At 31.8% G+C, this 72,089-nt stretch overlaps 5 protein-coding genes across 6 annotated transcripts in view; 3 read left to right on the top strand and 2 right to left on the bottom strand.

Moving 5' to 3' along the window:
* Positions 1 to 12,416: 12,416 nt before the first annotated feature.
* On the top strand, positions 12,417 to 18,758 carry LOC124842663 (sulfate transporter 3.1-like). Its single transcript, XM_088097029.1, has 12 exons — positions 12,417 to 13,054; positions 13,216 to 13,423; positions 13,949 to 14,120; positions 14,286 to 14,351; positions 14,825 to 14,938; positions 15,466 to 15,582; positions 16,789 to 16,915; positions 17,011 to 17,297; positions 17,402 to 17,592; positions 17,799 to 17,884; positions 18,131 to 18,207; positions 18,301 to 18,758. The coding sequence occupies exons 1-12, from the start codon at positions 12,706 to 12,708 to the stop codon at positions 18,481 to 18,483; spliced, it is 1,977 nt and encodes a 658-aa protein (XP_087953155.1). The 5' UTR covers positions 12,417 to 12,705; the 3' UTR covers positions 18,484 to 18,758.
* A 3,498-nt stretch (positions 18,759 to 22,256) lies between these two features.
* LOC124842660 (sorting nexin 1) lies at positions 22,257 to 27,602 on the bottom strand. Of its 2 annotated transcripts, none has more exons than XM_047319194.2 (11): positions 27,461 to 27,602; positions 27,191 to 27,328; positions 25,767 to 25,902; positions 24,946 to 25,079; positions 24,493 to 24,567; positions 23,853 to 24,012; positions 23,582 to 23,715; positions 23,397 to 23,465; positions 23,067 to 23,146; positions 22,768 to 22,828; positions 22,257 to 22,683 (listed from the first exon to the last, which is right to left on the bottom strand). In XM_047319194.2, exons 1-11 carry the CDS (start codon positions 27,470 to 27,472, stop codon positions 22,465 to 22,467), a joined length of 1,218 nt encoding a protein of 405 aa, XP_047175150.1. In that variant the 5' UTR covers positions 27,473 to 27,602; the 3' UTR covers positions 22,257 to 22,464. The 2 variants fall into 2 exon arrangements, with proteins under 2 accessions (XP_047175150.1, XP_047175151.1); XM_047319195.2 differs by having other exon boundaries at positions 27,191 to 27,325; positions 27,461 to 27,598.
* Positions 27,603 to 35,933: 8,331 nt separating this feature from the next.
* On the bottom strand, positions 35,934 to 43,846 carry LOC124842659 (protein NETWORKED 1D-like). Its single transcript, XM_047319193.2, has 5 exons — positions 43,560 to 43,846; positions 43,098 to 43,176; positions 42,768 to 42,991; positions 37,809 to 42,040; positions 35,934 to 37,286 (listed from the first exon to the last, which is right to left on the bottom strand). The coding sequence occupies exons 3-5, from the start codon at positions 42,868 to 42,870 to the stop codon at positions 36,174 to 36,176; spliced, it is 5,448 nt and encodes a 1,815-aa protein (XP_047175149.1). The 5' UTR covers positions 42,871 to 42,991; positions 43,098 to 43,176; positions 43,560 to 43,846; the 3' UTR covers positions 35,934 to 36,173.
* A 12,937-nt stretch (positions 43,847 to 56,783) lies between these two features.
* Positions 56,784 to 58,033, top strand: LOC148194370 (uncharacterized). Its single transcript, XM_088096259.1, has 2 exons — positions 56,784 to 57,711; positions 57,792 to 58,033. Exons 1-2 carry the CDS (start codon positions 56,784 to 56,786, stop codon positions 58,031 to 58,033), a joined length of 1,170 nt encoding a protein of 389 aa, XP_087952385.1.
* Positions 58,034 to 68,591: 10,558 nt separating this feature from the next.
* The window catches only part of MCCA (methylcrotonyl-CoA carboxylase alpha chain), a 10,506-nt gene continuing 7,008 nt past the window's right edge, over positions 68,592 to 72,089 (top strand). The window contains exons 1-6 of the mRNA XM_047319208.2: positions 68,592 to 69,028; positions 69,110 to 69,231; positions 69,338 to 69,485; positions 69,978 to 70,115; positions 70,354 to 70,449; positions 70,536 to 70,595. Coding sequence (XP_047175164.1) covers positions 68,693 to 69,028; positions 69,110 to 69,231; positions 69,338 to 69,485; positions 69,978 to 70,115; positions 70,354 to 70,449; positions 70,536 to 70,595 — 900 coding nt within the window. The 5' untranslated portion in view covers positions 68,592 to 68,692. The remainder of the gene's footprint in view (positions 69,029 to 69,109; positions 69,232 to 69,337; positions 69,486 to 69,977; positions 70,116 to 70,353; positions 70,450 to 70,535; positions 70,596 to 72,089) is intronic.

Below are 72,089 nucleotides of genomic sequence, written 5' to 3'. Positions count from 1 at the left end.
CATAGTCAATTCTCAGTCTTAAGAAAGTTGGCCACATAACTCAACCAAAAGGAGGTCGCGCATAAGGAGGTCAAGGAAGTCGCCTACAAGGAGGTTGACCTTCGTACTAGGTCTTAAGGAGATTTTCCTTAGAAAAATTGGCTATAGAGGTCGACTATAGGAAGAACGACCTTAGTACTTGCCTTAAAAAAATCAACCTTATAAATTCATGAACTAACATTTTACATCACTTTAAAATAGATATTGTATTGTTCAAAGAAAATATTGCATTACAATTTTTTTTGGATGTTGCATTAATTGTTTAAAAGAATAATTTGCAAAATCAATTTTATTGCATTAAACTTAAACCTGAATTCTTCTTTTTACCAATCTCTCATTTTTCTTCCATTTGATTTCTCAAGATTTGATCACCAAATATGATCTCTCAATTGTTATTTGTTTCTTTGTAGTGATATTTGAAGATTTTTCGACCTTTATCTTGCCGAGCATGTTAAAAAATGATGTTTTCTTGTGATGGGGTTGGTTGGTGTTAGACCAAATGTCGGTTGAGTCAATAAGCCTAATTTTATCTCTTACTTGTAAAAATTGAGTAAGGGACAAATGTTGATCCCGTACTTGTAAAATGTAGGAGAGAAGAAAATTGAAGACCATATCTATAAATGCACATAGGGAAAATGGTCATCCCTTAATTGTAAAATGCAAGTGAGAAAAAAAAATTGAAGACCCTATCTATACATGGAAATATGGAAAATATTGATCACTTACTTGTATACTGCAAGTAAAAAAATTTAAAATGATACAATTACTTTACTTTTTATATATATATATATATATATATATATATATATATATATATATATAGTTATATATGAGTTTTTAATATATTTAAAGATCACTTTATAATCAACTACCTATATTAACTATAGGTTAAAGAAGTGAATTTAAATAGGCAATCAAGGCGTCTCACAAAGAAGTAAAGGCAATTTATCAAGGCAGTTAAAATTTAAAGTGACTTTTCAAAGTGCCTAGCAACCTTTCAAGGCATTGAACCAAAAAATTAAGGTGACCTTTCAAGGTATTGAACCAAAAAATTAAGGTGACATTTCAAGGTACTTAATGACTTTTCAAGGCATTAAACCCAAAAATTAAGGTGACCTTTCAAGGTGCCTAGTCACCTTTTCAAAGCACTAAACCAAAAAATTAAGGTCACCTTTTAATGCACTAAATCCAAAAATTAAGGTGCCCTTTCGAGGCACCTAGTGACCCATAAAGGCAATAAAAAAATGGCGTCCAAGAAGAAATGACAACCTTTCAAAGAGCCTAAAAAAGATAAAAGGCAACTTGTTAAGGTGCCCATAAAGAAAATAAGGTGACATGTGACAATTTTCACTACTAAACAAAGGTAAAAGGAAGCCAATGATAGTAAAAGGAGAAAGATGATCAGGTATCACTCTAAATGATGATTAAGAAAAATATAGTCGGTTAAATGATGATCAAGCATCATTTGCACGGTAAAATATCATTCTAAAAAAGAAAGATGTTCAAGAATCACCCAATCGGTAAGATGATGATCAAGTATCATCCGATCAAGGTATCATCCATCAAGTATCATCTAATCAAATTGAGATGATAATGTATCGTTTGATTAAACTACAATTAAGGTAATTGCATATCATTTGGTCAAACAACATTAGTGTGAATTTAAAAGGCACCTTGGAAAAGTTTTCCTTTAGAAATATTAAGGTAAGGTAAGTTTTCAATATCTCATTATAATTTAATGTCGACCAAGGTGTCTATTAAAAAAAGGCAATGGTAACATTTACACAAAATAGATACTTGGTCATCGGAAAGTAAGCGCTAAGGAAGTAAAATAAAATCTAATTATAGTGTTAGACCCAATACTAAAGAGTGAGAAATGTTAGACGTGGAGAAGACATAAAAAAGACTTTATAATATAAGGAAGAAATCGAAAATATGGGGATCACTATTGAATGCTTTTGGCTAATTAGTCTTAGTACTTTTTGACAAAAACAAATATAAATATCGTATAGGTGTGATGTTAAATACTTTTATTTAGCCTTAAGCTTTATAAAATCGAAGGTTGGGGGGATATTTAGTGGTTAGGCCCAAGATCGAGGTATTAGGTTAAAACTAGATTGACCTTGAGCCTAACCACTAATTGGCTTTGGATAGTTAAAAATTAGATCGGTCTTGTGCCTAACACTATAGAAATGAAAGAAAATAAAGATGAGATGATTCGTTATTCTTATTTATAATTGTAATTAGGAGATGAAGAGAAATCATGAGATAGACAATTGCAAAAACACATGTATAAAAGGTTTAAGATAGGAAAAAGAAAGTTTTACCTTCTTAAATATGTAGATGATACAATATTTCTTGAAAAAGTATCCATGAATAATGATTAGAAGTATTTCTCAAATGATGATAAACTCGAGTTACTAACAAATTTTGTTATTATAAACAGTTTGTATTCGTCGATAATACACAATGTTTTTAGTGAATTTCTCGTATTTATTAAGTGGCAACAATATCATTGTCTAAACTTAATATCAAAATACTCTTCTCTTGTTTTGTTCTCATAAGTTGTTATCAAAACTTCAACTTTTGATATTCAATAATTTTTTTAATTTTTTATTTAAATTATTTTGGAGTTATGAGAAATACTTATGCTAAAATTATTCCTCAACTAAATGAATATAAAAAGTTATTTATTCATGATTTCATTACTAAATTGAATAAAAATTAAAAATAATTTTGAAAAAATAACAATAAAAGAAAGAGCATAGATATACAAATAAAGATAGAATGTTTCATGGGTATTGGAAAACACACGTTGTAGAAAAAATAAAATCAAAGGAGAAAATAAATTAAAGAGGAGTTAAAAGAAAAAAAAAACTTAAAGATAATTAAGAGAAAAAAAATAAGTATATTTGAGAAAAGGAAATAAAAAAATATGTGGAAAGAAAAAGAAATTCAAGAAAAAATATATTAAACAAAAGAGAAAATGAGAAACAAACAAAAATGAAGTGACTAAAATAGAGAAAGAAAAAAAATCTAACATTTGAATTTAGTAGATTTACACTACTAACTCAAACTATTACAAAATAGATATAAAAAAATAGATCATCACATAAACATATATATAATATGTATTTCCATATCGTCATAAATATCATCTTTAATAATATATAAAGTTTCATGAATCTCAATGATACATCATATTTAATAATATATATAAAATTTTTCAACAAGGAAAGATTTATAAAATACAAAACTATATACTTATGCATCATTTATACCCGCATCAAGCAATCTCACTACTTATCAACCCTGCTACTTGCATTATCTTCTATTCACGTATAACATACAATCACTGCAGGTGGATAAACCATAACCAAACACAGAAAAACATGATAAGCTTAAAAAGAAAAAGACTCATAAATAGTTTAAAATGATTAGAACAAACAATCACTTGCAACCACTAACTTCATTTAATCATACACATAATATAAGGAAACCATGATAACTACCTTCGAAGGATTTTGTGTATTGAATCGGGTCCAGAGTGTTTGCACCTACCATTAGTCTCACCTATAGTCTTTCTAGAAAAGATCAACAATCCCTATTTGTGCTATAGAAACCTCCATCGACTCTAACTAACTAGATATCTTACTCTATGTGAGTTGAGATACTAAGTAAAGTCTGGATAATTTCCTTTCAAGCCCCTAATCAATACACCTAACACAAGATTGGAATGGTTTCTCCAATGAAAGTCATTCTACACTCATCATATTATAATTTCATATTATCTCATTCAATAGTTAAGCATCTCTATCATTCATATACACATATATATATATATATATATATATATATATATATATATATATGTATATATGTATATATTGTGTATATATGTATATATGTGTGTATATGTATATATGTGTGTGTATATATATATATGTGTGTGTATATATATATATATGTGTATATATATATATATATATATGTGTATATATATACACACACACATATATATATATATATATGTATGTATGTATTTATCTTGTACCAACTCAATTAAAATGAAACATTCATTTCCAAATATACACCTTATTCATAATAAATATGACAAATAGTAAGCACAATCACAAGAAAAATAACTAAAGAATAACATATCACACACAACTCATTCATCACATTCTCAAATAATCTTATTAAATCATCACACCATGTCGTACATATATAATTTATCTCAATCCAAATCCATCTCATAACATCAATTACAAAATATTTATTTCAAATTAAATGTTGATAATTAATCAATTATTTTTTATTGCATTAACATAATATTCAAATACAAAATTTTCATTAAATACATCAAAACAGCAAAAAAACATTACTCTAATCGTAGACTTCTAATCAAAGATCTCAACTGTCAAAGCGAAGAATCTTGTATATCAAGAACAATTTGTCAAAATTTTAGTCCGATTCAATAATTAATGAAGCGAGAATCAAAATTTTTTTGAGACAGCTCAGGACCCAAAATAGGGTGGCGTCCAACGCCCCAAGTTGAGGCTAACACTAGATCCCTTGGAGGTCCTTGGATTTTTAGTTGAGAGTTGCGCCCGACGATCCCTTAGTGGCACTCAGTGTAAATAATTCAGTGAGCTCACTAACTTTGTAGCGTCTAACAATACTAAAGTCTTACTCAACGCAAGAAAAGTCAATGACCATTGCTTGATTAACACCCCGCCACACTGTAGGAGCGTTTGTCGTTGCATTAGAAGCTTGAAATTCCTGTGAGTTTTGATTGAACAAATTGACTCTTCTTAAATTATTCTCCACTTAATAAACTTTATAAAATTATAATATAACTATATCTTTGTTCATCAACAAACCAAAAAAAAAAAAGGTTTTACAAGAGCAAAACATACCCTCTAATACCAAATGAATTAAACTCACCTATCTTTAAAGTAATCTTACACCACTAAAAAGATTACACAATCATCACTATCAATTTATCAACAAAGTTTATTAATCCTTCAACCAGCCAAATCATCTCATTCATCAATTTCAACCAAACCCAAAACAAATTTATATTAGCATTACATGAATGTGGGTTTTAATAGGTGTTTTTCTTACATTTCAAAACTTAGAACAAATTATACAAACACAAAATATACTCATTGAACTGAATTGAGCCATATATACTAATCATCGGAATAAACTTCCCACCAAAACCTCAATTACATATGTCATTTGTGTTTAAATTCATTAATTTAGCTAGTTCACCAATTCACAACATCAAACAAACAAAATCACTTCATGCATCAATCCAATCATTCATAAATCAACAATTTAACCACAATCTCATTCAACAATACAATACCTTTTTAAAAACTAACTTTTCTTACTTGACTTATGAGTACAAAACACAATCTCATTTGTTTCTAAGCTCCTTTATCACAAAGGAAGGTAGTATATGCACATATAAAGCTTAGATCAATGATCTAATCATACCTAAACAATTTTGAACACAGATTCATTAAGAACATATAAACTTGACATGCAACCCCCATAACCCCCTCAAGCAACAACCCAAGTCCAAACGTCTACAAAAAAGAAACTTATTTGTTTAAGATTATGATCAAGTATAGGATCGTAGATCTCAACTAAGGAGTCTTGTATTAACTTTTGATCCTCAAACAAACAAAGAATGAAGTTAAAGCTTTAGAAAGAATGTAAAGGACAATTTTTAATTAATTTTTTTTAGAAATGTTGTGATTTTTATAAAATGAACTTCTCTTAATATATAACGTATTTATTTTCAATCTTTTATTATTAAATTATTTTAGTGTATCATTTAAAAATCACCACTACTCTAAACTGTTTTTTAAGTATTTTTTAGGTTCTCAAAAAATTAATAATAAAATATTTATTTTTACTGTGAATATTATTGTTTTACCTATTCAATAATGTGATTTTTTTTCTCATGAGTTATCTTATCAACACTTCATTCAGTATCAATAGTATTTGAATGAATAATAGTTCAATAATGGGATAATAATATGATATTGGACGGTTAATATAAGTTTGAATTTTCTTTATAATTTTTATTATATTTTTAATTAGTAAAAAAATAGTTCATCATTAGATAAAAAAATTATTAGTTGTATGTAAGTTGATGAACTAAATATTGAAAAAGTATATATTCTTTAAAAATTGTCTTATAATTCTAAACTTAGACACTATAGTATATATTAAGAATAGCCAATATAAGTTTCTAACCAAACAAGGGTATTATGCAAAGATGATTTAAAGATTGAACTAAAACTATAAAGTACACAATATAATCACGTTGCATTATTTAATATATTGATGTCACCACTATCCCAATCACGACAACATAACTATAACAGATGGTGGTGGCACAATAGCTGAAGATAAGTGTGACTAATTTCAAGAAAACTCTTAATATTAAAAAAAGAGAACACTATGTAAAGTTGATAATGTGACTTTTCTAGAACACAATTCTTTTTTGAATGAGATATAATTAAAGTTGGCAGGTACAAATCACTGAAAGAAGTTCTTATTTTATTGTATTAATTCCTTGTTATATAGAACCTATATTTGTGTGACTGTGAATAAATGTGCTGATTGAAAATCACGCAGTTATACGCAGCCATGGGTGTGGGCGTTTTCAGGTAGCATGCATTCACCACCAGTTCCAACCTCCCCACTCCAATCACAAAACTCTCCTTTACTTACTTTCTTATTCCTTTGTTTTTTTCTCAATACACGCATGCGTGTGATTCTTTGATATTTAGTACTTTGGTCAAAAAGGACACTGTATAAAGTTTTTATTCAATTATTAACAGAGAAAGGGTAAAGATATTTCGTAAATTTTTGTCATTAAGATATATATTTTTTGAATTTCGTGTCGTGAGAACTTATTGACGAGGGAGTTTAGTTTTTGCGGGTTAAGACTTTGATTTTTCTCAGTGATTTAAATTTGACATTTCCACGTTAAGTAGATAATAAAGATAGATACTGCTAGAGGTTGAGTTAAACTTTACGAAATAATGATAATGAAATATAATTTGATAACAAAGACGGCTTATACATAGTTCTGAAACGTTTGCTTCTATCCTATTACATAATCTATACAAATTTATATCTATAATTCTTTTCTATATGAGAAACTCGAGTGAGAGAATAGAAACAATGATATAGAAACTGATTATTACTTTCTGAACAATTTGAAGTATGGAAAAGAAATAACAACATTGTTGTACAAACAAACTGGCTTAAGACTAGTCAACTATAATATAGTAATAGTTCCTCAAATTTAATGGAACATCTACGTTAGATATATTATATATTTTAAATAAATATTTTAATTTTAATTAGTTCGTTAATATTTTTTATTTTTATTTTGTACTTAGTTCAAATTTATTCTATTCTAAATAGAATACATCAGGTGTATATTTAACATAAAGAAAATTAATGTTTTTCACTATATTCAACCGTCACAAAGAAGAGTAAAGCGTTGCAAGGAGAGAATTTTAGTTAAAATATTTGCATGTTGACTAAGAACAGGTATATGCAAAATAATAACTGCTAAGCCATAATTTTCTCACGCACAAAGAAAACATTTATCTTCATATACTTAGTGCGACTGTGAAAAACAGGGTTGTGTATAATGAAAACAAAACTTTGGTTGTCGCATAACAAAATGGGTGTGGTAAAGGAAACACTATAGCTCTATAAGAAGTTTGGAAATTCACGTTAACTCAACATAAGTTTGAGATAAGCTTTTGTACTCAGCTTATGTGCTAGAACGGGCAATGACTTGTTGCTAACGAGACCACAAAAATTTAGACCAAGAAATATAGTTGCACCAAATGTAGACCGACAATCATCAATATCAAAGGCCCAATCAACATCACAAAATGATGTTGATGAACAAGTCAACAAAGTAGGCTAAAAATGAAGCCTAGAGAATAAATTACCTTTTAGATGTCGTAAAATGTGTTTGACAACTGTCAATGAAAGTCCAAGGAATTAGCAATGAATTGACAAACTTTGCTAATAACAAAACCAATCTTTGGTCTAGTAAGGGTAGCATACTTAAGAGCTGTAACTATAGATTTGTAGAGTGTAGGATATGAGAAAAAATTAGCATAATGTTTAAAGAGTTTACACAAGGACATCATAGAGAAGAGATGGAATGAGCTTCTATCATGTGACTTTTAGGAAGTAAGTCATGAATATAATTGGTTTGAGTCATAAGAATAGAACCCTCAACTAAATGTTTCACCTCAAGACTAAGAAATAGTCTAACTGACCAAGCTGTTTGAGAGAAAATGTGGCATGAAGCTTAATAGTAGCAGTTTGAATCAAATTAGAGGAGTTGTCAATGATAATAATATCGTCAACATAAACTAGAAGATAAATGATGTTAAACCCATGCTGAAAAATGAATCAGGATGTGTCATAAGTGTTGGTAGAAAACCCAAGCTAATGAAGAGTAGTCTAATGACGAATGAACAATTGTCTTAGGGCTTGCTTGAGCCCTTAAAGAGCCTTATTCAACTTACAAAGTAAGGACTTGTTAAGAACTATAAACCTTAGTGGTTGCTACATGAACATAGTTTTATCTAAAAACCCATTGAGAAAAGCATTATTAACATCAAGTTGAAACAATTTCTACCTATTAGAAAGTGTAATAGTAAGAATAATGCGAATAATGATCGGATTAACCATTGGAGAGAACATTTCATGAAAGTCTAAACTATGAACATGATGAAAAACTTTAGCAACTAAACGGGCTTTATATTTGTTGATAGAGCCATCAACATTTTCCTTTACTCTAAACACCCATTTGCAACCAACAACCTTTCCATGAGCTAAAGAAACGAAACCCTGTCTTTTTGACTTAATAACACATCATACTCCTACTAAATGACAGCTTTCCAATATGGATCCTTAAGAGCATGTTTCATAGATGTAAGCTTAGAGTGAGTTAACAATGGAGAAGGATGAACTCTTTATCAAGAAAGAAAAATATTCAACCAAGTTTGCTTAGGGTGAACATTTATACAAGGAGTAGGAAAAGAATTTAAAAGAATAGTAAAAGTGGGAGATGATGAATCGGAAGATGGAGAAACAATAGCTTATACAAGAGAAGATGAACCATCTACTCTAACAGTAGAAGGAAAAACATGGTAATCATGTTGAAGATGGTCAAAGGTACTGGAAATTGAGTGAACAAGTGGATTGCAAAGGTGAGAACAAGTTGGAACAAAGAGAAAAATATTTATTAACATCTTTAATGGACTTGGGGAATTTAAGGAACAAATCAAATTAGGGAAACCTATTTTTAGTAAAGATTACACACTATAAGAAAAATCATTATTACCATTGCAAAAATTCATAGGTAAGTCATAAAATGAGTAGGTAAAGCAGTACCTACGGATTATTTATGAAAAACATTTATAAATAAATTAGTCATAACTAAGATTATCTACATATTTATCCATACGTAATTTATTTACAGATTTATGCTGGAAATCACATGCGTATAAATCTGTCGGTAATTGCCTATAAACCAATCCACAAATAACTTCTTTATGGATAAATTCGTAGATAATGTGTTTGTTAGCTTTGATAATAATGATTTCTTCCTTGTTTTTAAATATATAAATAATGTTTGTCGAGTTCCCATTCTGGTTGTCAAGTTTCCATGTTGCCTATCGAGCTTCTATGTTGCCTGTTGGGTTGATTATACTACCAACCAAGCTCTCATGCTGCTTGTTGAGCTTCCATGCTACCTATCGAGCTGGTTATAATGCTAGCTGAGCTTACTTGCTAACTCCTGAGCCAACTGAGGTGTTATGATGCTTGTCGAGTTGCATTGTAAGATGTCGAGCTTCTATGATCGCTATGATGTCGATCTATGTTGTTGATCTTCTATGAGTGAGGTCAGTCCATCTTTACAACCATCTTAACAACTCTTAAGACCATTATCACTTTCACTTTTCCTTACACACATAGAACCAATCCACAACTATCAACCTAGAGAATATCATCCCCTAATTCACACCTTAAAATATGAATTAGAAATAGAGGAAGGAAAAGAATAACGGTTGCGACATTGGCGCTACATGCGATCCCTAAAAGTCGTTAGTTGTTATGACCTCATCTACCATCAATGGCAATGATCTTGGCTAATGGATGAGACGAGGTGGTGGGGAAAGGAAAGAGGAAGCTCTGAAGAAGAAGGTGGAGGACGGAGAACCATGAGCAACAATGATTCCTATAATTGAGGCTTATGTCTGGCAAAGATGAATACAAAAGAAACCCTACAATTTGAGTACAAAATAAATCACTTAGGTTTGAGTTTTAGGATCTAGGGTTTCATACCTTTTCAATTTAGGAGTCTAAGTTGACCTTTAGAAGTCTCACTAGAGGTGTGAAGACACAATGGTAGTTGTGAGATGAGAGCTTCGTGATTTAACGGTAAGGGTGCGAGCTTTAGAAGTCGAGCTACCTGCAACGAGTTCGATAAGAGACGAGCCATTACAGAGTAGCTGCAAGTAGTGGAGGAAATACACAATTTTGACACGATGTGGTTGAAGGATATAAATGCAAGAAAAACAAAGAATGAGAGGTGAGCGATGTGAGAGTTTTTCTCTACGAGAAGGCCAAAGAACGAAAAATGAAGGGTTTGTTCTTTGTGAATGAGGGAACACAAACAACAAAAATTTCGAGTTAGTGAACACAAAAATAAACTTGATTTTTATTTTTAATAATTAAATTACTTTTAAATTCGTATGTAAAATCAATAAATAATTTGTTTTTGTTACTTATATAACAATTTTTACCATTGTCTATAAATATTATCCGTTGTAAATATTCTAGCTCTAATACGCTAAATATACATATGAAAAATCAATAAAAAAATATTTTTAAAATTATTTATAGAAAAATATGTATAAAATTAAATTTTATATCTTCATAAATAAAATTCATAATACACGTTACCTGCAAATTTAAATTTGTATATAAATATATGTAAGTAAATTATATCTTTCTTTATATAATAAAATACATAACATTTATAGCTTTTATTTAGCTGAGAGTAAAAAGAAATATTACAATAAAGTTGGTATATAATCAACCACGTGATTCCTTCTATTTTTTAAGTTTAAATTATTATTTACACATGATTGAATAAAGAATCATGTAGACATCATTAGCAGACATTCTATATGTTTCCCACGTGAATACAAAATATAATGTTTTTCCTAAGATAACTCGGAAAGTAGTAAATTTTTTCGACAAAACTTAAAAGAGCATCATTCCTCAGCTTGAAAATATTTTTGTTAATTTAAGTTTTAGATAAATATAATTTAGCTTATCAGAAGAAAAAAAAGTCTAAAAGATTAATATGTTTGACTTTGGTTTTAATTGATAACTTTTGTGGTATAAGGGTCAAACAATCCTTTGACTTTAAAATAAAAATAAATAAATTCCTAAATGATATATGTTCATTCATACCTAACAGTAAGGAAAGATGCTCCTGAGCTCTGTTATGTTATGTCATTCACATGCTAAAATTAACTTAATTTTCACATGTGTTTTTAATTTAAATTACCATTACTAATATGCAGGTATGGACCTTTACATAAGCTGACCTTCAAAACAAAAAACAAAAAGGAACCGTGTTTTTCAATCTGAACACTTTATATACATACATATATATATATATATATATATATACATACATATATATATATATATATACATACATATATATATATATATACATACATATATATATATATATGTATATATATATATATATATCTTAGGGTGTAATATTAATTTAACTCATCAACGATGCACAAAGATACATAGTGTATGTACAATGAATCTTCTATGTTGTTTCTTTGAAACTTCAACTTTTAATCCTCTCACTAAAAATCTTGAGGATCAGTAGGTAGGATTGGGCGATTCTCTTGCTTCTAATTATGTCAGTAGTGTAGTATTATAATAGTGTATTGTTTATGATTATATGAAATAAGTTCAAAAATCATAATTTTTTTAAAAAATAAATAAAAACATTTTCATAACTTTTTAATATAAATTATACAGAAGAAGAAGAAAGAAAAGAGTGAGACTTGAAACCGACGAAGCCACCGACACGTCAGTAAATCGGGTGAAAAAGGTTCAATTATTGCAACAGTCATAATCTGAGGAGTGAAACACAAAATAATTAAAAAAAAGTTATAGGAAGAAAGGAGTTGCGTGATCTTCCTTCATTTTGCTTACACCGTGTTTGGCAGCACACACATAATAATACAGCAATAAACTTTCCGTAGTTTTGATAAGAAGAGGAAAATGAAAATGGCAGAAGGGGAGAGAAGGTTGAGACTTTTGAATTCCATTTTGAGAACATAAGACCACGTTTGGGTTGGTCTCTCCAATAACCTTTTTTGTCGTCATTTGTGGTCCACATAACGCACTACAACCCTCACAACAATCCTCCCCCACACGTAGACAAATTCACTTCATACATCATGTCCATTTCTTATAAAAACCAATCACATTCATCATTCTCTCACACACCTTTCTCCCATCTTAACACACCAAAACATTAATTTTTACTACAACATCATGGGTAGTGTAGATCACGAGGACCCTCTGGAAGCTGAGAGCGTTCAGCATCATCAGCAGCAGCAAGTAGAGGTTCCTCCACCTCAACCCTTTTTCAAGTCTCTAAAGATCTCCTTGAAGGAGACTTTCTTCCCAGACGACCCTTTGAGACAGTTCAAAAACAAGCCACCCTCCAAAAAGATCATGCTTGCTATTCAGTATTTCTTCCCCATCTTCCAATGGGCACCCAAATACACCTTCAACTTCTTCAAAGCTGACCTCATAGCTGGCATCACCATAGCTAGCTTGGCCATTCCTCAAGGCATCAGCTATGCCAAGCTCGCCAACCTCCCTCCTATCCTCGGACTATGTCTGTTCTTCATTCTCTCATATATTCATTCTCTTTCAAAAAACCTATAGCTGCACATATACTTCTCATAAACTAAAATACTGTTATAAAATTTAATATTTACAGTATCTGTAATATAACAAACAAAACTAAATGGAGCATGGTTTTCTGCGTGTGTGTAGATTCAAGCTTTATACCACCTTTGATTTATGCCATGATGGGAAGCTCAAGGGATTTGGCGGTGGGGACGGTGGCGGTTGGATCGCTTCTGATGGGTTCCATGTTGAGTGATGTGGTTAATCCCAACGAAGACCCACAGCTTTACCTACACCTTGCCTTCACTGCTACATTATTTGCTGGAATTTTTGAGGCTGCTTTGGGTTTGTTTAGGTAAGCATAATTCTTTCAAACTCAAATTTAATGCCAGTCACCTTTTTCAAATATGAAATAATTCATATTTATTATTATTATTATATATATTAATTCAAATGAATAAAAATAGTATCTCCCGTCTTTAACCCATGCTTCTGTTTTCTTTAATACAAAATATAAATAAATAAATAATGTAAAATACAAAGCATAACAAAATATTATAATAGAAACAATAAATATTTTTCAGATCTCTTTCCATTCCCTATATGTATGAAGAACCTACATTTTCTTTCTATGGGAATAATCCCAGGCACAGTGTGTTGTCAATAACATAACTGTTAAACTTGAAAGTATAAATGAAAATAATTATGTTATCTATAATATAAATATCATATTAGACTTATTACTGCTTACATAGAAATAAAAGTAAATCCATAAAGAATTTACTATATGATAATATTCAGCAATATACATGGAATATTTTTGTTTTTCTGGAATAGTGAGGTTAAAAATAATTAATAAGGACATGCATGGTGATTGCAGGTTGGGGTTGATAGTTGATTTTCTGTCACATGCAACCATAGTAGGGTTCATGGGAGGAGCAGCTACAGTGGTTTGTCTGCAGCAACTAAAATCGATTCTGGGCCTTGTGCATTTCACCCATGGAGCTGATATCATATCAGTGATGCGCTCTGTTTTCACCCAAACTCATGAGGTAAAAAACTCCACTGAATTTAGCTACCTCACCTCACCTACCAGCTTCAAAATTATAGTAATATAATTACATCTCAAAAGGTCATTTATATTTCGTTCACGCAATTATTTTTTGACCCAACTCAAATTAATTCTAAGTTTGGTTTCCTTTTTTTATTTATTGCAGTGGAGGTGGGAAAGTTCTGTGTTAGGATTTGTCTTCATCTCCTTCCTCCTTATCACTAGATACTTTGTAAGTACACCTAATCCATATTCTTTTCCACAAAATATCTAATATATTATCCAAAAATGTAAAGTTTTTTATTAACTTGATATACAATTTATGTCATTCATGTTGCGTATCTTGTATTCTCTTTTCTGAACAAAGAAAAATAAGCACATAGTCTCATGATATGTTCATATATGTCCTTCTATATATCACTTATTTTCTTTCTGTGTATGCCAGTCATATCAAAACAAGCATAATTAACTCAAACCTATTTTCAATCCTAACCTAACCCAAACTTATTATCTTTTGACCCAAAATAAAAGCTAGCAAATTTTCAACGACAATAGTTTGACATCATATATAGTAATTAGATTATTGTTTACTTAAATTAGTTCAATACTCTAGCGAATTGATAATGAGTAGCAGAAAAAATGTGGTTAGGTTTTATCAGTTAATAAAAAAAATGGATAGTGATTACAGTTTGTGATGTTATGCAGAGCAAAAAACGACCAAGGTTTTTCTGGGTGTCAGCAATGGCGCCGTTAACATCGGTTATATTGGGAAGTCTGTTTGTTTATTTCACTCATGCCGAGAGGAACGGAGTTGAAGTGGTGAGTGTTATTTTTGTCTCATCTATTTCATGTAAAGAACAAGCATTACAACCTAAATTTTTGTTGTGCAAAACTAAGAAAAAATTATGTTTCCAAAACTACTAAAAAGGTACAAAAACGCGTCTTGTATCACAGTTTGTGTGTTACGAGTTTGAAAATTACTGATTAAACTTATTTATTATTATTCAGATAAAACATGATTTCGAGAGTTTTTTTTTTTCTGTAACAACCAAAATACTTTTGAGTGACACTGGGTCCTACCTATACCATCCATAATCATAAACTTTCTGTTCTGGTTGGAGCAGTGAAGGAATCATTTATAAGCAAGAGTACAAGGTTAACAGTGTTCGTGTTTGTCAGATGCATTGGATAATGTATTTTACCTAAATATGTAGATCTTAACAAAAGTTACTATTATTACTGTGAGTATTATAAATGAAACATGTAGCATTCTAGAATATTGGTGTATAGAAAAGGATAGATATCTGATATAGTAATGTTGTTTGTGATTGTGAACATGGAATCAGATAGGAGAATTGAAGAAGGGTTTAAATCCACCATCGGTATCAAAGCTGGTTTTTGTGTCACCTTATATGGCCACAGCTGTGAAAACTGGCATTGTTGTTGGCATCATATCACTAGCAGTGAGTACCTCTCAAACTCTATTACTTTGTCGGAATGCATGCCTAATATGCCTTTCATACACGCAATCCAAAATCAGCATTAAAAAGACAAAACACAACTATAAAAAAGGTCACATTTTTCCTAATAAAGTGAAAAAGAAACTCCACAGAAGCAGAAGCACTATCATCATCACTGACGTATCTGTTTTTAGCTACAAGTAATGTTACCATGATATACATGATACAAAAGTAAAATAATTATAAAAATATAAATTTTTATTCTTTATTTTTACATTCATTTGATATATAATATAAAAGTAAAATATCATAAAAATATAAATTTTTATTTTTTTTTAAAAAAAAGAAAATAAAAAAGACTAGTATTAAATGAATTTAAAAAATGTATGTGTGAATATGCTACTTTTTTATTTCACTGTGAATTGGATACTCAAATATGGTTGTTTGGATTTTAAAAATATTGTTAGTTTGATGATAACATGTAAGTGAGATATTAATCTTTTTTACTTCTACAAATAACACTATTTTACTTCTACTATCCATATTGTATTTCGTAGTAGCTACTATGCTGCCTTATAACAAAAGGTTTTAGGTGGGGTTGGAATTCTCTTGAATTTTAAACTTATTTATTTTCAAAGAACTTTTTTATGTTTCTTTTTCAAAATAGAAATCTAGAAACATAAGATCTAAATGTCATAAAGTGCCTGAAAATTAAAGAATAAAAATTGATTAGTTTTTTTAATATTGATTTGGACCGTTTTTATTCGTTAAATTCCTCTTAACCCGTTTAGATCTAAAACTCGGCTCTAGAGTTTGATATTAAGGCAAAAGAGTAAGTAATCTTATTGAAAGATTAAAGTCACAAGAGACACCCTAAAAGGTTATAGCTTATTCCAAAAGATATTCTTTATTTTCACCCTACATTTTAACCATTTGAGACTTTTGGAAGAATTTTTCGTAAGAATTTCTAAAGGAATTTAGTTAATTTTAATTTATAAAAGTCATTTTTATTTTTTCTTGCTACAAGTCAATATAGAAAACACATCCAACTAGAGATTAATATATAAATATATATATATAAATTCGTACTTTAGCTATTTTCCCATTGAAGGGAAATGAATCTCATAATCCAACACAAAATCCTACAACTTCCATCCATGTTATTTCAAGAAGATCTTGATGTTGAGTTTGATGATATATATTGTTCAGGAAGGAATAGCAGTGGGAAGAAGCTTTGCAATGTATAAAAATTACAATATCGATGGCAATAAAGAGATGATAGCTATGGGTACCATGAACATAGTTGGTTCTTTCACCTCTTGCTACATCACAACAGGTAAATATTTTAACTGTTAAGTTTCAATTAAGAGCAATCAATGAATTATTTCTGTTCTGCATCAACTTATGGTTAAAAAAATGAATTTGTTTCAGGGCCATTTTCACGCTCAGCCGTCAACTATAACGCTGGATGCAAAACAGCAGCTTCCAACATTATAATGTCAATAGCAGTGATGTTGACATTGCTATTCCTAACACCCTTGTTCCATTACACTCCCCTGGTGGTGCTGTCAGCCATTATTGTATCTGCAATGCTTGGCCTCATAGATTATGAAGCAGCCATCCATCTCTGGAAGATTGATAAATTTGACTTTGTTGTGTGCATGAGTGCATACATTGGCGTGGTCTTTGCCAGTGTTGAAATTGGCTTAGTCATAGCTGTATGTTCTGTGGTGAATTTTGTATTGCTCATGATAAGATTTTAATACGAAGATTTATGAATTTATTATGTGGTTTCATTTCATGTGCATGTATATAATTTCAGGTTGCAATTTCTCTACTTAGGGTACTGCTTTTCATTGCAAGGCCAAGGACATTCGTTTTGGGAAACCTTCCAAATTCTGGGATTTACAGAAATGTTGAGCACTATCCAAATGCAAAACATGTTCCTGGAATCCTCATCCTAGCCATTGATGCACCGATTTACTTTGCCAATGCAGGCTATTTAAGAGAAAGGTAATCTACCTTCGAATTTGGAGTGTTTTTCTCAAATGCCAAAAAAACGCATAGTACCACAAAACTATTAAGATATGTTAAATATTTTGTTAATTATAATTTGTGCATATGTCATTCTTTTATATATATAGTACACTAATATTTCAAAAAATACATTAGAATTATTCTTTTAAATCTTTTTATAAAAACTTCTTTATTTTGCATAGGATCACAAGGTGGGTTGATGAAGAAGAAAGCAGAATCAAAGCTACTGAAGAGACAAGTTTGCAGTATGTTATAATGGATATGAGTGGTGAGTGATGGACCTAAAAATGTGGTAGCTCACATTTGATTACTTATTAGTAAAACAAAAAAGTTGATGACAGATAATCTCTAACAGGATGTTCTGATTGGTAAAACTTTTTAGAAATTACAAAATCTCAAGGTCTCTGCTTCCTATTAAATGTTGTGAATTTAATTACAGGACTGACAAAAGAATGTGTTAACACCTTTTGTTTTAGAATTTTCAGTCTGAGTTGCAGTGTAATTTTATTGGCAGGTGTTGGAAACATTGATACAAGTGGAATAAGTATGCTTGAAGAAGTCAAGAAGATTACTGAGAGAAGAGAACTTCAAGTAATTCTTTCTTTCGTGTTATCATCTACTGTTATTTTTATCATATCAGAAATTATATATTTTTTTTCTAATGTTTCATTCCTATGCATTCAGCTTGTTTTGGTGAATCCGGGAAGCGAGGTGATGAAGAAACTGAACAAATCCAAGTTCCAAAATCATTTAGGAGAGAGATGGATCTATTTAACTGTTGAAGAGGCCGTTGGAGCATGCAACTTCAATCTCCATTCAAGAACGAATATGAAGAACGATGAATCGGAGGGTTGGAACAATGTTTGACTGTGAGACTGAGCAAAAGATTATTCTCAAGAGCTCATTAATTTTCGTCTCAGTTATGTCACCATTCCAATTTGTGGCATGAGAATTTCCAAATCGTGCCGCAGAAGTTTTAGAAGCATAGGAAAATGAAAGATGCACGACTCTTGTCCTTAGTTAGAACAACATAGGCTGTCTAATAATCTAATAATCATATGTATCATGCTTTATAATTTATTCAAATGTAAAGTAATTTTCATGACAATTGAAGAATCCTTCGGAAACGTCTTATAATTAAATAAGCTGATTGTAGATTACGAAAAAAATAGTTTTTTTTCTTTATTTTCTCTTCTAAAGTATTTATTGAAAAGTGTTTCAGGTGTAGTGTCGAGTACTTCTACATAACACACCTTCACATTTTTCTTTAAGAAAGTAATTAATTCGGACGGATAGCAAAGTCTTAAATTCACAATAAATGCGAGGACATTGCTCCTTCCACCAACGCTCTAAATGCGATCATCTATCTCTTACCTTTGACCTATATTTATAGAAATAGAATCTTGATCACGGCTTCAGCCCATGCTTGGCCAGATAACTTTAGTCTTGTCTTTTCCAAATTCAAGGGTTCAAGCACTAACTGATCCTCTTCAATGGTACGACTGTCTGGCCATAGAGTACAAAAAGTTTGATCTTGATAACTTAAAGAATATGTGATGCTTATAACACTAAAGGATAAGTGTGAAGCTAAGAACAGACATATTGTATGTGCTATTACCTTGGTTTTTTGTCCAATTTGCTTTTTCCAACATCTTCATATGCTCCTTTGATGTTATCCTCCGATGATGAAGAGATGGAAGAAGTTGATTAAAGTCATAACTCCTTTGTTGGTGTTTCTTAAAAAGGGTTATATGAGGCAGCGCCTATATAAAATAATAGAAATCTCAAGCTAAAGGAGAGCTTATGTTAAAGGCGAGCAGGCGAAGAAGATGAAGAACAGGAAGAATTTTTTCCTTTTCTATGAGCAATTATTGTAACAAATTGATCTATAAATTCTTATTTTTGTTATTCCGTATTTTTATTTCGATCACTATATTTGTATCCAAACATATAATTATATTTCTTTAATATCATCTAATCTAATGAAATGTAGTGTTTTGAAAATTTTGAAATCCCATCAAACTTATACTTCAATTATATATCTAAGATTGTATTGTGTTTTTCCAAAAATGCTTTTGACCATGTTGACTCTTTTTATGGGAGATTATTAAAGAAAAACTCATCAAACTCTATTTATTTGATTAAGTTATATTAAATGATAAAGTTTAAAGCATGGACATGTTTCATTTTTTAGACACGAGTTTTATACAATAGATAATGCAAGATATGATGTATTTTTTCTCTCACAAATGATACAACACACATATTATCTTTTATGAGTTTATTTTGTATTGTAAAGAATTTGTCTCACAAAGCTCAAGTCAATGTTAAAGATATCATGAAGAAAATGATAAAGTTAATTCACACTACATACATTCTAATAAGTTCTATGTCAATTCTAAACCTACTATATGATTTATATCGTTCTTTATTTTTCTTCAATTTAGTTGAATGTTTGTAACTAAGGCTTGATATTTAGATAGAGAGTATTGTATCTAAGGCTTGATATTTAGTTGAAAGTATTATACCTAATGCTTGATAAGCATGCCATTTATTAGAATGGTGGTTAAAGAAATGATAAACATTTAATGTTGCATAAAACACATTTGATGCATCAACATTCATGTGTGAAGAGACAATGTTATGAAGATGAAGATTTGAAATGAAGACTCATAATAAATAGAAACTAATTTACAACGATGGGTTGATCCCACTCTACTCCGTTTTACTGTTCTTGTTGGCTAGCTTGTTGCCTTTAATAATTTCATCATGTAGGGAGGGTCATCACACACATAGGTCTTCACAATGGTAAGATATTGTTCGTTCTAGGCCAAACCCTTACAAATTTTCTTTTGGTGCCACTCCAAAAAGTCTCTTACCAATGGAGGTATCTTATGTATATATAAACTCATGTCCATCTCTTGTTTATCCAATGTGGGACTTTTGTTTGTATCCTAATAATCCTTCCTTCAAACAAAGGGTTATGGTTCTCTACCTTTCCTACAGGAAAAGTCTTTTTTTATCCGTAAGTACATCATGGTCTGCATTGAGCATCTCTTGCTCTCTTTCAAGATCCATTATCACACCATTGAGCATTTCTTGCTCTCCACTTCCTATAAGTCATCTACCTGTCTGTTACCGACCGTTTGTCAAGGCTTCACCTTACCATGAAGAGACGTACTTTTTTTGAGTTGGTCACCAAAACTAACCATCAACTTTGATACCACTTGTTAGGTCTATATAAGAAGAGGTTCACTAGGGAGGTAAAACACTAATGAGATCTGAGCTCAACCATAAGGGATTGAAACTACTCTCTATCCAAAACCTTAAGACAATAAGTTAATGGATCTTCATCCTTGTATGGTGCTCTAGTTTCTCATTTCTACCCATTGTGGAACTTAGACTCACACTTAGAATTCTAACAATCTCCCTCTTCAAGGGTGAGTCCCTTCCACATTGGTACACTCTCCTCCAGCGGAAGCATTCCCAACCACGAGTATCATTGTTCATCTTAACGGGACACGCTTACTTGGAACCTTGTGCTAGGAAGACTTTCAGGGATCATTGTACTCGTCTGAGACGATCACCAAGGTGAACCTAGCTTTGATACCACTTTTTAGGTTTATCAAAGGAGGAGGTTCACTTGGGAGATACAACACTAATGAGATCTGAGTCCAACCACATAAAGAATAGACACCACTCTTTATCCAAAGCATTAAGACAATGAGTTAATAGATCTTCACCCTTGTATGATACTCTACTTTCTCATTTCTATCTAATGTAGAACTTAGACTCACATTTGAAATTCTAACACCTCATATTACAACTAAAATTTCCACTAGACCTATTATCTAATATAGAATTCCTACCATTATTCTAAAAACCTAAATGGAAAAAATTATGTCTTGTGGTCTTCCTCGATTGAATTTGTTCCTTAGACAAGTTTACCATGATCACATAAGATGTAAGTAATGTGCCTTCTAAGCAAGCTAACAAATTTATTTTCAACTTTGTGTCTTATTGTGGCCGTCTATGGAACCGAAGTTATTGGGTTCTCTTAGATCTTTTAAGACTTTTTAGAAAGACTCAAGTTTTTTTCAAACAATATTCAATTCCTTTACAACTTTACAAATAAACTTGCATTTCTCAAACAAACTAATCATAAATAAACTTGCATTTCTCAAACAAACTAATCATGACATGATGTCTTTCATGAATGAAAATTTGTATTTGAAGAGTTAACAATTCTTAGAGATTAGATTATTGGATGAAATAAAAAAGAAATTAGACAAATATTATATTGGGATGATCCTTCGTTCCTTACATCTTGACTTTAATCATATAGTAGAACAACTTTTACAAGATCAAATTTTCTACCTAGATTTAATACTAATTCTAATAGTATTTAAAAGAATCTTTCATGTTAAGAAAATGAATAACAATTGATTAAGAGTGCAAAACTCTACTAAGTGGCCATATCTTCATAAGAATATTTTTCATTGGTGGGAAATATTAATTGGATTCATGTAATTTGTTAAGTGAAAAGGTTGTCCATAATAATAAACATTTTCTTTTCTGCTTGTAAATCCACTGTGACTAAATACAACGGAGTAAGATAAACAGCATCAGCAGCAGCAAAATTGAAGACAAAAGTGCGGATAGGTATCCCCTTTACTCTGTTTAAGATTAGTACAAGATCGACCAAAAAAGAAAACACACCTTTTCCAGCATAATAATAATTCGAAAGCTCTTTTACAAAACAAGAGCTGCGACCTGCGTCTGCCATACCCTGACCCCAGTAACAACCCATCAAAGAGTACTATATCTATGCTCTGCGGAACTAATTGATTAATTCTCCACGAGGGAGGAACATGATTCCAGTTTCGGTATAAAACTTCGCCACGCGTCTGCAATGCCATTTGCAAGACGTGCCTGACCTTTGGCAAATTCATGGAAAGCAATCCCCATATCTAATGTTTTCTGTTCCTGAAAACGCTCCATCTCTTCATTCATTAGTTTCACAATCGTCTCAAATGTATGCGTCGCCTGTTCACTCTCTGCCTTCAACTGCATGGTAAAATCATGTCAGTCCAGTAAAAAGAAATTGCATATATTTCTCATTAATGGAGGTTAACATTCAAGCAAACTTGCCTCTTTATATTCATGCTCAGCTTCTCCAACTTTATCAGATCGAATCAGCGTGAGCTTGTCACTGCATTGCAAACATATATATCAAAATATATGGCACCAAGACTTTTTAAGGTTTTTATTCATATCACAGAATACAAGACACAAATAAGGCTTCTATTTTGAATTCACATATGCAGAAAAGAGAGTTCCTTTCAGGAAAGGGACCTTAGCCATAAAATGATGTTTATATTAAAAAGGAATTAATTCTGCAATAAAAATTAAATTAGGCAAATAATAAAAACAGGTAACCAGGTTTATACAGATTAATCTCCTTGAGCTTCAATGTTTCAGCCAGTTCACATTGTCTTCTGAAGGCATTTGCTCTCTCTGCTATCGTTGCCTGTTTCAGAATGTGAACCAAGAGCATTAGATTGGAAAAAAAAAGGAATAACAATCCATTTTAAACCATTTTTGGAGCTCAGTTGGAGGAGCAGAAATTATATGATTCGCATAACTGAATAATTGTTTTACTAAGGCAACTGGAAATATATTTCAAGCAAAACAAACACAATATTTTAACAAACATAATATTTTAACGGAGTTAGACAAATTAGTTATTAAATACTGAAAGAAAACAAGACCAGGACTACCTTAATAGATTGTACAGCACGGACATAATCCTTCAATGGTTCTTCAAAATTCATCAAGAGCTGATGGGCCTATCACAGTAGGATAGTTTGTTTCAAATTGATCGGTCAATAATAGGCATATACCGTCATGCAAACATACGAATAACCAGTACAATGATGTCCAACAACAAACACGTGAGAGTTACCTCCTTTTGCAGCTTAACTGATAAAATCTCTGATTTCATCCCAAGTTCAGAGAATGCTTTCCCAAGAGCATTTCCTTCAGAAGCACCCAGAAGTTTTACTGCTTTTCCAAAATCAGACAGTGATTGCCCCAATTCTGCACGAACATAATGAGTTGCGAATTTAACTTGTCAGAATAGTGGATAAAACGAGCACAAAATAATAAAACAGAAAGTAGATAGAGAAGACAATAATAATATGAACCAAAACAGAATCTTAAATTGTGTCATATACCTCTGTGCCTCTTCACAAGACGGTATGCATGTTTTTGAGCTTCAGCCAAGTGGTTTTCAAGCTCAAAGATATAATGTTTCATCTTTTCATACTCTGGATCTGTTTCTTCTACTGGCTTCTCTTTCCCAAGGACAACATCACTCACTTTAGACTGCACATCCTGTCAAAATTCACATAAACAACAAATTTAGAAAGCTGGATGAACAGCACACTCAACCAGATCGAATAGCAATAAGGCAATCTGACAGCTTGTTTGCACCAACATATTCATATCTGAGCAAAATAATCTGAGAATGAAGCACTGAAGTGGCAGAATTTCACAATAATCTAGCAAAATGCAACTAACAAGTCTGCAGCTGTTTCAAGGAAAAGGCTAAAACAGGTAATTTACAAGTTGATTGTCCTATTCTATGGTCTACATATGCTGAAATGTTAAAAAATAAAGACTACAATCAGCAACAGTTTCATGTCAGCTAGTTATCCTTGCCTGAATTTTATACTAAAAGAAGAAACGCCATAGTAACTAATAACATTCACTTATGTTTTTTGTGAAATTCATTATAATAGCATCCTCTATTGATTCTAAAACAAAAATAGTTGAATATCATTAGAATTTGTCAAAGAAATAAAAATATCTTACCTTAAAAATCTGCATTAGATCGGCTGGCTTCTTCTTGAATATGCCAGTCTCTTGTGACCTTAATCGTTCCATTGTCTGCATAATATGTTTAATGAAATGAAGAAAATCTAAGTTCATATTTCCCTTCTTTAAAAAAAGTCAAATATGAGAAGAACAGAAATTGAGCACTTAAAATACAATATAGAGACAAGAGTAAGGAATACTATAGAAAAGAAACAATAGTAACAACACTTGTACATTGCGTATTCCACTCTCCAGTATGAACTATTGTTGCAAGATACTTACAAAATGAGTGACAATAATGTATAATTCAACTTTGCACAAAAATACAGAGCTGCAGCAGCACAATGATAGAAAGTAAAAAAAGCGAGTAGAAAGAGAAACAAAGCAAATTGAATCTAAAATTGACAAAACTCCATAGAGAAATAAAGTCTACTGCACGTGAGCCATCACCTCTTCTTCCGCCTGCAAAAACAACCTCAGGTCCTCACTTTGGTGAAGTTCACGATGCGATGCTATCCTATTTACAAATACATCCAACGCTTGCCGCCTCATTTCAATAAATTCAGCACTGAAACGAAATTTCTCTGCAATAACAACAAAAAGAGAAGCCAAGCAGAACTTTAGTGGCAACAACATTTCAAGGTTCCATTGAAAAAATTAAAATAAAAAAATGAAAAATTGACAGGAATTTAGGATGATGATCAACATTAAACAGCAATACTATCAAGTCAAGAATGAATTGTTTGTAAGCATAATGCATGGCTTCTAGGATCTCAATCAACTTAAAATACATATCAGCGATGAAAGTCTCATGTTAGTTGAATCACCAACTAAATGCACGGTTAATCTTGTCAAAGACATTCCAGCTCACACCAAATATATATATATATATATCATCAAACAGTAGAATTAAGTTACTAATTCAAGCTACTAAGCTCCACCAGAAACCTGAGACTGTGGGAAATAGACAAAAAAGTAAAGCAGATGACTGGATATCTCCAAAATTAATTCTGAACATAAAAGAAACGTATGATAATCTTTTTGGTTTGACCATGTGAAAAGTAGTATTAAATAGCAGCAGTTTTCCTCACTCAAATTGTTTTTGTGACGATAAATGAAAAGGGCAACACAACTACCAAAAATTAACATGAGCTGACGTCAAAGGAAGATAGAGCATTGACAGTAGCAGCATTAGCATACATATTCCAATGGCAATGGCTACTTTCAAATTATTATTAAATTCACAATAACATTAGCGCACAAGATCTTACCTACAGCGCTTTTTTCTGGAAGAGGGGGAATGAAAATGCCTTTGTACTTCTCAAAAAGGCGATCCCGTAACCAGACAAAGTCACTGTAACGTCTGATAACAATCTTCTCAGGTGCTTGGTACTCAGGGAAATTTGTCTGCCAAATTGTTTCAGATGATGAAAAACTAAAGTTACACATAATGAAAAGAATATTTTTCCATTTAAAATAAGGGAATAATCAAGGCTCTAACTAATGAATTTACTTAAGCCCTCTAAGAAAACAGTTTGCTTACAAGTTGAACAGGTTAATGCTTCTAACATTTTATGGTTACTAGCAAGTTTGAAAACCCTGTCAACATTGTTTGTGTGTTCTCATGTGATAAATGTTTTATTTCCACATAAAAAACTATCTTTTTTTGTTTCCTTAATTACTGTAGCATTTGAAAATTCATAAATACCTGCTCAATTTATTTCATACAGATCATAAAAAGTGGCAGCTAGTATTTACAAACTAACACACTTAAGCAAAATAAGAATCAAAGAGACAAGGCAGTTAGAATAATAAGATTTTGAGACATGATTTCATCTTATTAAAAGCTGTCCATTAACCTAAAGAATTAAACCATCCCTGCTTCCGCAAAACCGTAGGCATATTCTTTTTATCAAGCTTTTTGTTCCACTAACTTAATACAACAAGCAGTAATCAAGCTCAAGCTCAATCATCAACCAACAAGCACACTCCCTCTTCATTCATAGTTACAATTGTTGCGGCCGTTTCACCCAGACCGCACATTTTTAGCCCACACCCAAGCCTTCGCTCAGGATTTTGAATGCCTTTTACAGGTGAACAAGGCCGTTATTTGAGCTTTTAAGGATGGACACTTGCCCGCACAGTTAATACGGAAAAGGAAGAAGGATCCCACTTAAAGGTGGAATAGGACACACAATTCTTCATTCTCACCTCCCATGGAGACTTCCTATTAGCTTAAGTGACCAAAATGTATTTTCCTAATACCCACCCATGTGCTAATTATGTCCGACAACACCACACTCAGGAGGACTGCACCCAGCTATAGGGAGAAAATGAGAAACTCTACGAACTACCCTAAACAGTAACAAGAGAATGATCAATATCAAACCAATGCACATCTCAATTAACTAAAGCAATCCAGCTTCTAACTAATTTCTCTAAATCACAATGTTCAACAAATTTCAATCATCACAATTCCTTGAAAATCTAATCCCGTCAATAAACTCTTCGAAATTGACAATGCGGTCAAAGTTGAGTTCAAAGAAAAGCTCCTACGACCTCCATCAACTCGAAAACCAAAGTTCAACTTAGATTCAACAAGAAATTTCATAACGAAAAGTAAAATAAAATAAATAATAAATAGATAACGCGTAGTGAAAGAAAAGAAGTGTCATCAGGTGAATGATTAAAGTACTTTGGTGATGACGCGGTAGGAGATGTAGGCTTGGACGCCATTGCCGAGCTTAACGGGATCGGTGACGGAGACGGAGAGGAACGGTTGCGAGGAGGAAGGAGATCTAGGACTCTGCGAGGAACCGGAGAGAGTTTTCTGCTGTTCCATATCCCAAAACAGTCGTCAACATACAAACACAGAAGAAGAAGCAAAAGAGAGAAAGGGTTGAGAAGGACGAAAAGAAAAAATCAAGAAGTTTGTGTGCAGTATTTGCGACAGAATTGTAATTACCAATGAATTCATGGTCGTTTTGGGGCGATCCAAGAGTAGCAGTGGCTCCACACAGAACAGAAAGTGGCTTGTTATTTGTTTGGATTAGGAAGAAGTAGAAAACGAAATAAAAGAATTTTGATTAACAGAAAAGAAGGTAGAAAGTGAACAGAGAGATTATACGATATATTAGATATGATAGATACAACAGAATACATTTTTTATATATCTTTAATAAGTAAATTTTTAAAATAAAATTTTCAAAATAATTCAACAAAAATAATTATTTAAAATAAAAGTTAAAGTTAAATCAATTTTAAATAAAAATAATTTTCAATCAGAAGTCATATTCCAAAAATAAATTAAAGTGTGATGTTTTGCCAAATATTGAAATTTAAAATATTTTATTTTAATATAATTTTATTTTAATTATTTACTTTAGGTTTAAATGTTTACTTGGTTTGTGTTAAGTGATTTTGTTCAGATTGGTATCCGATTTTAAAAGTACATACTTGATTCCTGTAGACGAAACGTTATTTTATCCTTAATGTCAATTAATCAGTTCGTCTTGCTCATGGAGAAGCTCTCGTGATGGTTCATCGAGAGAAATGGTTAGCAACCAAATATGTTATTGTGAAGATGTTGTTATATTGAGAGTCGCGGTTAAGAACAAGGAGAGACATTTTTGGGACTGTCCTAATTACAAGGTTTGTTTTGTTCCTTGTCTTTTTAATTTGGGATACATTGTTTTGGTTTTTCCTGAAATGTTTTTGGTTGGATATTTTGAACAGTGGAGTCGAAATGAAGAAGTGCAAGATGTAATTTCTTTAAATGACGCACGGAAGATAATGTAGATGAAATGGATAGTACAATTGATCGATTATTTTCGTGTTCACAATGTAAAAAAAAGTTTTTTATACCGGTTAAAAAATACTTTTTATACCACTTTTTTAGTAGGTATAGAAGTAAGGGATATAGAAAGTTTTCATTTTTTTTACACCGTTTCTAGAATAAATATAAAAAGTTTGTCCTTTTACACCAATTCAGTCTTTTACAGGTATTAAAAAATGAAATTTATAAAAATTCATTTTTTATACCTATTGCCACTAGAACAGGTATAAAAGAAGCTCATTTTTATACCTGATTTTGTTATAAACGGTGTGAAAAACAAGACTTTTTATACCTGATCTGGTTTTAGTTGGTGTAAAAAGTGACATTTTTTTTAATATTGGATTTGTATGTGCTACTATCCATATCCAGACCTGCATAAAATTCAATCTCAGAGTATAGTTTAAATAATCAATAACAAGTAAAATAATCAATATTGTTTTTTTAAACACATCAAAATGTAATATTTACTTAACAAAGTTTCTAAATATATTTACTTAACATAGTTACACATAAAATAGTTCCTAAACTCAAAATGTAATATTGAAACATCTAATCATTTACAAATGTTTAAAAAAATGCAGCCCACTGCTCCCGAACATCCTTTATGATATGTTGCTCCATTGGAGACGTGTCATCAAATATCTACAAAATAAATAGTTTGAGTCAAGTTATAATATTAATGACTTAAGATCTTAGTTATAATTTTCTGCATGTGCCTCATGACATAATATTCGCACTCAAAGCTTTCTGGTTGATGTGAGCACTACAAGTTAAATTTATAAAGTATCATAAAATTTATAATTGTATTTATAGTTTGAAAGATTAACTACTTACAGTTGGTGCAATGAACTGCAACTTCTTTCTAGAGACGATATGTGTTTCCTGCAACCTTGAATATGTCTCAACAACTTTATAAAGTTAAATGTACATTGAAATGAGTCCTAAGGAACTTACTAAAATCAGTTATGTGTACACAACAAATAAATTATTAAAAAACTTACAATACTAGTGTACTTTTAATTGGCAAAGTGCGAGGTTTTTTGTGCAATGAACAAAAGAGAACTACAAGAAACTGTTGAGGAAGAATTAATAACAATTGCAAGTGACCCCTGTAGATTCAAACAATAATAGTGTTAAATAACATTTACATAAATAGAATTTTATTAATAAAAATTATATACTTATTGTTGCAAATAAGGTGCTAAGTATACTTGTTTTTTTTCATTTACAAAAGCCTCTAAGAGGTACTTTTGGACCTTTTCACCTTTACTCTCAACTCCTTGAATGGCAACAGGGTCAATAAAACCATAAATGTGATCATTCTTCCTTTCAATACTTAACCGATGTAAATACCTTAAACATTGAAAATGGATAATGTTAGAATAAAATATTGAATATATCTAAACTTCATAAATGTAGAAATTTACTTACAACAACCAAAGTTGTAGTACTGATAAACATAACATATCAGTGTTAGAGAGAATTTCAAAAATATCCCTCTGACATATGAAGAAAGAGAGCGAAGATGTCCTGTTTGTGACTTCAAGAGGCATTTGTAACTCTATAGGAGAAAGGGAGATCTTTATTGCCAACATACCAAGTTGTTGTAGAATTGTTTATTGTGACGGCTGTGGCGGTTGTTGAAGTGATTCATTCATATCTTCCTGCCCTTGTGCTTCAACTTGGTATACTTATTTAAAAACTTACAAAAGATTAGTATTACCAATAAAAACAACAAAGTGCATAATTAAAATAATTACCTCCTTTACAATTGCTTTTGATAATCTAACGGGCCAAAGGATAAAATTTCCAAGGGCCTGTCCCACTGTCTGAACCTCCTGAGTGGGCACAGGGACTCGAGTTGTAGCATCTCGTACGTCTACAATCACCACCCTCATCATATCAATTGTAATGTATCAGAAGTTCTATCAATCAGCTTGAACTTGTTGTTTGAACCACTTTAAAAAGGTTATGTTGTGCTCATTAATGATTCACTTTTGAGACATTCCTGGATTATTTCTCTTAACTTTATCTTTATGAGCACTTAAGTAGGGGATGATTTCTTCAGTGTTATTCAATATATACATATGTGCTCGTAGAATTTCAGCATTATGTAGGGTGACAACTTTTGCACTTCTAGTACCCTTACCGACACCTCTTCTTCCATGGTAACGAGACCTAGGTTCCCCTATAGCTTCAACATATGATAAATAGTCTGTATAAAACTCGATACTTCCTCAGCAATATATCTTTCAACGATTGATGCTTCAGGACGATATTGGTTCTTTACATAACCTTTTAATATCTTCATGTATCGCTCAATAGGGTACATCCATCGTAAGAATATTGGACCACAAATTCTAACTTCTCTTACTAGATGAATAATCAAGTGCACCATAATATCAAAGAATGATGGAGGAAAATACATTTCCAACTGACACAATATGACCACAACCTCCTTTTCTAATTGATCCAACTTCTTAATTTTTATAACTTTACTACATATTGCATTGAAAAAAAAGCACAATCTTGTTAATGTGTATCTAACATTCTTAGGCAATACTTCTCGAATAGCCACTGGTAGAAGCTGTCAGCCAGTGCATTCTGGATATAAAGGTTTTTCTGCATCAGTGCACAAGTTGTCATACAGATGAGCACGTTGGAAGGAATCAGGTTCGACATCATGTATCATGTCCTCTAACCGATCATCCATCTCTAAATCAACTTGTTCTGCTTCTACCTGAGAGTCACTTACACTTGGCATGTCTATTAATTCACCATGACATGTCCATATTGTGTAGCTCTTTAGGAATCCATCACATAGAACATGCTCTCGAATAACTTCAGCTGGTAGCTTTCGCTCATTCAAACAATTAACACATGGGCAATAGAATCTTCCATTATTGTCTGGAACATTCATCTTCGCATAACTAAGCCAGATCCAAAAGTACACTTAAAAAGAATATAACATTTTTCAACAAAATGTTAAAGTAAGAAATATTATTAATTATGCTTTAACTAAATCACAATACTCAAACAGTGGAAGTACAAATTTGCCAACAAAGATCACGGGATGTTATTAACATTAACTAAAGATGAACTAAATGAAAACTGTTGCGTAAGAATGCAAAACTCCTATTATAATCACACAAAAGGAACACGTAGCTAAAGTGTTCGAAAGATTATTTGTCTTATCTTAATGTACTTGTATCATCAATTTGATGATTCTGTTACACATCAACTAATCAAATAGAGGACTTTTTGTACTGCGTTTTATTTTTTTAGCTTTAGTTTTTTCATATATGTTAATTCAATTATTAAATTTTTAGCATTTTTGGTCCATTAGTTCTTGTTCATTGAAGAAGGGATGCATATCACAACAAATTGCATGTACAAATCAATTCTTACTCATGGTACATGATTATTGGTCATGTGGCTGTTACTAAGGACTTTGCTTCTTGACAGCAAATACTGCAAGTAAAATAAATGAATCTTGTTCTTATTTAATTTAATTAATTCACATTTTATAATATTTTAACCTCTAGAAATTTATTCACAGTCAAGCCTTCGTTGTTATGATATTTTATACATTAGAATTATTTTTTCCTCCGTGTTAAAACTTAACTAATTGTACAAGTTAATGATCCATTGAAAATTCAGTCAAATGGGGCTTTTTCTTATCAAAGGGGAAAATTAAAAAAAAAATGTAAATTGACAATATATGTTTGTCCTGCAAGTTGATTATTATTATTATCCCTGATTTGGAAAGCTCTTTTCCGGAAATTCCAGAATTGAGAACTTGTTAATGGTTATTTAATGATAAAGTTTTAGAAGTATAGTAATTAACAAGGGATAAAACGTTTGAAAATAAATTTTCAATAAGGATATAAAAGGGAAAATAGAGTGATTGCCCCTTTAATTGGTTGTAGCAAAACTTAACAATTAGGAAAAGAGGTCATGAAATGCTTCCTTTTCCAGAGCATTGGTTGACACTTGGAATGCAACAGATAGAAAAAAGAAAAGAAAATAAATACATCTCATTAAATTGCAGTACTGATTTTATAAGAGTCATGGATGACGAGTGAAGAAAGAAAATAAAATAGAGGGTGTGGAATACCTGTCTATGGCAATTCAAAGTTGATTTTCTTTTTAAAAAAATATTTTCCAACTCATGCTTACGGGCTTCACTTCCTAGTCTGTATCTGGTTTGTGAATAAAATTACGTGGACAGAGATTTTGATATATTGTATTGAAGTAAAATAACTGCATAGGAAGAGTGGTTGTAAAATAAAATCAATGGCTTGAGTTAGTTGTGTGCTTTTGTGATTTTTTAACATAGTTCAATGCAAAGAAAAATTCAACTAAGTGGTTGTGTAGACGATAATTGTTGTTTCAGTAAGAAAGATTTGAGAACTGTTAGAAGAATCTGACCTGGATGGTGTTTGTTATGGCTCTTCTGATAGAAGGATCATTATATTTTTTTGGTGAAAGAAAGATTGTGATACTATGAAAGACTTCCTGAAAGAAAGATTGTGATACCATGAGAATGGTGCATAAAGTCACCAAATACATTCAATAGTTAAAGTATGGAAATTAATCAGGAGATGAACCTTAAACATATGATATTATCTTAATTTTGAGTGTGAAAGCATAAGTAGTGAGGGTAGGGATCATTACGGCAATATCAATTAAAATAGTGAAGACCATGTCCAAGATAGGGTGGTGCATGTAGAATGTAGAAGCAATTGCTTCCTTTAATGGCTCTGATTCTGGTTCCAACAGTCTTGGCAAATATCATGTTCAAGCTCCTGAAATGTAACACAAGGAAACTGAAATGAGTCACCATGCTTCTGTCCAACAAAGATATTAAACTTTTACCAGGGAAAATAGACTTCGATGATTTAATTAGTTAATAATGCATATAAAGTTATATCTGATACAAAAACCAAAGCACTTTCATATGATTTGGGTTTATTTTCTTATCATCTAACACATCTAATATATGCTTTAGAACTTAATGGTAACATCTCATTCTCTATGTTTACTGCTCATTATTTTGCATACCAGAGTCAATAATTATGTCGCTGACTTGCAACTGAGACATATAAAGAAAACAAAACAAGGGTTACCTATGCATGTTTATATGTGAAAAGATCTAAAGGATACAAAAAATTTGGCTAGTTTTCCATCCAAACTTTGCTATAAATACTTGTTTGTGTGTGAAAAAATATAAAGAAAGATCTCTGTAACCATCTTACTGGTAAAGAAATATTGATAGTCAAATTAAATGGTTGGTAGTGTTGACTGAACTAGGAATTACATATTGCATATTGTATTGTAAATGGTTATTCTATATTTGCTAAAGCATTGAATAGACGGAGGCACCTAATTAAATGAAAAATAGGTTAAAGTCAATTAAAAAAATATATGATATAATGTGTGAACTAATATGTGTGTGATACTCTTTTGTGAGCAAATTTTTTGGCATAATTATGCTTTGTTGGATTTGCAAAAATTATCATGCAGTGGCGGTGTCCTTATAAAGAACCAAATTGAAAAAAAAATGGTCAATTAAACTTCGTAAACTTACAGTATTAAAGGACACCAATCTACTAAGCAGGTCAAGTATAAAAGCAACTTCATCCTTGTTATCCAAATACATTTCTTGGGCCAAATGTAAGAGTAATACGAATATTCCAAATAATGTATACTACAAAGAACAGGATTTTGTCAGTGTGAAGTCAGAAATAGAGAAAATACAGATAAGATAAATATCCTACTCCAAGTAATAACATAACTTCTAAATTACAACAAAAATTATTACGAGTGTAAAGCACAAGTAACATTTAAAATTCCCAACTAAACAACAATTGAAGATATTGATAAAAGGAAAAATAAGCAAGAATTAAAGACCGGAAACTGGAATATCATCATTTATTTTATTATCACTGTTGATTTATACAAGTACACATGGACCCTACGTGCAGATAACAAGCTAACCACAATGAACCCGTCGGGCTCCAGGCCCTTCACACAATGTAAAAGTGAGTTAAGAGATGAGCTTTGGTATTGAGTTTCGATGAAAGACCCTTCCAAAACACATTTCATCCTCTTAATCCCGCACAATCACCAACATAGTATCATATTAATCATGCACCTTCTTCATTCTTGTGTTGTCGCGGAACCCTAATCGCCCAAACATAGCAAAAGAGAGGATTTAACCCTTCTAGAGGAGTCGCGACCAAGAGCACGAGGGTTTTGACAATAGGAACTCTGCCTTCAATGCAAAGGAGAAGAAGACGCGCCAGAGAGAACTAAGAAAAGACGTGAAGGAAAGGAGAAAAAGTGAGAGAAGACGGGCAGAGAAAATGAGAAACGAAAGTGAGAAACGAAAGTGAGAAACAAAAGTGAGAAACGAAAGTGAGAAACAAAAGTGAGAAACAAAAGTAAGAAACGAAAATGAGAAATGATGTTGGGCAGAATCCACACCGGTTTTTAGTATAATCGGTGTAAAAAATTATTTTTTATACATGTTCTGAGTGTAACCGGTGTAGAATTATTTATCATTTATATTTTATACCTTTTCTTAGTGTAACCGCTGTAAAAATGTTTCCTTTATTTACCATTTTGCCACCGCATCATTTTCTATACCTAATAAATTTCAACAAGTATAAACAGAAGCTATAAAAAGTCTATTTTGCACTAGTGATTCTTGTTCTTCATAGGCGCGTTCTGTTTTCTCTCTCACTTGTGGCAACACTTTATTCCGACGAACCCACCTTTTGTAGGTTAGTTTTCATTTTCGTTTTGAAGAACTTATTTGTTGAACTTGTTTGTTGTTTTTTTTTTAATTTGTTTGTTATTGTTTGGTTGAACTTGTTTGTTATTGTTATTTGTTGTTAATACTACATTACAGGTTCATAGTTCATACTTTATAAAATACAAAAAACTGAAATTTGTTATTTTTCTGCTTTTTAGGTCTCATAGAATTGTAAAAAAGATCACAATTAATTAAAAAAAATTGATTATCGTGAACCTCGAATTCAACATGAAAGCCTGAAAAACACCGATATTATACAGTGTTTTTATACTAGTGGACATGAGAAGTTTTAGAAGCATATGAGATGCACGAGTCTTATCCTTAGTTAGAACATGAGAATTGAAGACTGACTATACCTTAAATCATTACAAACAAGTTTTACTAATAGATTGCATTCAGATTTTTGCTCCATTGTGGGAGAGAAAACTGATTATTCGGTGCAATTCACGAAAATCTTGTTCATAAACATTTCTAGAAGAAAAAGGAAGAAAATTAATGAATTTATTTCTAATAAAAAATTAAAATTTGATTGCTAACATATAAATAAACTAATTATTGCTTATTAAAAAAATGTTTATTTTTTCTTCTTCTAAAGTATTTAATGAAAAGTTTAATTTAATCTTTATGACCAGAAGGATATGTGATGCGTGTAACACTAAAAGACAAGACTTTAGCTGAAAGCTCTGGATGGAGATGGAGGAAATCAATGAAAGCAAATTGGTAAGCCTAGTTCTATGAAGGAATAATAGACTCCTGCACCACAATGTTAGACACGGAAATGGGTACAACAATAAACACTCATTTCTCATCTAAACCAGGTAGAAAAAAAGGTGATTATTCATAATTTCATATTACACAGAAAAAATTGTGAAAATTCCGTCCTAGCCTTTGCCTCTTCTTATGAGTAAATGAGGCACAACATGTACAATGATCAAAATATGTAAGAGGGTCTCAAAGCATCTTTAGAGAGAAAATTTTACAAACAAGAAAGCTAACGTCTCACTTAAAACTATATGGTATCAATCAATCTCCCTTGGTGGGAGGTCGCATACATGAACAAAATGGTAGCTTTTTCTTCTTTTGGTTGTTGCTTCTCGTCCCACCATATAGATAATCTCGCAAAAGCACTCTTGGACTTCGATCACTGGTTTTCGTTTTCTCTTTGCTTTCTTTTCCATCACCAAGTTTCAGCAGTAGAAACTGCAACCTCTGCACCTCAAAATGCAGTTGTCCTATCTTTTCTGATTCTCTCCTTGCCTGGTCTGAGACTCTCCTTCTGCTGACACTTCCACTTTCCTCTGACTCTCCTGCACTCTTCCCGGCAGATGACAAGGTACCCTCTTCCACATTCTTCACCAACTTCTTGTTCGTGTCAAACAACTTTGTGATGGTCTCCTGGGATGCTTCAAGTTGCCCTTTTACTTCATCAAACTCAACACCTTTTCCTTTTGTGTTCTTCTCATTAACCTCTACCTTCTTCATCAAATCTTGTACAGTGATTTGAAGGTTTGTCAACTTCTGTGCATCAGAATCGAGTCTCTCTAAAATCTTCGATTGGTTCTCTTCATCCCGTTGCACTGTCAATCTTCTTGAGATCTCTAACTTGTCCACACTCAACTCTTTTTCCACCAAGAAGTCTTTTGAAGGATATTTATTTTTGGGTTCCTTCGTTGTTCCTCTTTGTTGATTGCCTGCAGCTTCAGAAGCCATCCTTTGTGTCTTTTCGATTTGCTTTCCGATACTGCCATCCTTATCTTCTGTTTCCCACAACTCAAGCATTTGATCATCAGCCTCAAGAATTTCTCTCCTCCTACTTATCCCATACGATGAACATTCAGATATTTGATCTAGCATGATGTCTTTAGGCAAAACCTCGATCTCTGTAACCGAGGACTTTCCTTGGTCTTGAGTAACATGCTTGCTTGCTTGGGTAATGCCAGATTTTAACTCTTGAATCTCTCTAGTTTCATTCTTGAGTTTGAAACTTTCATTTAACTGCTTTACTACTACTGCAATAGCATTGATCCTTCTCTGCATGTCATGGAAGCCAGGGAGTGCATCTGGTGCAATAACAGTCTTATCTTCGTCTGTTTGTTGACCATCTTCAGTGAATTCATTACCCACCAATACTTTAACCTGAAAATGATGATTATAATCAAATTTTATCAATAAAATAAATGCAATAATAGTTCGTTCCAAGTTGACAAGAAATTCATTTCACATGATTACGCGATCACCAAGCAAAAGCAATGATCTGGCACTGACAAAAAAAAACGCTTATCTTTTTTCAAAGTTCTCTAGCATTGAATACTATAAAGCAAATTATTGCATGACGAATTCATGGAGAAAAAGACTAGTTTATTTTAATTAATAGATTTAAAAAGTAGTTGCAAAACCAGATGCCATTCTACCCAATTTCACGAGACAAAAGGCTTTACGAAGTCATATTTGAGCTTCCAAAGTAAAGAAAACGACACTTCATAGTTTGGTTGAAATTTGGAATTTAGCTCAACAGTTCACTAAAGTGCCTCAAAGCTCATGAGTGAAACAAGAATGAGTATCTAACCCACCCCAAAACTGTCAAATGATGGCCCAAGGGAATCACCCAGACAAGCTATAATAATGTTTCCACCAAATACTAAAATGATATTTTAATACCTTTGTTTCTTCACGGTCATCAGGTTTTTCATGTGAAAGAGTCTGCATCTCCAGAGCTGTTATACTATCATTCAAAGCACTGACAGCAGGGACATAAGCAGCTAATTGACCAGATAGTCTTCCATTTTCAATTTCCAGCTTGCTAACTCTTTCTTTCAGATGTTCGCTTTCCATGTCTTTGGAGTAGTTTCTGTGTTCAAGATTCTCACAAGCATCAGCTAGCTCAGAGACTTTTCCTTCAAATAATGTTCCATTCACGGCAGAAATCTGCAGCTCAGCAAAGAGTGTTGAAGCCTGAGTTTCCCATTGTTCAATCTCATTTCTTCCCTTAAGTACTTCATAACTTAGCTTATTTTCCCTCAGTTTAGTTTCTCCAAGCTCTTGACGTAGGTGCCCTATTTCAGACTCCAACTTCTGGTTCACTTTGCACAGGCAAATTATCTCTTCATCTTGACGGTCCTTGTCTGAGGACAATTTCAAAATTTGATTAGCCTGTTCTTCGAGCATCACCCTTGCTTCATCATACTTAATCTTCAGATCTTCCACCATTCTTTGAAATTCTTTTTTCTCAGCATGTAAAACATGAAACATCTCAGCTGCTTCCAAAAGCTCATTTTCCTTTAGATTCAACATTTCCCTTTCATCCCTAATTTGACAACTTAATTCATCATTGATAGATTGAACTAAATGCAGTTCAACATTTGACTTTATAAATGACTCTTTAAGATGTGAATTATCCATTTCTGCATTCTCTAACTTTCCCACCATAACTTTTAATCTCTCCTTGAGGTCATTATTTGCTGAACAATGTTTATCAAGATCCTCACCTAGCTCTTTGAGTTCCAGGAGTTTTTCAAAGATAATATTCTCATAAATCAGGGAAATATTAGACTGAGCTATTGTCTCATGGATTATGAAACATATTTCTTCTTCCAAGTTACTTTTCACTTCACCCAGATCTAGAAAACTTCTCATCAAGGACTTCTTCTCTTCCAATATTTTGTGACTATCCTCCTGTAAATTGTTGTGATTTTTTTCCATGTCTGACAGCTTCTTCTCTAGGTTGCCTATTTCAGCTGTCATTACTTCCATTCTATCTTCTCCTTTGCTTATTGTCAACTTCAACTCTTGGTTCTTCTCCAATATCTCTTGAACCTCTATTTGCAATGCCAAGAACTGCTGAGACTGGATACTGAACTGCTCATCAAGGTCATCTCTTTGTGTCACAAGATCTTCTACCTTTAGTTTCAACTGCTCAAGGAATGTAATCAGAATTGAATTCTCAAAGGCCATTTTTTGGCCTTCATTGAAAATTGTGTCAAAAGATTTCTGCCTGTCCTGAAGTTTTTCATATATCTTGTTCAAAAGCATTTGGTCTTCTTCAAGCATATCTTCACAGAAATGCCCACTGTTATGGTCAAGAGTCTTCAACACCTGAATCAACCCAACCCTTAGTATTTTAATTTTCTCAGACAGAGAACTCACATCAACCTGCTTTTCAACATTCTCAGTCTCCAATTTAGATATCATCCTGTCTGACATTTTGGAAGCCTCCAATAGTCTCTGACACTCAACCAGAATGGAGAAGTTCTTTTTTTCCAGATCGTCAATACATTGCTGCAAGATGAAAATTTCAATTTGAGCGTGTATAGTTCTGTCCAGTTCCTCCTCATAATCCTTTTTCTTGCAATTGGTATCTTCTTGTAGAATATGAATTTGTAATTCCTTCTCAGCCAATTCATCTTCATTCAATTTCAAAACTCTGGAATGCTCTTCCCTCTCAGAATATAGGGAAACTAGAAGTTCTTCTACCTTTTGAAGTGCAGACTCTCTTTCTCCTTTCAGTTCCAAATGCTTTGACTCCAATTCACTGTGCAGTTTCTCAAGATCTTTCAGTGTTTGATGAGTGATGTTCATCTGTGAAACTAAGGTTTCTTTCTCTTGAAAGATATTGGACTTCTCGTGGTCAAGCGACTGGCATGTATCTTCTAACACCCTGGACTTCATCCTTAACCCTTCAAGTTCAGCATTCACATCAAATAATGAATTTTCCAATAGGTTGCTCTTTTCTGAGAGCCTCTCCAGCTTTTCAGTTGTGGATTGTAACTGAGAAAACAAGGTGGCCTTCTCAGCAGCAAGATTGGATTTCTCAACTAGTAGAGACTGACATGTTTCTTCCAACACATTTACCTTTCCTCTGACACTATCCAGTTCAGCATTCAAGTCTGAAAGGGAATTTTCTAAGACAGTATTTTTCTCCAGAATTTTCTCCATGGTTTCTAATTTTACCAAAAGAGCTTCTTTCTCTCCTTTGTCAGACTCACATGTTTCCTTCAGCTTTAAGTTTTCATCTTGCAATTTTTTCACAGATGGTCCAAAGCACAGTGGATCTAAGTCAGTTGACCTGACTTCCTCCATCATGGCTTCATGTTTTTTATTCAAATCATTAAGCTCCTCTTTAAGACAGTAAATTTCTTGCTGAAGAGCGTTTCTTTCATCAATTCGCAGCTCTACCTCCTGTTCAAGTTTCTCTATTGTCTCCCTCAAATTCAGAATCTCATCCTGCAGATTTTTTATTGACAAAGATGAAGAAATTTTGACATCATTTAGAATTTTGTTTTCCTCACTGACCCTGTGTATTTCATCCTCTAAAGCCTGCTTACGTGATTCCACGTTCCCCAGTATATCCACTTTACTGTGAAGTTCAGCAGCAAGAGATCTAAGCTCTTCCTGAGATTCAGAATGTAACTGCTGAAGAGTTTGGAAAGCGGTTTCAGCCTCAATGAAGCGCAATCTCTCCTCCTGTATGCAACCCCATAGTCTACTCAATTCTTTCTGCTTCTCATTAAGTTCTTCACTTTGAGACCCCATTTGTTGCGCCAAAGATTGTAACTCAGACTGCAGATTGTGATTTGATGTCTCCAGGAGAAGGCACTTCTTTTCAGAACTCTGTAATTTTTCAACCTCATCATCTATCTTGGAATTTAGCCTACGCACCTCCTCTTCTGCACAAGAGAGTTTATATTCCAGACCAGAAATCATCTCCAAGCATTGCTGATAACGGAGAGCAGCTTCTTCCTTTTCTTCATTAAGTTTAGTAACTTGTAGTTTCAAGGCCCCAATTTCATTTTCAGCTACAGTGGCATGCTCCTTAGTCTTTCTTGCATTTTCCTGGGCTTCTTCTAATCTCTCCTCCAATTTTGATAGTGTCTCCGAGCAATGTTTATATTGAACAATGATAGCTTCCTTTTCAGCTTCTACTCTAGCAAGGTCCTGCTGTAGGGATTCAGCTTCATTTTCTGCTCTGTTAGCTCTTTCATTAAGTTCTCCAGCTTCTGTTTGCGCAGAAGAAATACTTTCCTCTAGCTTTGCTATTTTCTCCAAGCACTTCTGATACTGAAGAAGACTATCTTCACTTTCAGCCTGTAATTTAATTTGGGTTTCCTTCAAGGCTTGAATTTCAGTTTCAGCTTTACTTGCTCGCTGATCAAGTATTTGAGAATTCTCTTGTGCGCCAGACAATTCTAACTGGAGATTAGACAGCTTTTCTAAACACTGTTGATACTGAAGCAAGCCAGCTTCCTTTTCATCCTCTAATTTTGCAATGGCTTTCTTCAAGGCCAAAATTTCTGTCTCAGCTTTTGTCACACGTTCAGACTCAGACGAGAAGTGAGACCTAGTATTGTTGCTTCCATTGGTTAGCTCACTACTCTCCTGTGTCTCGAAAAAATTGAGCCCCCTTCTAGCATTCCTTTCTGCAAACTGTGTAAGATTTTCCGGTTCACCAGGGATGTAGAGATCATTGAGCTGTTTCAAACCTGTTTTGTTCAAAGCAGAATCAGGTTCGCCAGAATAACCACCATTCTTTTTTATGACATGGAAGTGAGCAGAAGCCTCCTTTTGTGGTTCATCTAGATCAAGAAAGGAACGTGAAGAGTGGCGCATTTCTGGAGTGTGTGGCTCTGTCTCCGGAGGAGAAACTGTAGGTAAATCGTCTGTCAGCATCATAGGAACTTGATTTGGAAATGCCTCAGACATGGTCCTATGGGCATGGCGGATAACTCCAGTTGCATGATCGTATCTCTCAGCCAACGCTCGATATGCCCTGTAAAACTCTTCAACCATTTTCATAAGCTCTGGGCGTTTTTTATAATACATTTCTGCTCTCCTTGCAAAAGAATCTGCATCTTCTTCAATAAGCTTAATCATTTGCTTCACCTTGGCATCCATATCTGTGCAAAAGGAAATATCCTTGTATGAAGTTCAAATGTACTTAAAAGAGCAGCACCAAATGAATGACACAATTGATAATAAAGTAAATAAACCTGTCAGTAAACTAGCATATACAGAACATGTAAGATGTCCCCAGAGACAAGAACTAATATTTTGTGTGAAAAAACTAAATCACATCTCTTCATGCTTCAACATCTATAGCTATACAAAGAAAACTATTTTGAAGAAGATATTAACAGACAAATATGATTTGACAATACATATACCCTTGCAGTCTGACAAAAATGCTTATATGCCTTATAAAGTTTCAAATTGAGTGCATCAGACAAGTGCCAGTAAATTTTGGAGTGAAACTGAAAACAGATTTAAACCCAATTATGTTGTTGTGGACGACATTACCGAAGATGAAATATACTTTCATTGGCCAGTGCTTTATAAAGCTTTTAGTAGAGACAACATCTATGGACTATAGTTTGGAAGGCCTTCTAGTCATAACAATCTCAACAAATATATAAGATATCAAAGAAATGAAAGAGATTTTCAAAAACAAAAATGAAAGAGGAAATAGGTTTCATTTCCACTCCATGTCAGATACATACATATATTTGCTCCTTATATAACAAATCAATAAATGGTGTGACTCAGTGAAGGTGTCAAGTCATGAACAACAAGAGTTAACATGTTTAATATACTTACTTCCAAAAGCTGAAGAGAGATAAAAGGTACCTGTCAGATTTTCCTGGAGCCATTTTGAGTTTTTAGGGCTTATGTGGCTGTCCCACCACCATGAATACATTCTCCTAGAGTTTGCATGTGACAAAGTCGCCATTGCTCCAGAAAAAGGACAGCAGAACTTTGTCTTGTGATGTTACAGGAACTTAACCCTTCAAAGTTTCGAAGAAGCAACTGCAAAGTCAAAGAAGTCCACACAGTTTCTTCCTGTGTATTCCCTGGAACAACAAACAAAACCAAAGAAAAACAGACGTTCAGTTACTGACAAATCGAAGCCGTGTCTTTTTTCTCCTTTCAAAAATTATCTGCAACAGAACAAAATACCTGATCAATTCGAACTCAATCAACCTCCAAAATCGAATGAACAAATACCTCCCGACATGCCGGAATAAGCACAAACTACCTGATCAAAAATAAAAAATACAATTAAAACAACAGAAGACCCAAAACTAAAATATAATTAAAAATATATCAGAATTTGGCAAATTAACAAGAAAATGAAATATTTCAAAGCTTCAGAAGATGAGTTATCATGAATCCGTGTTCAAATTTGAACAAGAATTATGATGATCATTCGTGAGATGGCCTCCATATAACCCAAACCACCTGATCAATCAAATCCAGATGATTAAACATAAAGCTAAAGCATAGAGAAAAAAACAAACTGAAGATCAATACAAAAGGAGAATTGAATTGAATTGAATTGTGAAGAGGCATGCTAAAGAGATCAATCCCTGTAGGAGTGAAAATAAAAAAAGCGAATAATTGAGATATCAAGCTACTCACCAAAAATGACGGTAAAAGATTGAAACTTTTATGTATTAGATTCTGATTTCCAGTGGCGGCGATGAACTGGTTCAGCAAGATGTTTTTATTATTATTATTTGCTAAAAATTGTGTGTGTCACCCCATATTGGTTGGATCTCTGTGTTTTGTGCTCAAACACAACACACAATGTTGTCTATGTGTTTGTGTTTCTCTCTCTATCTTTGTGTCTCTCTCTCTCCTGCTGGTTGCTGGTGTTAAGCAGTGTTGCCTTTCAGTTTTAGCTTTCTTTTGTGGGTTGGTGACATACTGTCCTGTTCTGACCTCTCCTGGGATGAGAGAAATGCCAAATTGTCAAAACAAACTAAAAACAACTAATAAAAAATCCATCAAGTATTTTACCTTGATAATTTAAAAATCTTATATTATTAATTAATTAATTAAAATTTTTAAAACTCATAAATAAACAAGTTATTTATAGCCAATTGTATCTAATTGCATAAAAAACTTCTACAGTTTTAATTATGCATTTAAATATTCATTATTAAAGTGGTTTTAAAAATTTAACTATTAAATTTTATTTTAATAAACTATTAATGTATTATATTATTAACCAATTAAAATTTGTTACTATAAAATTTAATATTTATTAATTTTATGATAATAATTCACGATAGGTGATAATATAAAAATATATCTAACGAGCAAACGCTATCAATTAACATGAATGAATGATTTTACTTACTGATTTTTGAATTTTCATCCCAAATATGTACTTATAATAATGTGCTGTGATTCATACCAAAAAAGTATATCTACTTTAATTAATTTACTTTGTAATCTTCTACTTTCAAAGTCCTACTTCTTCAATTAATACATAGAATTTTTATTTTTGGCAATAAATATATATTACCATACATAATTTTGTCGCTATCAATAAATAAGTAATTTTTATATTTAATATTTTACTTAATTTAAAAATATTGGAGTATGAAAATGGAAATTTCTTGTAGTTTTAGCAACGGTTAAAAGCTAAAATATTGGTTTATTATTTAACCCTATGTATGAATAGTTAGTGGCTAGGTGGCGTTTCTTTAGACATTGATGAGAACAGATTGGCCGTTAGATGATTGATTAATATTAATAAATATGAAATTAATGGTTTCAACGCATTAGGTAAGTTTTTATTTTGTCTTCACTGCCCTACCTTTACCGGGTATTGTGCCATTACGGTATAACTAATTTTCTAGATTATGACTTCTCTAACATTTTCTATTTATGGATAATTTCTACGGATTTCAGCGTTTTGTCCTTCCACATGTGTATTCGCTACACCTTAAACACCAATTATCCTTGATTCTTATAATAAGTTAGGTTTACTTAATACTTTGGTTAGAAAAACTAAAATACATTTTTTTAGGAATATACATTTTTGGCAACATTCGTAATTAAGATTTTGTAGAAAGTGTATTGGATATGCTCTTAATTATCATGCCTTTGGTTTATGTTTTAATCCTTTTCATGAAATGTCATTATTATGTTGGAAATTAACGGATAATAAAGTGTGTAATTTTGAAATTTAGATAATAAAAAGTTTAAATGATAAAAGTCATGAAACGATAATAATTAAATTGTAAAATATAAAAAGTGAAAACGTTATTTGATGCAATGTTGAGATTATACTGAAAACATCCTTCCAAAACCTTTCTCTATTATGTTAGTAAAAGATTTCGATGATGATACTTGCATTTATTTGAGTTTAATGGCTGTCTTCCCATGGATAAAACACTAATCTTTCTATATTTTTAAGATCATTATTGTAAAACATAATAAATTTAGTGTACATCATGGTATTATCAAATTTAATTGTAATTGCTACCTTAATTAGTTTTCTATTTGTTATTTTATTTTAAATTTAACTTCTCATAAAAGTGATATTTATTTATAAAAATTCACAATGTAGATTCATTTGTGTAATTATTTTTCTCACACCTGTTTTTTTACCATTGTTATTCTTATAAACACAACTAACTAATTTATTGATTTTATATTGGGTGATAAGTAAGTAGTATTTATCTTCCTGAAAAATTACAAGCGTTTTTATTAAGTAATTATAATATTATAAAAATAAATAAATAAATAAAACTATACACAATTTTTATAATTTTAATGTCAATTTTAAAAATTAATAAAACATCTATTGAATTCTTCCAATTTTTCATTTAAGTAATAGACAAGTATTTTCGTTTCAAATATTATTTCAAATATTTTTACAAAATTGAAAAAAAAAAATCTTCAATGTTGTATTCTTATGATAAGGAACATAGTTCATGTTGATATTGTGTTTTGTGCTACATTATGTCCGAATAATACATTTTATCACTTGTTGACACTTTTTTTATGAAAAAAAATGTATGAAGAATATTAACATTTTTTTATTTTGGAGAATTATTCTATCTATAAATAAATAAGATAAAAAAATTATTAATATAATGTAGAAATTTCAAAATTGGAAAAAAAAACACATTGTTTAGTGACAACAATAACATTGTAAAAAGTTTTACACCACCACATAGACAACCTCTCGTACCTTTTGATTTTAAGTACATTTGTACTCTTTAAAACAAAAATTTAACCAAAATCTCACAATAATATACTACAAAAGTATAAAAAAAAGTCAAATGCAAACTTAAAGTGTTTTTTTTCTAGGGCTACTAGAATCGTGAATTTAGAATTCACTATATAGTCACTAACACACTTCCTTACTTATCTTAGGTGAAGTGAAACTTTTCAAGATGTATTATTTTCATCAACTCAACAATCTCCATCATGATTAAAATAAACACATATTCCTTTTTATCTTTGTTATCTATATTGACAATCATACCTAACCATAAAGAATATACTCACTTGGAATTAAACCATCCAAAAAATTTCCTTTCGGTGTAAATTTGCATCCACATTAATCATTGTCCATGTATAATCACCACACATTCTCCATCAATATTAGCCAATGCTCGTATATAATTACTACACACCTTGCGTCAATGTTAACCAATGTCTGTGTATAATCACCACACACCCTATATCAATATTAGTCAATGCTTGTGTATAATTACCATTAGAAAAGACTCATCCTAAAACTCATAAATCTAACCAACCAAAAGTTGTCACGTGTCATAACTCTTCACTCTCATATCTAACCAATCACATGTTTCCACGTCATCTCAATTTTCTCCAATCAGTCAGCATTATCGCTCCTCCTATTAACTTATTCGAAAAAATTAGCCACCACCAGACTTCCACATAGTCATTGGAGTAGCTAAATCGTGCCACCACCACGTCAATAGCCCACAATGCAACATCATCAAAGAAGAGAATGTGTGAGCCACGTTAAACCCAACTACAAATCCATGACGCAGTCACCAAAACCCAGCTACAGATCCATGACGTAGTTACTAGACGCTCACCCACCTCGCCACAAAATAGCAGCCACCACCGTTGAACAATCAACCTCGTCAAAAAGCGTCAACTACAAATCGCAGGCTGATAACTTTTAAATATACCGTTATCTGTGATTTAATTTTGATATTAAATCAATCCTTTTTTACTTAGAAACTTGCTTGAACTCATGTTTTTGCTTTAGTTTTGCGAATAAGTGAGTAGAGGTTATACTTTATGATTTTATCACTAAATTCAGTTTATTTTGTAGCTAATAATGTGCCTGGAAGAATCTTCAACAATATATAGAGCTGTATAGAGCTGAATTAGCCATAAAAGCAAGCAAAACAACAAAAAAAGTGAGTTTTGGAATGCACCGCCAGGGTTGAGCGCCAGTTTTTTTTCCCGCACCACGCCTGGGCGCCTCACTTAGGGCGTTGAGCGGCTGCGACGTGGGCTTGGACCTGTTTTCTGTTATTTTTATGTTCTATTTAAGGACTTGGATGTCCTAGGGATTATATCTTTTGATGGCTTGAGCACAAAAACACATTTTTCACCCCCTTGGAGGCAGATTTGTGGATGTGGGAGCTCTCCTCTTCAATTTCTAGGATTTTTCTATCTCTTTCATTCCATTGTTCATCTAGTTTCTCCATGACAAGGGGGAACTAAATTCAATTTGTTGTTGAGAAAAATGTAACCTCTAAACTCTCATGTATTTAAATTGATTCCAATTTATATATGCTTCTTTCATTAATTGTTAGGGTTATTCTTCTTTGCTCAATGCTTGTTATGTTTAACTTATTCATGGCATGATTATTGGTTTTCGTGATATGGACACATACAGGGAAACCTAGATCTGGAGAATTTTCTCCCAAAAGCAGTATTTCCTAGACATAGGGATATGAGTTTTTTTCATCTTAAGCTTCTAATCGTAATGCATTCGCTTGAAAACACAAGCTCCATTGTAAGTTCAACGTGACCTTTGATGGAAAAAATCCACTACAAGTAGCAAGTGCATATGTCAAACGTGTACCTACAAATAATGAGTAACAAATAATTTAATATTCGCTTATAAACATGTTGGGTGCGAATATCATATTACCCATACTAGATGGTATCCATTTCCCTTAAAAAATTAAAATTAAAATTTAATTTATATTTTATTAGGTTAATTTTAATTAAAATTAAATTAAAATATATGTTTAATTTAATTTACATTATATTTTATATTTTTTTGTAATTTTATTTATATTTTATTTTAAAAATCTATAAATTATTTTTTTAAACATCTTAGGATATCTATGGATACCCATTGATTTTAAAAAATCTAAGTATTTTTTAAGTGGAGATTTGACAGGAACGGGTAGACATTATTCGTACTCAACCCAATCCATTGTCATCCCCAAGTATGACTCATTATCTTTGAACTTCATTTGACCTCCACAAACCCAATTGCAAATTTATCGTGCCAACACAACTCCGATAGTCATCCATCCATCAAATTTCTCTTTCTCACATTTGAGAACACTAACCAATGTCAATGCAACTTCAGCAACTAAGGATGATTATCCAAAACAAAGGAATTCATCTTTTTTTTATGTGAAATATCATATTAAGCTACAACCATAAAGCATACTAAGAATATCCTATCGAACATAAGCTTTGATATAAGTTTAATGGAAAAAAATACTTCATCATGAAGAACATCAACATATTTTGACCATGAGTACGCTCACACTTTCTAAACCAAGAATTTAACTCAAACCTCACAACATGCGACTACAAAAGTGTAAGAAAAGTCAAATCAAACTTAAAGTATTTGTTATTGGAATTGGGAATTAAAATACATTATATTGTTAGTAACATTTACACTCTTGTCCTAAATGATTTAAAACTTTTTGAGATATATTTTTCATCAATTCAACACTTTTTATAGGTATAAATAGATGGAGGTGCATCAAAGGAGTTTTTCAATAAAAAACTATATTTTTATTGGAGAAAAATACATTTTAATGGTCTAGTCTTTCGTCCATGTCTCACATACAAGAGGGGTTTTGAATGACATTTGGGTAAGTCTCTTATATGATTGAACTTCTACACTTTTGAGACTATTTTAAACCTAGGATGACCACACTTCTTATGCCATGCTCATTAATTTTATTTTATTTTTATTAACACCCTTTTATATGATAGCTCACGTGAATTTATTTTGTCCTTTAGATGAAATCTTCATCATATTTTTTAAATATAAATAAATATTGTTAAGAGACATTGTGTTTACTATCACAAAGACTTATTGTTTTGGGGTGTAGGGGTTTTAGACTGAATTCGAGGTTGGAGATGGTTGAGGAGCACTATAGCAAACTGGGTAAGACGTGTAGGAGATTGATTGAGCACTGTAGCAGACTGAGTGGGACGTGCAGAAGACTGGTCGAGCACTGTAGTAGACCATATAGGCTATTAAGGAGACTAATCGAGTTATTGGGAAGCTCGATTAGATTTTGACCCACTCATCCAGACATGTGGGAGGGTACCTGCAAAAGACACTCTGATGCTCAAGTCAGAAGGTGACCATTGAGATGACTAAAAATTCATATTGTGTGCATGATGTCTAAAGTCATAGTTGTGCTCTTTATTTATAATAGTTGTGATGTGTTTTTACATTTTACTGGTCTAATGACAGCCTAATCACACATTAATATACCTTAGGGGATTAATGTGTCATTATCGCTGATAATCTGACCATGATGGTAGGTGTGATCGCCCTGGTGGACGATCTGGTGGTCAGCTTGATCGATCTATTGGTCGGTCTAGTGGTCAATGTGATCTCCCTGGTGGTCGACCTGGTCGCCATGGTTAGCTTGATAATTGGCCTGGTGGTCCTGGTCAGTTTAATGATCGACCTGATCAACTTGATCGATCTAAACATACTGATAACATATTCCAATAAATAATGAATTCTTTGTACTTATTATATGCACATTATTTTTCTTCTTTTTCTATTTTTGTCAAGAGAGACTTGTTTATCTTTTTTATTATGTTTAAAAACATATACAATTCTCTGTCACTAACACTCCTTATTCAAGTGCTACAACGTGTGTTTTCTTCTTATTAATATTAATAATTTTATCCTTAATTTTATTCTTAATTTTATTGGTATGTCTTAAAAAGACGCTCGTAGTATTAAAGTTTTCTTAACCAAATTATCATAATTAATTGAGATGACACATTAAATAAGTAGCTCCAATAAACATGTCTTCTTCACAACAATCTCAAACGTAACAAATTGAACATCAGTAAAATGTTAACGATGCTCATCAATCAAACTTGAAACATTGTTTTCATAATTTCTATTGATCTTTAACAAAAATTATTAGCCAATTATCAAAAGTAAAATTTTTATTTTAACTGATAAACTATATTAAAGCCCTGGCGACATAACTTCATCTAAGTTTTATTCTAAATAAACTATTTTCTTTTCCAATTACAGCATCAATAAAACTTTAACTAAAATAAAAATAAATACATAGAAAGAAGAAAATAACAGAGTATATTAATTAAAGATAGTAAATGAATGTGAAGAAAAGGAAGGGCGCATGCTTGAGGGCGTGGAATTGAACATAGTTGACGAGGATGGGAAGAAAGAGGTGTGTGGGATGATGTGACACGGCGTCGTTTTGTTTAAGGGATTGGTGCAATCCAATGTGATGTCATTCACTCACGAAAACGCCACCGCCCAAACAAATTCCGTTTATAATCAAGTACGTCCCGTTCTTGTCGCTGGAAAAATAGTGGAAGATGAGACATCTCATATTATTGACTACTGCTGTATAACTATTCCATTGAGAGCGTTAGCAAAATATGACTTTGCTTTCCTCATTATCACATTTTTTTTTCAAACACATCTTCTCATTTACATTATTTTAATCACTTCACATTTGTAAAAAATAAAAGCATACAAATCTCATTTTTATATTTAGTAAATCTAACTCGTAATTTTATAATTTAACTAATTCAAATATATATAAAGAGTATACTGCGAGTGGCCTAGCACTCTCGTTTTAACCTACCAATTTAATACAATTACCTTTTTGTTGTACTGGTTGGTGAAAATAAAAGACAATTTACGTTCACTTATTGATTGTCTAGATATTTTCAATGAATGGCTCTATTCACGAAACTTCATTAATTTTTAAATTACAATGACGAATAAAGTTTAGTATTTTAATAATTCAAAACTCAATAATCAGGAAATAATAAAGTAATTGTTGTTATTGAAGAAAATAATAGTAATTACTACGAGGTCAAATAATAAATCATCCTTTTGAATATCTAAACTTTATAAGTTTTCTAAATTTGGAATCAGAGTTGTTTGTCAAAAATCAAGCGCACGACTTTTGGGCTGGTAGTTCGAGTTCGTTTATATTGAATTTTAGTTTGAACTTACCATGCTGATCTTCAATTCAGTTTCATCTATTTCGATTTTTTCTTATTTAGACTTATATTAACAGTTGGTCTTTTTTTATTTTTTTATTCAATTTGATTTATATTGATATTTGATTTTATTAATTTTAACTTTTGGCATAAGTTTTATTAGGTTGCTCTGTTTCGACTATTATTTCACATTAACTTGTATGAACCTTTGATGTTGACTTGTTTAGACTTTGACTCAGATTAGTTGTTTCGATTTTTGGGCTATCTTAACTGATTTCGATTTTTGACTTATCTTGATCTTTAATCAAGATATGTGTGTTTCGACCTTTGGTGAATTTTGATCTGTTTCAACCTTAATCAATCTTTAAACCAACACATTTTAACCTTTAACCTAGACTAGTTTGTATCGACCTTCAACTCAAAATCTCAAATTTCATCCCAACCTTCTCCTTTTTATTATAAAACTTTCACCTTTTTTTCTTTATTATATTTGTAGTTTAATGTTAATTAACATTTATGTGTTTTTTTATTACTATCATTTCTCTTATATATTAACTTAATCAATTTATATATATTATTAACTTATATTATAATACAAATATTAAAAAATACAGATACATATATACAACAACGCTTGTATTTAAGCTATAATTATATAAAGAGAATTCATTATTTGGTGTCCACAATTTCTTTTCTAGTTTTATCGTTTAATAACCATCTTTTTAAATTCAAATAATTATTCATAATAAAAAAGTTATTTTTTAATATTACCATTTTAATAATTACTTTTTTTAATAGAATTCATCTTTTTCGGTGTTTAAAGTTTCTTTTCTAATTCTACCTTTTAATAAATATCTCTTTAAATTCAAATATTTATTCATAATAATTTTTTTTTCTAATTTTATCATTTTAATAATTACTTTTAATAAAAAATCATAAAAATTATGTAGTTTTTATAATTAATTTTAATAAAATTTATTTTATATTTTAATACATTTTTTATACAACAAAAAAAATGACACACGTGTATTTTCACTAATAATTACAATGTGAATTGACTTTTATAATGTTTTTACATCTTTATATTATTTTTAATTTTATAGACATAATTATCTTTTTATTTTTCTGTGAAATATAAAATCACTAGTTCGTAATAATTAATAATGTAAATTCCTCTGTTTCACTATTTCTATTATTTGTTTTTGCAAGCTTTATTTTATATCGTAAACTATAAAAAAGACTATCGACAATTAAGATTACAAATGTTGGCGTTAATTATTTAATTATGAAAGTACAATGACATTTTTATATATACATTCTTAAGAGTAACTTTAGTAATATTTTTCATTTAGTAATAGTATAATAATTAATTTTTTATTATCATAAAAAATGGACTAGCATAAACATGAGTTGGTTTTCCACTAGATATTATAATACAGCAGTTATGCCTCGTTCTTGACCACAGAACCTGTTTAGGACACGTGTTGCTCTAATTATTTAATGAGTTAGACAAATAAAATACACACACAGTGGCATGTCAATCCCTTGTTATGAGAGAAACTATTCATAATTTTAAATTAATTAAAGTAAAATAATTTCATTTAGTTTAGTCTACTTTTCCAAAATTTTCAAATTTTAAAATAAATTAAATGATGACCTAAAAGAAATTAAATGAAATGTCCATAAAAGATAAACTCTTAAATAAGATAAACATTAATCTGATAAATTAGTCCTTGGTATTGAAGAAAACAAATCAATTTGATCTGTTAATATGATCATTATAGTATAAAAGGGGCAAACACAATATCTGAATTTAATATATGCAAATTTATTTATGTTCATATAAAAAGAAGACACGAAAAAACATAAATAACTCACATGTTCTTCACTTCCCTCTAAAAAAATATTATTCTTTAACCACGTGCTACTGCTGATCTATGCGTGCTGTCTGGATAGGTATGAATTAATTTATTCTTTAGCATTAAAGATGACATCCATCCAATGAAAATAATTTTTGGAATAAGAAATTAATCCTATTCTAGATTCTGCACTAAACTATTTAAAGATTTTAACATCATGCAGTAACAGTAATTTAATAATTATTACAAAACTAACAAAATTATATATATATATATATATATATATATATATATATATATTTCAAAACTAAGAAATGACATATTATATAAGTTATTTTATTTAGAATATATTATATTGGTTTCAAAATTGATGTTGATCCAAACGATATTATAAGTTAAACATATTTAATATTGATTAACAATCAATCTAATTCAAAAAGTATCACATTGGTTTCCATCATAATTAATTTAGTATTGGGAGATAAACATAAACAATTGTTACAAACTAGAAAAAAATTCTTTAAATGACTAAATAAAATTATTTTTACGTCGTAAATAATATCTTGCCCATTCATTGTGAATTCTTCAAAAATAGTTGTTCTCAATGATTCATCATTGTAAGAAACTTGTAGGACAAATATATATTAGTTTTTTTTTTATATTGTAGCATAAGAAAGTTAAATTTGAACCTTTTCATATTATTAGTTTAAGCAGTTTATTATCTATTCCCATTAATCAACAAGATTAACATGTTATGGTCCACGTCAAAAGCATAATATAGTATCATATACTCAAAGTTTCCTTATTGTCTATTACACTAATATATAAAACTTATGCTATTAATATTTGACAAACTAAGAAAAGTTACTATATAAGCTTCAATGCAAATTAAATCCCTTAAAATAAATCTAGTGTGGTACATCTTCACAAAAAGTATTCAGGGATTCCAAGATATATATTTAAAATTTTTGGAGATATCAACTATATAAAATATACTAAAATGAAAAAGAAATGTTTATAATATATATATATATATATATATATATATATATATATATATATATATATATTAAAAATAGGGTTAAATATGTTTTTAGTCCCTAAGCTATTGGTCGTTTTTGGTTTTAGTCCCTCTGTCAAAATAAGGTATTTTTTGGTCCTCATTCTTTTCGAAACTTTGGTTTTAGTCCTCGAAAATTAACGCCGTCATAAATGTGCTGATGTGTCTAACGTCTCTGTCCACGTGTAATTGCTTTTTTGCTGACGTGTGTTAAGTGATCTGGGGATGCAACTGATTCCTCTTTAATCTGGAATGAAATTGGTACTCAAAATCAGTCAGGGTTCGTGTTTGGTGTTGTTGTTCTTTGTTTGGGTTTGGTTTGTGGTTCATCTGCGCGTGCATTTTCGTGGTTCATGTGTTCGTTCTTTGCGTTTGGTTTGTGAAAGAAAGGGATTTCTTTGTGGTTTGTTGAGGTGGTTCGTTGAAGAAGAAAGGCGATTCTGTGTGGTTCGTTGAGCAAGGTAATTTTTTAGTTTAAGTTTAATTTGTTTTCTCTGTGACTCGTTGAACAAGAAAAGCAATTGTGTGTGTAATGGGCATTCCGCTGTGCATTGTCAGTCTAATGTGGGAAGTTTTCATTTCACCATGTAGGAAAAATGGTTTTTGACGTGTGTTTGTATCATATGGGTAAGTTCATGAAGAACAAGGGTCTAGAATATGTGGGAGGAGAGATACATGTTATTAAGGGAATCGATCCCGACATGTGGTCATACTTTGAAGCGGTGGGATTTGTTAGAGAATTCAAGTACTATGGAGAGTTCAAACTTTGGTGGAAGGGTTCAAAAGAAAAGGCAATGAACAACCTCAGACCACTAACAAATGACAAAGAAGCCATTTTGTTGGCTAACTATGCAGAGGCAAATAAGGAGGAAGTTGAAATCTATGTTCAACATGGCCAACCCAGTCAGGCAGAGGAAATTACTTTCCTTACATTTGGTCAGGAGGAAGAGGTTGTTATGGATGAAGAAGATATTGGTGGGGTGAAGGGAAATGTTGAAGTACAAGACTTGGAACTAGATGACGAAGAGGAAGAGGGGAATGTTGAGGGAGAAATGGTGGAAGAGTAAGAGGAAGAGGGGAATGTTAAGGGACAAATGGTGGAAGATGAAGAGCAAGATGAAGAGGAAGATGAAGAGGGCAATGTTCTTGAGGACGAAGGGGTGGAAAATGTTGATGATAGTGAAGAGGAGAGAATGGAAAATGTTGATGATGGGTTTGGGATGGACAATGTGACGGTGGAGGAAGAGAGAAGAAATATTAATCCAGTTTTGGATAGGTGGAAGAGAATGAAAAAGCAAAATAAAAGTGTTAGGAGTAGATTTGAAGATAGTGAGGGGGCATTTGTCATTAACGAAGAGGTTGGACATCATGAGATAAATGAAGTTTATGATACAGACGAGTTGTCCTCAAATGTAGATAGTAATGAGGATGTGAGGGAGAATAAAAGGAACTTTCCAAAGTATAAAGCAGAAGATATGACTAGGGGATTCAATTTTAGATTGGGAATGGAGTTTAAGTGTTTGAAGGATTTTAAGAGTGCCTTACAGGAGCATAATGTTTTGAATGGAAAAGAAGTGAAGTTTGTCAAGAATGATTTGAAGAGGGTAAGGGCAGTTTGTAAGAAGGGGTGTGGTTTTCTTATTATGGCTAGCAAGGTAGGAAGTAGCGAAACCTTTAGAGTCAAAACTCTAGTTGGACACAAGTGTGGAAGGGGTTTTGGTAGCAAAAGTGCAAGTGTAGAATGGATTGCACAGGTTTTGGTTGCCAGATTTGTCAATGTTGCAGGCATGATAGTGAAACAAATCATAGATGAAATAAAAAAGTCATATAGTGTTGGAATAACTCATTGGAAGGCTGGAAAATCTAAGAGAATTGCAATGGATTGTTTAGTGGGTGATGAAGAACGACAATATGGTCGTCTGTATGACTATGTGGCTGAGTTAATAAGAGTCAAGGCTGGGACCTTCAAGATTAAGGTCAATCAACCCGAACCCACCTTGCCACCAAGGTTTGGGTCATTTTACATATGTTTAGAGGACTGTAAGGAGGGGTTTTTAGGTAGTTGCAGATCATTTATTGGGGTAGATGGTTGTCACTTGAAGACAAGTTATGGAGGTCAGTTGTTAGTTGCAGTAGGAAGAGACCCTAATGACCAGTATTTCCCACTAGCTTTTGATGTGGTAGAAACAGAATGCAAAGACACATGGATGTGGTTTTTGACACAACTGCTTGATGATATTGGAGGCATAGATTGTCAAAGGTGGATCTTTATTTCGGATCAACAAAAGGTACATTAAATTTTTTAGTTTAGTCCTTAAACTATGAAGGGAATTTGTTTTTAGTCCCTCTTTTAAAGTAAGGTACATTTTAGTCCCTCTATTTAAAGTAAGGTTCATATTTAACCCTTTTGATTATGTAATACTTATTGGTGTATTATGTTTGCAGGGATTAATGTCAGTTTTTGATGATATGTTGAATGGAGTGGAACACAGGCTGTGTTTACGCCATTTATACAACAATTACAAGAAAAAATTTGGGGGAGGCCTGCTCATTAGAGACCTCATGATGGGGGTTGCGAAGGCAACATACTATAAGGAATGGGAGAAAAAAATGGGTGAGTTAAAAAATCTGAATGTTTATGCCTTTAATTGGTTAATGGCTATACCAACTAAAAGTTGGTGTAAGCATGCTTTTAATGCTTATCCTAGGTGTGATGTGTTGATCAATAACTTGTCAGAATCATTTAATAGTACTATTTTATTGGCAAGGGACAAACCTATAATTTCAATGATGGAGTGGATTAGATCATACATAATGAGTAGGTTTGCAAGCCTTAGAGAAAAAGTTGACTCATATCCTGGTGATGTTATGCCTAAACCAAGGAAAAGATTGGATAGGGAGGTTGAAAAGAGTGGGGATTGGCTTCCTGTTTGGGCAGGGGGTTCACAATTTGAAGTAACTCATGACTTTACCATGGACAAATTTGTTGTTGATTTAAGTAATCACACATGTACTTGTTACTTGTGGGATTTGGTAGGAATACCATGTAGACATGTTGTTGCTGCCATTCATTACAAATCAGAAAACCCAGAACATTATGTTCATCCTTACTATAAGAAACATGCCTATAGAACTTGTTATGCACCAATTATAAGTCCTATCAATGGACAACAACTTTGGCCTACATCTGACTCTCCACAACTACTACCTCCCATTTACAAAACACCTCCTGGGAGGCCAAAAAAATTAAGAAGACGAGAAGCTGATGAATATGTCAGCCATGGAAAATTGTCAAAGACCAATATTGCTATAAGATGTAGCAGTTGCAATGCATATGGACACAATGTAAAGACATGTAAAAAGAGCAAGAAAAGCAAGGTAAATCTTCTTGGTAATGTTATTTACAAGTTCATTTATTTACAACTATGTGTTATCTAACTATCTTACTCCTTTCATAAAACAAAAGGGGTGCTTCTACATCAACACCTGGATCTGCATCAAGAAGGGCTGCATCTGCATCAATTGCAACGGGGGCATCGTCCTCAACATCACAACCTGGAAGGAGATCAGCCAGAGATGCAAGGGCTGGGGCTGCATCAACATCAGAAGCTGGAGGATCTGCAACTATGCGTGAAGGGGGAACAAGAGCATCCTCAAGAGTGGCTGGACAAATTCTAGGGTCTCAAACAAGTTGTAATTGAGTATAGGAAATGGTATCTATTGAAGGATGTAATTTCAGACAAGTTGTAGTGGAGAAAGTATTTATTTAAAGTAGTGGTTGTAACTCTTATTTAAAGTAGACTGGGTGGACCACCTTTTTGTCTTGTAGTGACTGTAACCCTTTAAAGTATGCTGGGACCACTATTTGTACGACTTCTTTATTAATCAATATGGATCACTTTTGCGGTTGTTGTTATTTGAACCATTATGCTCTATTATATTTAATTCCAGTGGCCTTTAATTCAAACATCCTATTTACCACTACTGTGCTGTATTCAGTGCTGGAAGCTGCTGTCACAGACTTTGTTGGTGTCTGCTAAAGTGTACTAAAGTGTTCTGCCTTTAATTCAGACTTTGAATAACCATTCTGCCATGGCTTGGTTAAGCTGGTGTCTGCTAAAGTGTGCTTCATTATGTTCCTTTTACTGTCTTTATAAATTTTAAACTGGTTTTTCAGAGTCATATTGTGTGATTACAGTTGGTAGATGAGTTGGAAACTGATTACACTAACTATGTTCATTTTCGGTGCATGAGTTGGAAACAATTTAGTGATTAGGAGCAACTGATATGGTCAAATTTTGATTTACATGTTTTATGGCTCTGCTGGCTGCTGGAACAAGTCATGATTGGTAAAACAAACTTGCTCCAATCATAATTTTGAGTGCCTAAATTGATTTCCTCAAATTTGCCATTCCAAACCACCACTTTTGGTGTTAAAGAGCAACTCATACAGTGATATTTTCATCTGCAAGCTTTTAGCCTCTGCTGGCAGTTACTACATGTCACATTTGGTAAAACAAAGTTCCTCAAATCATCACATTAAGATTCCAAACTCGTTTCTGCAAAATTGACATTTAAACCCCCAAATTTTGAACACTTTTTATGATAAGTTGCATAATTTGGTGATTTTGTGCTTGTTGTGTTTATTGCATCACATTACATCTTAAATTGGTAGTAAAAGCTTGGTTTACAAACAAAAGCACAGATCAAATTTAACCAAAACAGTCTGCATTGTAAAAGCTGCTTTCGAATTGCCATAAGCTGGAAGTTATACTTATACTTTCACAATTCTGCTGTCTGCTTTACCAGTTTATATGCAGCAGCAATCCAAGATGAATCCAACATGACAAAAGGACCAAGCTGCTAATATGATCAATATATAACATAAATGCACATAACACAACCATCACGGCACAATTGAACTGAACTTGCACATTTTATTCAATTTAAAACTTCAAAGTACATCCACAACACAACATTACCTATCTAATTACAATTTACCTTCAACACAAACAGAATACAAAACATAGCTGTTAATGCCCATGACAATACAAAAAACACCAACATCATTTTGAAATTTTTTCTCTCTTGCTCTAATTTCTTCTTCAACTTCTCCTTCTTCTTCCTTAGATCCAACACAACATTTTCAATACACACTTCAACTTCTTCACTCTTCCTTTGTAAGCTTCCTTCCATTTCAAAATCTCCTTCATCAACCCATTCAAAGAAGTTACGGCTTGAATTACTCTGCAAATGAAAATTACAAATCACCAATACAATCTTCAACACAATAAATAAAGCTTTTATTCTCACTTACTGTCCAATTTCTACATCTATAAAATAGTCTCCCTTTGTTCTTCAATGTAGTTGCCTTCTCAACAACAATCTTTCCCCACAACCACAGTTTTTTGAAGCTAAGTGAGAGGATCCACATGTTTGGGACATTCCAGAACCTATGCTCCTTGGTGTGCAACCTCCTCTATAACCTTTCATTTCCCTTCAAAAGTGATTAAGAAAGAAACTCAAGTTCGAAACCAAAACCCTATATCCCCAAATCCATCCATCATTTTAAACCAAAACAAAAACGAAAATGAACTTACGTGTCCAACTCCACCAATGCCCAACAAGGTGATATCCAAGCTTGAACCTTCTTTGGACCTCGTCTTTACTCAAATCCTTCAGACAACACTTTGCAATGAACCTAATAAACCAAACTTTACCAATGTTGGATTAACTTTGCATTTTAACTGTAAGAACACGTGGCAAACGTTACAAAGCACAACAATTAACACACGTCAGCAAAAAAATAATTACACGTGGACAGAGACGTTAGACACATCAGCAATTTATAACGGCGTTAGTTTTCGAGGACTAAAACCAAAGTTTCGAAAAGAATGAGGACCAAATTGTACCTTATTTTGACAGAGGGACTAAAACCAGAAACGGCCAATAGCTTAGGGACTAAAAACATATTTAACCCTTAAAAATAAAAACATTAGTTCTCTAAGTAGTCTTGTAAGCTCCGCCATTGGATAACTTCAACGTAAAGGTACCAAAATGAAGTTGATTTACTATCTAAGATATTTTCACTAAAAAGAGAAGTCACTAATCATTTATAACATAATCATGATATAAATAACATATTAGTTATCTAATTAATGCATATCTCTGTACTAAACTTTTCAACTCTAGCTTCTTCTACAATGAACAAAATGACATGACAATATGGTTTATAGGACAAATAATAAGCTATTGTCAATAAGACCTATTAAATAACAAATTTAATTAGTGGTATGAAATTAGTTATGTAATAGCTAGAGTAAGAGAATTCAAATTATGCATGAAAATAAAGGGCCTTGTAAATTTTTTTTGGGATTCATGAATCCACACTTGAATGTAAGTTTGATATTCCATTCTTTTATTCCCTCTCACTTTTGTATACTTTTATGCTCAAAGAAATCACAAATATCAGGATTCCCATATAGGCAATTAATTCATTTAGATACGTGCATTAATAACTTAAAGTTTATGTTAATTTCAGAAAACATAAGTTAAATAAATAATATTGTACTCACATCATTCAAAGTTGAATTATTGCAATGTTCAACATCTGACTACTCTAGATGATTTCAAAGACATCTTATATGTTTATATACAATGATATATTACCATTATTGATTCCAAATATTGTTGTATCCCAATGAATGACACAAGATGCTTGAAACAAATCTTGTGAAACCTTAAACATTTTCCTAATTGGATTAACATATTGGTGAGGTTGGGGTTGAGGCTCATGGCTAAAATTAGATGCAATTAAGGGAGTTTTGTCTCTTCCTAAGGTTCTGCAAAACCGACTAACAAATTTAAATATGAAGTTTATGTTAAACCTTGTGTATCAATGTAATCAAGAAAAACATATATGTTTCTTTATTGAAATTTCCTTAATTAAGTGTTTAGGCGATCAGACAAATGTTCCTAGATAAATATCAATATCATTTCTTAATTGTCTTGGTCCTTATATCATCATAGATAACATCATACATTTTTTCTTCATAGACAACCAATACGAAAAGTGTTAAATGATGAGCAGAACAAGAAACGAACTATGCTTCCTACTTAAACTACCATAAGGATTCATCCATCAATTCAAGATAAAGTCTCAAATTTCTTGGATCACTCCTAAATTGTGGATATAAAGTATCAATTTTCTTCCATCGGGGTGAATCAACTATCTGACATAACAATCCATCACTCTCTCTTCCATTTGCATGCGATATAAGGTTTTTTGCATCATTAACATTGAGAAATAAATGATTAAATTGAGGAAGATACCATAACAATTTTGTAAGAGGACCCTTCTTCATATTATCTTCATCACTATCATAATCTTTCACTTTGTATCGTAATACCTCACATCTTGGACACTTAGTCAATGTTTCAAACTCTTTTATGTACAATATACAATCATTTGGACGTGCATGTATTTTAGTATTTAATACCCATAAGACATAATATCTTCTTCGCCTCATAGTGATGGGTCAATAATGTATTAACTTGTGGAAGCATTTCAGAAAACAATTCGAGCAATTCATTGAAACTTATATTGGTCCACCCATTTTGTGTCTTGACATTAAATGATCTTAATATTGCTTACAAACGTGTGAAACTTGTACAATAGGGATATAAATCTTTTTTTGAATGATCTTTCGGTGAATCATACATGTGTGCTTGATGGAAATTATCTTCTCCAATATTATGAATCACATCTTCCATGCAATCCTCACAATGTAGATTGGACTTTTAAAATTTTGATAGGGTTGAAAGGTATACAAATTCACCATGCCAAGTTTCTACGGTATAACTCTTTAGAAAATCATCATAAAAAAGATGTTCATGTATCTAGCCACTCCCATTCAAATAATTAACACATGGTAAAAATATTTTTTATTCACATTTTTTCCATTTTATTAAGAAAATTATAGAAACTCTTCAACGTCATTCTCATACTCTTCGTCCAATCACTAGAGACACTTTGTCTTCCTGATTGTTGGGTGTTGAAATGAAATATGATGGGTTTCATGTGTGTGGGGGATGAAGAGGGATTGAGGAGGAAGGAAAGAATTTAAGAATGCAATTTGTATCTGAGTTTGTTCTCTCTGAAAAATTGGATATACCCATAATCTCATGTTTAGCTTCACTTTGTATACCAATTTTAGGTCTAACTGATATAAAAAAACTTATAATTTATTAAAACTTTGTCATTATGCTACCTTTTTATATTAGTTTTTAGTTTAAGATCTAACACTATTTATAAAATTACCACCGTTTCACTTTTTATACATAAGATCAATATAATATTTACGCTATTTTAATCTGGTGTTACATACATAACTAATAAACGAACACAATTGCAGTTCTGGTATAAAATAAAGGCTTTGGTAAATGGCGTAGAATTGAAGTAATTTAGTTTCTTTGGTGTTGACTTTATCGAGCAGAAAACAAGTTGAAGCCTTGTGATTGTGATGACTGGTTTTGGGGATTGAAGAGAAAAGTAAAAACAAAAGATCGTATTCATGATGATGGGTAAGAGAAAAAGGTTAGAAATCCATCACTCTCGTGAAACCTCTAACCAGTTATTCTAATTTGCATTTCACTCCATCCACAAAACGACACCGCAGTTACCCATATTTTCCCAGAGAAACACATCAATAATGTGTTATTACATTATTCGTAACACCATGATGACGACGTAGCACATATTTTCGAAACAACATTCGGGTTTTGTTTTAATGCTTGAGTGGTAGGAAGATGATAGATAGAAAGTAGGATAGCTATTTAAATTGGTGATTCATTATTATTATTATTATTAGGAATGAGATACATGGACGGTGCAATGGGCATGTCATGCCAGAGCATTGCACAGAGTGTGTTTTGTCCATATAGGGTTACATAAGAATATTAATGGATGATGTGATGACCCCATGGCATGGTCAACATCAAACCAAGTATACACCAAAGCCGAAAGCTAATCATAAAATCCTGTGATTTTCATCATGTCGTTAAGTTAAAGCATGATCATATGCATGTGGGTCACCCCAACCCAACTCTTGTTTCAAAATTCAACAATGTTTTCTTCTTTTCTTCTTCTTTGCACCACTTCCAGATACTCTTCTTATCTTTTTAAGAATGTTTCTTTTTGTTACCATATATACCTTTGATTAATCAGGTTGGTACGTGCGAAGTTGAGATTTAAATTTCAAAACCATAACTTTAAGTTGAAAATTTGTGGATCAAATAATATTATTAGAAAGAAATATGTATTAAAAATATGGTCCGAGTTTTCCATGATCAATACTTCATATGAAGTCGCTTTCGTATTCATAACTTTTTTTTAAATGATGTTTGAATAATTAAGTAATATGACTCTCCACTAAATTTTAACTTCTCTACTATTATAGTTACAATTCTTTATAACAAAGTGTTTCTGTTAACATAAAAATTTATATTTCAAAAATACATTACATATATACTTCATGTAATAACTTTAAGTTACCAGAAAGTCCTTAAATAAAATAGGGTGTCGATTTCATAATACAATGAATTTCAATAATGTATTTTGTTGAATAAACAAATGGAGGGACTGAGAATATAATTTGGTCTGTACTATTACAAGGGAATTCTTCATGTCCTTTATGTATACATTTATTTTTTATTTTTATCCGTTAAATAATTATTTTTTAAATTAAAATAATTATTTTGCCAATTTTACTCTCTAAAGTAATTTTTTTAAAAAAAACTAATATAATTTATTTGACTTTTTTAATTTAAGCATTTTTTAAATTAAAAAATTATTTATAATAAAATTGTAAAAATTATCTATATTTACTTTTATAATTATAATAATAATAATTTTATTATTTTTTGTTATGAAGAAAAAAATTCACTAGTCTAAATAAAGGAAATTCAAATGTCATTCGCTTTATCGTTTTAGTTATTTGTATTTTAATGTAACAAATAATTAAATAAACGACCGATGCGTATACTTTAGTATATGTTTGGTTTATAAATCACTTCAAAGGAAAGAAAGAGACTGAAAAAAGCGAGACGAAAAAGTAAATTAGTTCTATAAATTATGTGAAAAAAAAAATAAAAGAAATAAACTTAAAATGTTCTTTTTTCTTCTTTTTTTCTAGAAAATAAAATAGCTAAATATAAAAAACAGTGAATATTACAATAACAGGAATGAAAATAAAACATGTTCTTTTTCTTGTTTCCTAGAAAATTGGATAGAATATTGTATTTAATCGCAGTTATTGTTTGAGTTGAAATATAAGGGCTACGTTGTTTGTTAAAATATATTGAAATATTGATTTGATTTCGTTAACTTTTGAAAGTTTTCTATTACATATTTTATATTTATTTTACATTTTTTTGAAGATGAGTGTTATGTAACGCGAAAGGCCGAATAAATACCAAAAAGTCATTTTTTTTAGGTTTTTAAATATTTTGAAAATGGGTGTTGTGCAACGTGAGAAGTTGGAAAGATACCCAAAAGAGAAAACCAAGAAAACTATATTTGATTTTGTTAATTTTTACTTTTATCATATTTTAAAAAGAACTATTTATTAAACTTTATTTCAATTTAAATAATTTTATTATTTTTAGAAAAGTGAAATGCAAAATGTAGAGTGGAAGTAAAAGTAAAAGCTAACACTTATTAAAATATGAAAAAAGGAAAACAAGATTGCATGTATAAGATGTGAGAATTAAATATGAAAGTGGATAAAGTTGGAATAAAAAATAACGAGAGTATATAATAGGAAAACGCAGGTGCAAGCAAAACAGTGTCTAGCCCAAAATAAGTGGAGTGTATGTTTAGTGAAAGCGCGGCGAAGAATTAAAATTATAACCCGATCAAAAAATGCAAGGTGTGTGTAGTGAAATGTGTAGGTGTAGGAAGCAAAAAGAAACAAAATGCATGGGGTTGGGGGTTAGTACATAGGAAGTGCATGAACTAAGACAAATAAACAAATAACGTTTTTTGTTTGTGAATGAGGTTGTATATTTAAAAATCGGAATGGTGGTTACCAGACAGTTATGAAGAGTAATGAAAAATGTTTCTGTGAACCTTGGCTAATCACACTGCATATTCTGAGTGGTAAATTTTTTTAAGGCTAGTGGAAAGCAAAACGGTAGTTTGAAAATTTTAAACACTGGGCTATTGGGCCTAACTTTAGAAAAGATGGTCAAAAACTAAAATAAAAGGGGTGAATACAAAAGAAATTGGACTGTCAGCCATTAAATATGAAAGAAAATTAAAAAGGTGGAAGTCTAGTTAAGCACAAGAACTTTTCTTCATGATACTTTGATCTATATCTTCTTAAAAGACAACACCAAGTAGAGTAATTTGAGAGTGAAAACAATATGTATTTATTAAAAAAAATTATGTATCTTAGATGTATCATATAAAAAACAACATTTTTTAATTACATTCTACTTTTAACATAGTCTATGACATAAATGATATCTAATTAAAAAATCATAATTATTACTCAATAAACTAGTTTGAATAAACATTTTCTTAAGACAATAATAAAAATATAATTTATATATATCAATCAACGAATAAATAGAATAATTTCTGGTTATTATTTCTTTTATAATTTTAAATTTATACGCTTCCATAGAAGCATTAGCAATTTTTTTAGGCTATATAATAATTGCACCAATAAAAATAAGTTGTAAAGGGTGTTCACATACCTTATATTGTCATTGATTTTCGAGGATTTTTAAAATAGTGCATGATATAAGTTTGAGTTTTTACTAATTTCCTCCTCACAAACCTTTTTTTTATAATTTCAGCCTACAAATATGCACAATAATAAGTGTATATGCACATTATTTAGAAATAATTAGGTCTTAATTAAGATTACAACAATTGTAATACCAACATGTCAATAATGTTGCTTGTCTCTGTGTGCAAATAGGTTAGGAGGTTTCAACAATATTTCAGATTACATAGAATGTCAAACATACATGCATTTATTTATGACAACAATATGAACAAAAAGAGAGCATAAACAAGTTGCAAATGTCCTAGAAGTTGTTGGAGGTAGGCTTAATTGGCTACAAATGCCAAAGTGAACAACCTGCAAGAATTTTGAAGTTCTCCGAGTGCTTTTCATTGGAAATAGATTCCTTTGTAGCTTCCCACAAGATAATTCTTACATAGTTTTAAGGGAAATTTCAAAAATGGTAAGTCATCCACCATTTTCTTTAGTTGCAATGTTTACAAACCTTTAAAGCTCAAGTTCCTAAACTAACAATGCCAAACTTGTCATACATCTTCTACGATTGCATTGAAACTAGTGGGTCCTGGGGAAGGAATACAACATGTAAACTAAATATTTGATTGACACACATATTTTCTTTCATAATCAAGCCTGTTTCGAGATGATATATTTTACATTGCTGGTGTTGAAACATAATACTTGTTACTATGGACTCGTAGTTAACCGAACAGTAAAAATGCAGAAGAGTCGTCCGACCGATGATACCTCTCAGGTCAATGAACCGATCGGTAAAACCAATCCGACCGATGATACCTCTCTGAACCGATCGGTTAAATCAGCCGTTAAGGTAATTAATAATAATAATTATCGGGGAGTTAATGAAAATAATTGTTATTTATTGACAATTAATATTGTCATTCATTGGTGGTTAATGAGTCAGACCTAACAGTAAGCTCATTATAATTTATAAATATTTGTCTGGTAAAGGGTACAGGTAACTTAACTTCAACTGAAACTTAGAGCTCTGATAACAAAATCTTAATTACAAGATTACTACGCGAAGTCACTGACTTGAGCGTCGGAGTGTCTTTTGCAGGCACCCTCCTCCGCGGCTTGGACAAGGAGAAGAGGGAAGACAGCACAACTGGACATCGAAGCAGACAACTTTGAATGTTTTGGATTAGGGTTCTAAATCCTGTCGAAACAATACTGAATCCTTTCTCTTACAAGTAATGATGTTGATAAATCCATCTATCTCTAATAAAATATTTTCTTTCTTATTGATCACTATATTAAAGTTGATGTCTAACTTTATTGAATTTGTAAACTAGTCATCAAAATTGAGAAAATACATCTGTTTGTCACACATATAATTGTTACATCTTGAGTCAAGAAACCACATATTTATTTTATGAAGTTCATTTTCTTTAACATATGACATTAGTTCTTGACTCACTGCAAAATTAATCTCTTCTTGACTTTTCACATAGTTATACTCTTCTTTTTGCTTAATTGTACATTTTGGTTCAAAATGGCCAAGCTCATGGCAAGAATAACATTCTACCTTTGTTTTGTCGAGATTTTGTCTACCTCTTCCGCAATCTCTACCTTTGAAATTCTCTATCCTCATTATGCAAGTTGGTCTCTATGAGTGTCCTTCAATACATATTCTTTGCCAACTACAACCCGTAATATATTTGTATTTTTAAATTCTTCTATAAAACACACAACATAATTGAAGTTGGGAGTCATTGAACTCAAAATCTTCTCCACTATCTTGAGTGTTATCTCGAGTGTTATCTTGATTAACATATTTTCTTTTCTTCACGTGAAGAACTACATATTCATTTTGCAATGTCGGCAAATAAATTCATTTGACACGAATTATCTTTGATATTTCTATTTCACGTCAAAAATTCTTTAACATGTATTTATTAATTACGGTCTATATAATTAAACAATCTAATACTTCAAATAGATAATCTTTTAGCTTTCAATTAGTAAATGCCATCTATGCTGTAATACAAATTTTATTTTTTATCATGTTCCAATATTTCTGAGTTAAGAAAAATCTCTATTACCATCATTCAACTATCATAATGATTATCAAATTTTTTGTTCTCTCAAATGTTATAATTTAATCTATATATTATAATAAGTTCCGCGATGAAAAGCTACACAAAAATAATAATTTGAGAGAAAAAAATTATCGATCTTATTAAATTGGAAACTATTAATTATATAACTTTAGAAAAAAAATTGAACACCCAAAAAAAATTACCTATACCACTATCATTACAAATTAAAGGATAAAGTTCCATAAAAATAGGAATTCATTACCTAATAAAACAAATTTGAATTAATCCTAACATACTTTTATATTGCTGATCTGAGGGACATCTTTTTCATCCATATCCGATCCTCGTCCCACTCCATTACAGCGCAACACACTTATCTGTTCGGAACTTCAATTTGGACAAAAATACCCTCACCAGTGTCCGATCATGGCACACATTCGTATTATAACTACCCAGTCTCTACATTCGCCACACCTACGGACCAACCACCATGGCTTCTCTGGCATTAATCCGCAGAAAGATTATAATCACCCGCACCACGCTCTCCCACTGGCACGTGTGCGCTCGAGCATTCTCCAACGCTGACAGCAACAACAATCGCATCGAGAAGATTCTAGTAGCTAACCGCGGCGAAATAGCTTGCAGGATCATGCGCACCGCACGGAGGCTTGGCATTCAAACCGTCGCCGTGTATAGCGACGCCGATAGGGACTCGCTACACGTGGCCTCCGCCGACGAGGCCATCCGAATCGGACCTCCACCGGCGCGCCTCAGTTACTTGAACGGAACCACCATCGTCGACGCCGCCATTCGCTCCGGCGCACAGGTAAACTCTTCACTTCCTTCGCTTTTCCTCTTTGGCTAATTGCCGTAATCCAAGGATGACACGTCTAGTTTCGGTGATTAGGCTATTCACCCTGGGTATGGATTCTTGTCCGAGAGTGCTGTCTTCGCTAAGCTTTGTGAGGACAGTGGTCTCACGTTTATTGGGCCTCCTGCATCTGCAATTCGCGACATGGGAGACAAGAGGTACCCTAGAGTTAAATTTCATCATGATGGGTTGAGTGCGTTTTCTGTTCATCCTTTTTTAATTATTTTATTCTGTTTATTTATTTTTTTGCATTGGTGATGGCAGTGCATCGAAGAGAATAATGGGAGCTGCAGGGGTGCCTCTTGTGCCTGGATATCACGGAGATGATCAAGATATTGAGAGAATGAAGTTAGAAGCTGATAAGATTGGATACCCAGTCCTAATTAAGCCAACCCATGGTGGTGGAGGAAAGGTGCTTGCGATCTCGACATTCACAAGTTATTCCGTTTCCTTATCCTTAATCTAGTTGCTGGGGTTTGCTACTTTTCTTTATTCTCTAGTCAATCATAGAAGTACTCTCTTAGTTGGATCTTTATTAATAGAACTGTGAAAGATGTGTTGTTACCTCCAGAATTTAGTCTGAACGGTGTTGGTTTTTTGCATTCCATGTGGTTCTGGTCACAAATTCCTTGTGATGGTTTTAAGTTGCTGTGGTTCTAAATTTTTGTTTGGATCTTGGTCATCTCCTTTTCATTGATAGGTGATTATTTAATGCGGATCCTTATTATGATGTGTGGTAACTCATTTAGGTTTGTTTCTACTTGTTTCAGAGCTGAGTGTTTATTCTGAGAATTCTGGATTTCTTTTATGGGGAAAGTAAATGATAGAGAGATATTTCTGAGATTATCTATTGCTGAGTGCTTACAGTTTCACTCGGTTGAATTTGGGCATGTGAATATTGTAGGGTATGAGAATTGTGCACTCTCCAGAGGAGTTTGTTGAATCATTCCTAGCAGCACAACGGGAAGCAGCAGCTTCTTTTGGTGTCAACACCATATTACTGGAGAAGTATATTACACGGCCAAGACATATAGAAGTCCAAGTATTATGCTCATTTTTTTATCACTCTACTGTCATGTTTCTCCTTGAAGCTCCATTGGTTCCTTACATTTCTTCTGAAAATTAAAAGTTCCTAGTGATGGATAGTCTTTAGTCCTGAAACTATGTTTTTACCTATTTCAGAATTTTACTGGAACAATGGCATTAAAGTACTGGCATCAATAGAAAATGTGATGTCTCACTGCTTGGATTTTATTTCAGACTACTTTCTGTTAATGTAGATATTTGGGGATAAGCATGGGAATGTTCTGCATTTGAATGAGCGAGATTGCAGTGTTCAGAGAAGACACCAAAAAATAATAGAAGAAGCTCCAGCAGTATGGCTTCCATTTCATGTCTTTGATATTTAGTTTCCTTTTTAAATTTTGCTGTATTTAAGAAGTTGTGATAACACAATTTGCAGCCAAACATTTCTGCCGACTTTCGCGCACACTTAGGTCAAGCTGCTGTTTCTGCAGCAAAGGTAAAGCCCTTTTATTTCAAAATGCTAAACTGTACTTTCTCAGCCACTTTCAATAGTTTCATCAAGTGTTCAAGGATTTGAAATAATTGGTTGATTGATGTCTGCTGAGTATGAAAATCTTTAGATAACTTTTACTCACGATGAGATTTATTAGAATTTCATTGACAATTTCTCTTTTCTATTTTACTAGTTTAGAACTCGTGTGTACTCAAGGGCGGTTTATTTTGTACGTGTGTATGTGCTTTTTTTTTATCTATTTCTATATATAGGGATTCTTATTTTGTTGTGTTCATATTTATTTTTCAATTTTACCTTTTTGAATAATTTTTTTAAATTAAAATTATTTTATTAATTTTACCATTTAAGTGATCATATATTTAACTTTAACTGTTTTTTTTATTTGATATTTTTTAAAATTAATTATTTTTTAATTATAAAACTATCTACAAAGTAGATAAAAGCTTTTTATAGTAAAGTTATAAAATTATTTAACTTAATTTTATAATTATAATACTAACAAAAATAATTTTATTGTTTTTTATTATGATAAAAAAAATGAACACAGATGTAGGCATGTGTTCTCACGAGAACATGTGTTTTCATTAATTTAAATTAAAAAGGATTTGGGTTATCTTTATTATATTATTAATAAATTGTTTTTATAATTTATTTTATATATTATTATTATTATTATTTTAATTTATTGATAATATATTTCAATTGATGGTGTATATAGTGTAAGAAATAATTTTGATAAAAATTTGAAAAATAAAACTTAATTTTTCTTATTGTATTTTTAAAGATAATTAAAAACTTTATTAAAAAACATCATTTTTAATACTGTTTTCGTACTATTCATCTAGGATATAAGTGTATAGTTGTTAGTTGCTTTTATTGTGAAAAAAAAAAGTTTTCGTGGGGGGAAAGGATTATGGGTAGATGATGAATTTAGGATGGGAAATTTCATCAAATTAGACTTGGGGTATCTGGAGAGGATAATTGCATCATAACTACTTTAAAATTTCTTAATTTGCTTTTGTATTAGAGTATTTTCTTCAATAAATTATTGTATTTGGTCTCTATTTAGGATAATATTATATTGACATTTTTGGATGGTTATATGTTATGTGTTTTAGAAGTGTATTAACGTTTTTGTTTTGTTTAAGTTATATGTTTTGTTTGTAATTTGTAGTTTTGTTTTGGAATTATATTGACACTTTTGTTACGATGATGTTAAGTTTTTAATGTGATTTGTTACGTCCCTACATTATAATATATTTTCTATTTTACGTGTAATTTTAATAACAAATTAATTTGAACTAAAATATGAATTATTGTTTTCAAATTTAATTTTAGTACTACTTTGAATAAATAACTTGAAAAATTAAAATTATCAAAATAATTGTTAGGAAAAATATTTAATAGACTAAGTTGCAACTTGTCATATTTACATATTTATTCTTAAGTAATAAATTTATTACTTCTTTCAATTTT

The sequence above is a fragment of the Vigna umbellata genome, chromosome 8 (assembly GCF_029865625.1).
Source record: "Vigna umbellata cultivar VRB3 chromosome 8, Vumbellata_1.0, whole genome shotgun sequence".
NCBI lineage: Eukaryota > Viridiplantae > Streptophyta > Magnoliopsida > Fabales > Fabaceae > Vigna > Vigna umbellata.
The sequence above is the reverse complement of the archived record's forward strand: the minus strand, read 5'-3'. Positions and strand labels throughout refer to the sequence as shown.

Excerpts from the sequence above, each read along its gene's own strand:
- LOC124842663 (XM_088097029.1), top strand. The coding sequence starts at position 12,706 with ATGGGTAGTGTAGATCACGAGGACCCTCTGGAAGCTGAGAGCGTTCAG. Across the intron at positions 14,121-14,285 it reads TTTTCACCCAAACTCATGAG|TGGAGGTGGGAAAGTTCTGT; the intron begins GTAAAAAACTCC and ends TATTTATTGCAG. Across the intron at positions 17,885-18,130 it reads TGTTATAATGGATATGAGTG|GTGTTGGAAACATTGATACA; the intron begins GTGAGTGATGGA and ends TTTTATTGGCAG.
- LOC124842660 (XM_047319194.2), bottom strand. Across the intron at positions 25,080-25,766 it reads TCCAGAAAAAAGCGCTGTAG|AGAAATTTCGTTTCAGTGCT; the intron begins GTAAGATCTTGT and ends TTGTTATTGCAG. Across the intron at positions 23,466-23,581 it reads CAGTTAAGCTGCAAAAGGAG|GCCCATCAGCTCTTGATGAA; the intron begins GTAACTCTCACG and ends CTACTGTGATAG.
- LOC124842659 (XM_047319193.2), bottom strand. The coding sequence starts at position 42,870 with ATGGCGACTTTGTCACATGCAAACTCTAGGAGAATGTATTCATGGTGG. Across the intron at positions 42,041-42,767 it reads GCTCCAGGAAAATCTGACAG|ATATGGATGCCAAGGTGAAG; the intron begins GTACCTTTTATC and ends CCTTTTGCACAG. Across the intron at positions 37,287-37,808 it reads ATGACCGTGAAGAAACAAAG|GTTAAAGTATTGGTGGGTAA; the intron begins GTATTAAAATAT and ends CATCATTTTCAG.
- LOC148194370 (XM_088096259.1), top strand. The coding sequence starts at position 56,784 with ATGTCAGTTTTTGATGATATGTTGAATGGAGTGGAACACAGGCTGTGT. Across the intron at positions 57,712-57,791 it reads AAAGAGCAAGAAAAGCAAGG|ACAAAAGGGGTGCTTCTACA; the intron begins TAAATCTTCTTG and ends TCCTTTCATAAA.